General features: G+C 41.6%; 1 protein-coding gene across 3 annotated transcripts; it reads left to right on the plus strand.

Moving 5' to 3' along the window:
• The first annotated feature begins 316 nt into the window (after positions 1-316).
• On the plus strand, positions 317-47,053 carry ogdha (oxoglutarate dehydrogenase a). 3 transcript variants are annotated; one of them, XM_084056275.1, is made up of 24 exons: positions 317-420; positions 4,312-4,740; positions 11,410-11,586; positions 20,503-20,605; positions 26,580-26,630; positions 30,564-30,679; positions 31,280-31,434; positions 32,227-32,373; positions 32,770-32,860; positions 33,404-33,583; positions 33,697-33,825; positions 34,687-34,866; positions 36,410-36,562; positions 37,498-37,600; positions 37,913-38,041; positions 39,015-39,165; positions 39,588-39,715; positions 40,959-41,137; positions 42,111-42,182; positions 42,526-42,651; positions 43,424-43,496; positions 43,690-43,853; positions 44,767-44,921; positions 45,391-47,053. In XM_084056275.1, exons 2-24 carry the CDS (start codon positions 4,495-4,497, stop codon positions 45,509-45,511), a joined length of 3,129 nt encoding a protein of 1,042 aa, XP_083912401.1. In that variant the 5' UTR covers positions 317-420; positions 4,312-4,494; the 3' UTR covers positions 45,512-47,053. The 3 variants fall into 3 exon arrangements, with proteins under 3 accessions (XP_083912401.1, XP_083912403.1, XP_083912402.1); XM_084056276.1 differs by lacking the exon at positions 317-420 and adding an exon at positions 481-500; XM_084056277.1 differs by lacking the exon at positions 26,580-26,630.
• Positions 47,054-57,944: the final 10,891 nt, after the last annotated feature.

A 57,944-nucleotide genomic window follows, 5' to 3' on the forward strand; every position in this document is an offset into this window, starting at 1 on the left:
CGAGAGAGGAATCTACTGTGTTTGTATCGTACCTGACCTAGCACACAATATTTTCAGATGGGGTTCCGCGGACAAACACATATTAAATTGGGCTGTCCTTGACATGGAAATGTTTGAGAACCACTGGTTCAAACGACATTTAGGAAGGAAGCCCAAATAAGCATAAGCAAAGTTCTAAACTTTAGAAACAAGCCCCCCAAAAAACGCAGCAAACTATAATGTACAAGCAACTTTAAAAAGAAAAACAAGCCCAAAGTAGCTTATAATAAGCGGACATGGCAACGCCACCACCGTCCCTTCTGACTATGGGACGAAGACTCGCCCCACAGCAGCGCTCGTGTTTCCCTGGTAGAGAGGCAGAGGGCATCAATCGGGATACTAGCGGCCGCGCGTGAGGGGAGCCGCCCGCTGAAAGTCGAGGTGTGTAAAACTGTGTGTGTGTATAACTTCATATAGCTGGCCGTTTGTAGGCATTATTTCTTCTAACCTTTAGCGCGAGGGTAAGTTAACTAAGTTTACGAACGTCATTAAAGTTTATACACAACGACGTTTTCAAACCACCGAGGTAACTAAGAAAAAAAGAGGAAAAAAAGCTCTTTCGGAATTCTCGGTATTGACGTTGACAGTCGCTCTGCTAACGGCTCGTAGCCGCGTGTCGCGCTGCAGACGGCGGCTGACGTGACCCGTGGCGTAAATATATAAACAGGAACTTTTTGTTTTAGTTTTTGCCTTAGTAAGCAAAACTTTAATCACGGGAAATAAACGTGCAGAGATACGTCGCTGAGTTTAGCCGTTAGCCACACATGCTAACCTAACCTAAACACTAACTAGTCACTGTACAGAAGCTAGCTAATGTGCTAATAATTGCATAACGTTAACACGTTAGCTCGCTGGCTTAAACGGTCGCGGCCGACCTGTGTTTATTAACGGCCGTGCAGCGCGTTTTATACTGTGTGGTTTGTGGCTGCAAAACAACTTTGACGGCTCATGATTTGGAACATTTGTTTTGACAGCTAAAGGGAGGTTGTGCGTTTTCTGGGGAGAACCCTGTTTTGGTAGAAAGGACAAAGTGAGTGACACCCTCGCTCGGCCAATTGGAGGGCGCGGGAGTGTCGTTTCCGGCGTAGAGAACCAATGAAATGGCCCTTTGGAAGCTGTAGTGGGCGGGTCTTGTGTCAGAGCAGAGCTGAAGGAGAAAGCGGAGTGCGGTGTGTGGACAGTGTATTCAACAAGGTCACCACAACACACCGTGAATGCTGCGTTCACACTGCCAGATACAAAGCACATTTTGTAGCTTTGTATCTTTGTAGTTGAAGTTGAAACCAGCTCAACTTTGTTATTGCAGCCGCTGTATCTTTTGTAGCAGTTATAAACGTCGGATGTAATCTTTGTATCTTCATGTTGCTGTGCTTCCATTGGAAAAGATTCTGGTAGCCTGTAGATTTGTAGCTGCCAGTGTGAACGAGCACAACTCCCCAGGGTCCGTTTAGCTCTGTTTGAACACAACCAACAACACTGATTTCTTTCTTTACCATGTAGAAATACTGCATCCATATCAGCATCATATAACAAATGTTCATGTTATTTACAAAAGGGAGCCCTTGAACTCAATAGTTTTTAGTCCCTGGATGGAAAACCTTTCAGAACCGCTGTACTTTGGTACCGGTCACGTGTTGTGACTGCCAACAACCTACGGTACCTCTTTGACTGCCTTTAGATAAATATAGATAAGAGGTATTAGATTTCTTAACGTCTGAAGGGTTGAGAGGCAACAGTACAATTACTTTTTCTGCACAAATTCCTATGTTATTTTTGGTTCAAAGGCTTGTGTTACTGAGCCCGTAGAGAGCGGACTGGATGCACACATCCACACACACACACACACACACACACACACACACACACACACACACACACACACACACACACTGCATGTGTGCCTGTGCACAGACACATGTAATGTGATCTACAACAAGCTCACAACGCCTCGCGTTGTGAGTTTGTAAATCGGCTGTGTGGTCTCTGTCCGTTGGTTTTTAAACCTTACTTTGAGCATGTGAATAAGGTAGTTTTCAGTTGACCTACGACTGTTTAACAGTAGGTCTTCACCTTCAGTCACATGGTGTTGCTAAGTGGAGGGTTCAGCTGAAGGTGACATACATGTGTCAGTGGTCACTGGTCATGTGACTGCTGTGGTTACATACACTACACATGCAGCAGGCTGTCTTTTCACCTGTTGGAAACAATCAACATCCAACACTGTCAAGCGTGATCTTCATTCAAGGAAATAACTTTGGTAGTTCAACCTAAGACGAAATGATTTAACATGTGACTGCGCACATGTCTCGCATAGTACAACAGGACATTATCGAATGCTCTCACTGAGCAGGTTGATACCCTGTGTGGTGCGTGTCCTCCACCGTCAGTGAGTTAATGTGTGTGTCAATCTTAATGCACATTGTTGCACACTTTTGGAGAAAGAGAAAGGTCCTTTAGAAATGCAACATTTGGTGCATTATTTCTATAGAGCATACAGCATCTATAAGCGCTTACTACTGATTATGAACTGTACAACCTATATCACATGATGGCACAATGTATGACTTACACAAAAGGTAGAGGGAATATCGTTGTGGCTTCATTCACACTTTTACGATGTAAACGATAGGAGTCATGTTCTTGCCAAGTGTATGAGGTTAACTTCATATAAGGAATTGTCTTTGTCAGGTCTCTAGAGCAGTGGCAAGATGTCAACTAAGTCAAGATGACTGACATAAGATACAGGACAGCAACATTAGACAGTAGACTATACATTTATAGGCGACATCCATAGAGACAGTAGACTACATTAGAGTCTAATGGATGTCTAATGATTAGACACGTCCATTCACACAGTAGCTTATAGATTATGCTGCATTCACACTGGATACGAAAGATACGAATATACAAAGCTACACAGCATATTTGTAGCTTTGTATATTTGTAGCTGAAGTTGAAACCAGATCGACTTTTTTGTAGCTTTTATAGCAGCTACGAACGAACGTCGAATGTATCTTTGTATCTATCTTCATGTTGCTGGCTTCCATTGAAAAAGAATGGTAGCCTTACTAGCCTGTATCTTTGTAGCTGCTAGTGTGTGAACGCAGCATTAGACCTTTCGTGTATAGTTTATAGCATCCATTCACTACCCCACCCAGAATGTTAAAAGTTTGTTTGTATTTGGGACACAAACTTGTGTTTTCTACCAAAGTGAGGTAATGCCGACGTGTGCCACTAGTGTGGCATGGACCTGCAAGTGACGTCGATGTGCCAGGCTTTAGGTTTCTCGGATATGAACCACCCTACAGGGTGTGCTGTGGACAACCGCTCTACAGTCCAGAGCGGCAATTTTGATTGATTGATTTTCAAGGCGTCTTTGTGCCATATCAATCCCGGTAAATGTTTTACTTTTCGTTTTTGGGGGTGGCCTTTAAAATAAGCTGATGCTCGGAAACCACAGGGCTGTGGAAACCATTCCCACAAAGACAGATGGGAGATGACTAACTTTATTTGAACACTGTTTACGCTGTAGGCTTTGTCTGCTTTGCCTGTTTCTCTCCCGACCTGGCAACCTGGGGCTGCCATGCAGAGAGATAAGCAGCCCCAGCATTAGCTCGTTCTGTTATTAGCCGTTAGCTTCTCGGAGTTTTAGCGCCTGTTACATTATCATGGGACTCAACAATGAGTATTAGAAGCAAAAAAACAGACTTTGCATTTGTTAAAATAGGCGAATTTGGGCTATCCAGCATCCTACTATCATGCCAACGGTGGGGGTCGATAGGGGGATTTGTGGAGTCACGCGATTTTCATTTCTACGTCGGTAAGTGATTTGACGCACATCAAACATAACACTTAAAATGACCGGATGTCTCCTTTAACAAAAAAGGGTTTTCAAAGAAGTACTGCTTAACTCCCAAAAGGTGTGGACTGCAGACTTGCAAAGAAAATAATTCCAAGGCACTCCGTCTATGGTGAAAAAATATAGGATTTATTTTGAGCATGGCAACAAATTATGACCAACGCGTATCGACCTAGAATGTCTTCATCAGGGTCTGTCTCACATAACATTCTCAAGTGTTAACACGTTTACAAAACAAATACCCATTCCTACTCCCTTGTGTTGCCACATTCCTTCTTTCTCTTGCTTGCTCCATTAACTTTCTATTTCTCTGTTCATACTGTTCATGTCACTCTCATGCGTTCTTTCTGTAACCTTTGAATCACTCAGCCAATCAATCAATCATTCTCTCTCTCTCTCTCCCCCCCCCCCAGAGTGGACAGACAAGACATACAGACCAGTCAGCCCATCGTTCCATCTTTCCTGTTGTTTTTCGAAGTGAAACAGGAACCTCTTCTCTTCCCTCCCCCATCATCCACCCAGAAGGAGGCAGGACGTGAGCAAGCATTGTGTTGTTGGAGTTTTAAGCAGAGTGTGCGGTGCATTAAAGACTGCTGATGCATCGGTTAAGGACTTGTGCCGTGCGGCTGAGGCCGCTCACCGCCTCGCAGGCGGCTGCTCAGACTCTTGGCTCCCAGCCACGGCCAATTACAGGCCACGCTGCCTCTGGCTCAAGGACGTTTCAGCCAATCAGGCGCTACACAGCGCCGGTGGCTTCGGAGCCCTTCCTGAACGGAACCAGCGCCAACTATGTTGATGAGATGTACTTTGCCTGGTTGGAGGACCCCAAGAGTGTCCACAAGGTAAGAGACGAAAACAAGGAGGACAGGTGGAGACACTTGGCTGGAACGGGACGGGAGGGCTCATTATAACCTCTTGTGAATGAAACCTGTTGTTCCCATCCTGGACGCTGATTGGCTGAGGCCACGTTCTACAGAGGCAATATTCATGTTATATACTCATGGATGAATGGAATGTCGGTACCATGTTTTAAACCCATTTAGACCTGAGGCCGATTCTGAAAATGTCTTCTAAAAGAACGTATACTGCTATATCAGTGGTTCTCAAACTTTTTCATGTCAAGGACCAAAATTATGTATTTGGCTGCGAGCCCCCATTTCAAAATATTTTGTTCTAGGTACCCCAAGAAGCAAAGATTTGAGTTAAATTTTACATATTCTAAGATTTGCACACATTTTCACGATTATTCAAAAATGGCAGATCTACAAGCTCGTAGCGCATCACAAAGTGACACGCTATGAGCTTGTATATCTGCTATTTTTGAATAGCTAAAGACATCTAAAATGACACAGATGCTTTCCCGGTTTTGGATGGGTTAATATTATAAATTATTATTTAAAAAAAATAATGCAGTAGTGGGAGGGGATTGAACAAGCTGTCATAGGCAGGGCTCTATGTTGCTACTAGCTTTGCATTATGTTGGCTAGGTCAGTGCTTCTCAAACTTTTTCATATCAAGGACCACCAAAATTATATGTATTTGGCTGCGGAATTATTTTAGCAGGATACCCCAAGCCATCCAGTCATTCATTTTAAAGTTGTTGTCTTTTTTTTGGGAATCTTTACGAAAGGTACGTGGCAACCATTTTATAAATGCCATATGACACTCAAACCGAATGAATATTAATTTGACAGCTAGGGGGTTACACTTACAACATCCCCTAGCCGTGACAATATTGCAATTTACAATTTAGGCATTTAGCAGACCCTCTTAATCCAGAGCTATTTACAATAAGCAAGGTAAACACAAGGTAAACCAAGAACCTATCATCAGTCTAACAGTAGAATATCCAAACAAACAAAAAACAATAATCTGTACATTGAAACTATACGCACAAAAGGATGCCAGGTCAACAATGACCTGGCATCTGTGTACCTGGCATCTTATGTAGACAGATGACCTGGCATCTGTCTACATAAGATGCTAGCTAAATTATATAGTAGGCTTTGCATAAGCCTGCAAGGTCATCAAGGCTATAGGGCAAGTGCTATGGGCTAAAGAGGTGAGTCTTCAGATTACGGCGGAAGATTGGGAGTGGAGTGAGTCTGCAGTTCTAACTGCAATGGGGGGGGTTTGTTCCACATATTCTTGATCTACCACACGGTTGAGTGTCATATTGGCTTTTATAAAACTTTTCGAACTGAAATGATCTGGACTGAGGGTCACACCCAGGGGTCAGACATATATACTGTATGTTATGATGATGTCAGATCAATCACAGCCACTGCTGTTTACAATGACTGAAGGGCCATGATATGTATAGTAGAATTTGAAGAAATATGCATTGTGAGGACCGTTTTCCTGGTCCTCACAAGACAAACGGTTGTTTTATAGTAAAAAAAAAACTATAAATCTTACGTTTACAATTAGAAAAGCATTCAGGTTAGGATTAGACATTTAGAGGTCAGGTTTAGGGGTTGGAATTAGCGTTAAACACGATTTATACTTGATTTATGCGCCAGTGTCATGCGCCGAAAAACAGCCGATCTATAAGCTCACAACGCGTCGCGACGCGTTGTGGGCTTGTAGATCTGCTGTTTTTTGGCTTTTGGCAAAATATCTATATTTTAAATGGCATTCATAAAATGGCTGTCCTAAAGCGTTGATGTCCTCACAAGTATAGTAATACAAACCTGTGTGTGTGTTTGTCACACCCAGCATTCATTTCTGATTCCACATTCTTCTACTGATCTTTTATCTAGTGGTATTTAGTGATTAGTAGATGTGTAAATTATATGTAGGTCCATTTTCAATTAACCCATTAAGACCTGAGGCCGATTTCTACAAAAGGCCTTCTAAATCAGTAGTTGTCAAACATTTTTCGTGCCAAGGAAGGGCCCCCCCCCAAAATGATATGTATTTTGAACATGTTTTCTGTCAGGGACCATCTGAACCATGTGAACATGTTTTGTGCCAGGGACCCCCCAGAAGAGAAGATTTGTGTAGAGAGGCTGGTATATATGTACACTATATACTGAGGCTTGTATATCCCATTTATTTTAGACCTGAGGCCGATTCTAAAAACACTGTCTATTATGATATAGATATATATATAGATAGAGATATATAGATATAGCAACAGCTAATGAAAGGTATAACAATGCATAGGTGTTCCAGGTCTAAATGGGATATATACAATGTACACTATACTGAGGTGAGAATCCCAGAGATCTGTCAATGGCCTAATAGGCAGCAGCGCCCTCTAGAGGAGACTGATGCCGTATGAAATTGTGCTGACTGAGGCGGTTGACAGCACCCAGACCATATGAAGGTCAGCTTCAGGCTAATAATAACCTGTTGAATGTATGTACGTCGTACCCATGACCACCCATGACCCATGTGTGTGAGCGAATACATTAAAGCAGGCGTCTTTGACAACGTTTTCCAGGCCAAGGAGGACCCCCCCCTAGCTGAGAAAGAGATGAAGTGGCCAGGGACCCCCACTACATATTGTATAAAATTGTGTCGCATATTACGCTTTTTCTTAGATTTCATAGATGGTTTCATAGACTTGTTTGAGAGCACTATCATCAGTAGTATGTTGGATTCGTGTTGATGTGTATTTTCAGACATTTAACCACTTAAACCGCCAATACACTTTTCCTTTACCTTTTCGGCTCTGTACTTGGTCTGCTTTTTTCCCATGTACACCAAACCTCTTTGCCGAAAATAGCATGCAAGGCGTTGTGAGCTTGTAGATCTGCTATTTTTGGCTGAAGTTGTCCTCAGAATAGGGATGCTAGGGTTCAAGTGGTTAATATATCCTATTACACAAAGATTTGGTAGCCGCCCTGTAGTAACTCTGAGGACCCCCTAGGGATCACGGACCCCTTGTTGAAGACCCCTGAATGAAAGTAACCAGGGTATGATTAATAAAAGGAATGTGAGTTTACATTTGGATTAAAGCTGGATTTACATTGGATTTAAGAAGCCGCTGGAAAGCCATAATAAAACATTTAAATTGGAATTTTTATGAACATATGGCATTCAATCTGGCATTTTAATGTATACATACATACAGTACAACTGGCATTTTATCTCTGCCAGTCCGACAAACATGCAAGTCTTGCTTGAGTCGCTGCCAGTGCTTTGAGATCACCACCAGTGATCAAAAGGTAAAAAAACCTCAACAAAATTACACACTTGTATTTAAAAAACTACAAAACGTTGAGGTCTAATCTGACTACAAACAGTCTGCTGGATATCTGGATAAACGGCAAGCATTCTGTGACACTGTAACTTTGCCTTTAAGTGTGGTTTAGAGATGTGTGTGTGTGTGTGTGACTGTGTGTGTGGTGTATGTGTTCAGTCCATTTTCAGGGAGTTGGTGAGTCATGTGTCTGCCACGTCCTGTTTCCACACTCTGATGGGGCATGACACACCCTATATACCATTGGTTCTCAAAGTAGGGTCCGGGGACCAAATGTGTTGAAGTGTCACAACCATTTTAACCATATGATATGCTGTACTTTGGCTATTCAAAAATAGCAGATATACAAGCTCATAGCACGTCACTTCACTGAGCTTGTAGATCTGCTATTTTTGAAGAATCTTGACATTCTTTGCAAATCTTCTGGGGGTCCCTGGCACAAAACATTTTCAGATGGGGGTCCGCGGCCAAATGTATATCAATTTGGGGGTCCCTGACATGAAAAAGTTTGAGAACCACTGCTTTATACTAAAGTCCAGTTTAAATGTTTTGTTATACTTGTCTCTGTTGTGATTATTATTGTACATGAGACTGTAGTCCATGTACTTAACAACCCATTAAGACCTGAAGAAGCATCTGTGTCCCATTTTCATTTGAGCTAAAAAGCATTATTTTACACTTTGGCTATTCAAAAATAGCAGATATACAAGCTCATATACAAGCTTGTAGATCTGCTATTTTTGAGAAATTGTGAAAAATTGTGCAAATCTTTGAATATATATGTTTTTCAAGCGAACATTTTTAACTCAAATATTTGCTTCTGGGGGGTCCCTGGAATAACATATTTTGAGATGGGGGTCGGCGGCAAAATACATATCATTTTGGGGGTCCTTGACATGAAAAAGTTTGAGCACCACTGATATAGAAACATGTTTTTTCAGAATACTGGATTTAGAAGACATTTGTAGAATTGCTTCAGGTCTTAATGGGTTAAAGGAGTAGTTCACCCAAATAATTACTTATTTTCTATCAATTACACACCCCATGAAGCCTTGAATTCATGGAGATTTATTTTGTTTTTGTTGCATTCCTTAATGTAGCTTACTTACACTGACACTAGTCTAGCTGGAGAGTAATTCTCATATAGAAGTATGTTCACATTAATGAGATCATAGTCCACAGGCAGATAAGATGAATAAGATTAAATGTGCTTCAATGTCCCTCGACTCCCGTGGGGAGGTTGGTTCTGAAAATGATCACTCTGCCCATAGGGATGCATGCATTGGCTGGGTATTGTAATCGCTCTTGCATTGCGTTTCTGTCTGTCTGTGGACAAAACAACTTGAGAAAGCATGGCTGGATCAATAGTCTACCCTGAAAAGATTAGTAATTTTTGAGGTCGAAACTGTCAAGTTCACAATCTTGGTCAAGGTTAAAAGTACATCTCAGGAATTGATAGAAGTAGAAAAAGACATGTTGTTTTGATCAGGGTTCCAGCCAATCAGTGGAATTTCCAGGCTCCAGAATAACTACTTTTATGGTGACACTGACTGGAATCACTTTTCCAGACGATGGTCACAGCGTTTTGTGGTGACACTGACAGATCTGGTGACCGTGGATATGAGATCATTATCAATATCATGTCATTAGGAGATTGTGTGTCACAAGCAGAAGCAGCCGTGCTAGACCATGTAACAATATATATATATATATATATATGAAACCTCAATATTCAGTGTTTACATGTCACATTTTCTTAACCTCATTAACCCATTAAGACCTGGAACTGTGTCATTTTTAGATTTGAGCTAAAAAGCATTATTTTACACTTTGGGCTATTCAAAAATAGCAGATCTACAAGCTCATAGCGCGGCACCGACTGCCGCGCTATGAGCTTGTATATCTGCTATTTTTGAAAAATCGTGAAAATGTGTGCAAATCTTTGAATATATATATTTTTAAAGCGAACATTTTTAACTCAAATCTTTGCTTCTAGGGGCCCTGGAACAAAATATTTTGATGGGGGTCCGTGGCCAAATACATATAATTTTGGGGGTCCTTGACATGAAAAAGATTGAGCACCACTGCTATAGAAACATACGTTTTTTCAGAAAACTGTTGAGATTTAGGAGACATGTAGAATCGGCTTCAGGTCTCAATGGGTTAAACAGTTATTACTGTCTACGTTAGTATGTTGTGGACGTTACATTCACCACGACTCAAGCCAAATAGTCCAGAGTCAACCCCCATCTCACTCCAACTAAACCGACCCTCAAACCAAGCAGCTAAACTCAAATACCAGACTAATCTGTTTCTAGGTTTGTCAAATAACCGAACCTCGCTTAATCGTCATCTTTGGGGGGAAAATGTGCAAGAGTTTGTAAAACATGCATATCTGATCAGCTGCTGCTCAACCTATCTTATCAGTTCATATGGTCTTTGATACACCGCTGTGTAACCTACATACAGTGCATAGGTGAACACACAAGTACAGTAGGCCTGTCACAATTATTACATAATCGTCTAATCGCAATTATTTGAGATAATCGCAATTATTTTTGCATAATCGTTTCCATGTTGAAAAATGTTCACACCTTTTCAAAAAGTTTTTTTTTCAAATAACAAATAATTGTCAACTTAAATTTGTAATCGTGACAGCCCTACACACAAGCCTCTTGTCCATTTAAAACAAGCCGAAACACATTCCACTTTCATAACATGACCAAAAAAAACAGGGACACGTTTCCCACGATTCAAGCCACATGATTATTTGTACCGGTATCCGTCCGCTCCAGCATCAAGGAGTTTTGGGTGGACAACTATAAACTATATTGCAGAGTTTAACTGACTCTGGACAGGTTATTGGAGCAATTATTTTACCTTGGCTGGACCCTCTGATAGTTCTACTTGACAGCTATTTTTCCAGCCTGTTTAGCATTGACCAGTTTTCCAGCTTTTTTTGTGATATCAAGTTCTGGTCCTTGCCCTCATTAATTCCACAATTCAACAACGTATGGCCCTGTTTTAACTGGAATCCGACTAATGAATAATTAAAATAAAAATGTAGATCGTAGATAAGAGACAAGAGTATGGTTCCCTGCAACACTGACACTCATTTGGAAGTGTTTAAAATAATTTACGCCATAAAGTGCGTGCGCGTGTGTGTGTGTGTGTGTGTGTGTGTGTGTGAGAAGCATATGATTGATATGGTTCTCAACAGTAAAGTATCACAAATTATCTGTTCTGCTGAAATCCTGGTGAATACTTACGTCTTTCCTCTTTCCTCTCCCCTCCTCCGCAGTCGTGGGATGTATTTTTTCGTAACGCCAATGCCGGGGCTCCTCCAGGGGCCGCCTACCAGAGTCCCTTGTCTCTGACGCTGCCAGCAGGGATGCCCAGTGCGGTGGGGGCCCAAACCAACGTAGACAAAATGGTGGAAGACCACCTGGCTGTCCAGTCGCTCATCAGGGCTTATCAGGTAACACACACACACACACACACACACACACACACACACACACACACACACACACACACACACACACACACACACACACACACACACACACACAATAAACTCACTCACTGGTCAGCTAATCAGATAAATATGCACATTATGCTGTATGCACACTCAGTTTATTACATAAGTATTGATGTCGCTTATGTTAATATCTAGTTAATATTGTCTCCATCTGCTTTGTTACATAATGATTGTAAGAGCCATAACGAGCTTAGGTCATGATGACCTGGTTTTGCCTTGACCTTAATTGTGTCAAGTTACTGCAGCTGTGTGTAATGCCTTAACGATTATGTGCAGCAGTGTACTGTTGATTGAATGCTTGTGATTGGTGCTCTTTTGTTTGACCATTAGTCTTTTGCTGTGCTGTTTTAGTTGTGTCAGAAGAAGCTAAAGTTGAAGCTGAGAGCACACATTGTTTTTACCACTACCAATACAAGAACCACTTGCTGTATACCTTTTATTTTTTGCTTTAATACCAGTAAAGTCTCTAAACAACGGATACAAAGTGCGTCGTGCGTCAAATTACTATGTGCTCACCTTTTTTATGAAGCTATACTTTGAAGGAATATACGACTCTACATTTAGTAAAAACAATTGCTCATTGGATTGACTGGAAGATTAAAGGAGATCATTGGATTCTAGGAAATCTACCAGACAATTGTTGGATACTCTTGGACATTATTTTTGGACATTTTCATTATTGGACATTTCTTGGACTATATCTTTTTGGACAATTTCTTCAACACAACCAATGAAAGACTTTTTTGGAATACAAGAGCAACTTCAAAAAAGGTAAAAAGAAAGAAAAAAAAAAAGGAACATTTCTGATAACCTGCCCAGCCTCTGAGGTTACTCCATTCAAGCTACTCTGTGATTTCTCTGTGTGCAAACTTAAAGCCATGGAAGACTCTGCGTGTTCAGAAATTGTTATGCATCTGGTCTGAAGAGAAGAAGTGTTAAAGTAATACTTTTTGTTCATTTGCATAAAATTTGCGCACTGTTTTTCTGACATGATGGCTGAAGATAAAGAGAACATTGACACTGTAGAAATGGAATCTAAAAGAATTAGTAAGCCAACTGAGAAAGCTTTGGAGGATAAACTGTATAGGCTCATTGGAGCCAGAAGAGGAAAATTATCCCAGATAACTGGTAAAATAAAGGAAGTTGAAAGTTTGATGAGTGATGCTGCCAATCTGCACACAGTGCAAGGATTGGTGAACTATGACTTAAACACTTTTCTTGCTGAGTTTGGAGAGCTCAGTAGGCAGATAGGAGATCTTTTGCCTGAAGAAGAAAAAGATGCAGATGTAAGAAACTGGTTGGATCCTAGGATGCTGACTATCGATCAGTTTAAAGACAAAGCTAAACAATGGGTGAATGCTCTGTGTGAAAGCGAGTCAGATCAAGAACATCCAGCATGTGAAGAGGAAAAGGAAGAAGAGGAGGAGGATGATATAGGACCTGATGATAGTGCATCACAAATGACAATTGGTCGTAAAAAGGGTTCAGTTGTTGACCGCACTTCTGTCTTGTCCACTCGGTCATCAGTTCGAGCTGTTGAAGAAGCAAATCTAGCTGTATTAGTTGAACGTGCCTCAGCTTTACAGGAGAAACAGAAGCTGGAGTTGGAGGTAGCACGTATGAAAGCACAGCTAGAACAGCTGAACTTAGAGGCAGAAATTGCTGAAAAAAGAGCTCATGTAAGAGTACTAAGGGAGCATGAAGGAGGGGATGGCATGAACAGTTATGTCCGCTCACATTTGGCAGAGAGCCCAAACAAAGGAAGAAAATAAAAGTCATGTCCGCTCACATCTGTCAGGTGGAACTCGAGTGAAAAATGAGCCAATAAGCCATCCAACCACTAACATAGCTGTAACTAAAAGCAAGGTTACATACAAATCACCACAAGGCCAAGGGCCGCAGGTTGTGAGGCCAAGGCAGACAGACACCAATGACAGGCAACAGCTTGATAGAAACAGTGATGGCATTCTTCAAGTAATGGAAAAGCAAAATGCAATCACAGAACTGCTAGTTAAGCAGCAGTCACAGGCTCAGCTTCCAGTTAAAGAGTTTGCAGTGTTTAAAGGTAATCCCCTTACCTATAGATCGTTTATCAGAGCTTTCGAACAAGCCATTGAACAGAGAACTGATAATGATGAGGACAATTTATATTACCTGCAACAGTACACTGCAGGAGAACCACAAGAACTTGTGCGTAGTTGCGAACACATGCCACCGCACAGAGGATTCAAGGAAGCAAAACGACTGCTTGAGAGACATTATGGAGATGAGTTGATGATTGCTAGCGCTTACATTGACAAGGCTTTGAAGTGGCCACAAATTAAATCCGAAGACGGAAAAGCACTAAACACTTATGCTTTATTCTTGACTGGCTGCCGTAACACAATGGAAGATGTGGCGTTTATGGAGGAAATGGATAATCCCACAAATATGAGGATGGTGGTATCTAAATTGCCATACAAAATGAGGGAAAGATGGCGTGATGCAGCTTTCCAAATCAAGGAAAGAAGAGGACACAGAGCAAGATTTGCTGATCTTGTCATGTATATCGAGCGTCAAGCAAAAGTTGCTATGGATCCGCTCTTTGGAGACCTCCAAGATAGTCGCACATCTACAGCAGCGAAAAGCCAGGACAAAGGAAAACCTGACAAAAGTGGAGTGAAAGGAAGCAGCTTTGCAACCAATGTGTCTGTGGAACAGAAAAAGCCAGATGCAACAGCAAAGCAAGCTAATCCATCTAAAACAGCCAACGCCTTCGAGACCCCATGTCTTTTCTGTCAAAAGAATCATACAATGGAGTCTTGCGGCAAAATTAAAGGGCTAGCACACAAAGAACGAGTTGAATTCATAAAGTCGAAGGGGCTTTGCTTTGGGTGTTTAACACAAGGCCATCTTAGCAAAACCTGCAAGAAGAGGATGGAGTGCAAACAGTGCTCAGGTAAACACCCAGACATTCTTCATCAAGAGAGAGAAGCCATTAAAAACACAAAGTCTGTAGACACATATGCTTTTATGGATCCCGGCAGTACTGCCACGTTCTGCACAGAGGAGCTCAGAAATAAGCTGAACTTAAAAGGAAAGCTGACTCAGATCTCATTGAGTACAATGGGCCAAGATAAACCAGATGGACCAAAGCTGGTTGACAGTTACAAGATCTCTGACCTGGAGGTTTGTGGCTTGGAGGAGAGTATGTATCTTCAGTTACCTAAAGTCTACACACACAACAGCATCCCAGTTCAGAGAGAAAACATACCCAGTCAACAACATCTGCAAAAATGGCCTTACCTGAGTGAAGTATGCTTACCACACATTGACGCAGATGTGGGCCTTCTCATAGGAGCCGACGATCCAAAGGCAATGGAGCCGTGGCACATAATTAATAGTCGAGATGAAGGGCCCTATGCTGTTAAGACTGTACTGGGCTGGATGGTGTGTGGATCTGCGAAGAACAAGAACGAACATACCAAAGATACAGCTCACTACAACATCAACCGAATCTCAGTGTTGGAGATAGAACAGTTGCTGGTGCAGCAGTATAACACAGACTTTCAAGAGCGTCATTACGATGACAAGGAAGAGATGTCTCAGGAAGACAAACAGTTTGTGATGTCAGTGCAAAAGACCACAAGATGTGTGGATGGGCATTACTGTGTTGGGCTTCCGCTGAGAGATAAAGAAACTAAAATGCCAAACAACCAATGTGTGGCAGAACACCGAGCTGCAAGCTTGGGGAAAAAACTGAGAAGAAATGAAGTGTTTCTTGATGACTACAAAGACTTCATGAGAAGCATCCCAAGACTTGAGTTAACCGCAGCTGTTGTTGCCGTGAAAGTGGACGAGATGCTGCGAGAAGAACTGCAAATCCCACTTCAGCAGTCTACTTTCTGGACTGACAGTACAACAGTTCTCAAGTACATAGACAGTGAGACAGCTCGCTACAAAACCTTTGTGGCAAACAGGGTTGCTCTGATACGAGAGGCTACCAAACCATCGCAATGGAGGTACGTCAGAACTTCACAGAATCCTGCTGACCAGGTCACCAGAGGAATGAACGTCAAGAGCTTGATACAAAGTGAAACATGGCTGAACGGGCCACAGTTTCTGCTGCAGCCAGAAAGTGAATGGCCACAGAGACCAGACAATGTGACTCAAAGTCTGCAAAATGATCCAGATGTCAAGAACATCACAGTGAATACCATCACAGCTGAAGAGAAGCCTGACCCTGTGAACAGCTTGCTTCAGTGCTATTCAAGTTGGGACCGACTCAAAAGAGCGGTAGCTTGGATTTTGAGAGTCAAAGAAACGTTGATCCACCTGAAAGACAAAAGGAAAGAGTTAAAAAACTCAATAAATCAGTTGGAAAAAGATCCAGAGAAGCAGAAGGTGCTTATCCAACAGAGCATGGAAAAGTACAAATCTACCTTGGAAAAGAGAACACTTACCTTGGAACAGCTGATGGATGCGGAAGCAGAAATAATCCGATACAGTCAAGGTCAAGGCTTTCCTGAGGAGCTGAAGGCTCTCCGCAGTAACCTGTCGATCAAAAGAAACAGTCCGTTGTACAAACTAGACCCTGCTTTACAAGATGGCATGTTGAGAGTTGGAGGACGGCTGGCCAGATCCGCTCTGCCAGAGGAGGCAAAGCATCCAGCAATCATCTCAAAACACTCCAGAGTTGCCACTCTTATCTTGCAGGATGTTCATGAAAGAATTGGACATTGCGGGCGCAACTACATGTTGTCACAACTGAGACAAAGGTTTTGGATCCCTCAAGCAAACTCAGCTATCCGGAGTCTCATATCAGAATGCACGGTCTGCAGGAGACTCAGAGGCCGACTTGGAGAACAAAAGATGGCAAATCTGCCTGAAGATCGTCTTCTTCCTGATAAGCCACCTTTCACCAATGTAGGCGTTGACTACTTTGGACCCTTTGATGTTAGACGGGGCCGGGGTACCGTCAAAAGGTATGGTGTAATATTTACCTGCCTTACCATCCGAGCAGTGCACATTGAAGTAGCGGACAGTCTCGACACCAGTTCCTGCATCAGCGCCCTGCGGCGATTCATAAGCAGGAGAGGCCAGGTCGACATCATGCGCTCCGACAATGGCACAAATTTTGTTGGCGCTGAAAAGGAACTGCGACAGGCCATTGAAAACCTGAACCAATCACAGATCGAAAAGGCTATGCAGAAGAAGGGCATCAAATGGATTTTCAATAGCCCAGCTGCCTCCCACCAAGGAGGGGTTTGGGAGCGGCAAATCCGTACGATACGTAGGATCCTCAGTGCCCTGGTGAAAGAACAGACCCTCACAGACGACAGTCTTCAAACTCTCATGTGTGAGGCTGAAAGCATAGTTAATAGCCGACCTATCACAAGGCCATCAGATGATCCGCACGATATTGAGGCTTTGACACCCAACCATTTGCTGTTGTTAAAGGCACAGCCCAGCATGGCACCGGGAACCTTCAACAAGGATGACCTGTATGCCAGAAGACGATGGAGGCAAGTCCAATACCTTGCAGATTTATTCTGGAAAAGATGGACTCATGAATACCTGCCTCTTCTCCAGGAGCGGCAGAAATGGACTAAGCTGAAAAGAAATTTCATGACTGGAGATGTAGTGCTGGTGGTTGACAGTTCAGCCCCACGAAGCACCTGAATAATGGGAAGAATTACCCAAACAATACCTGACTCCAGTGGAACGGTGCGCAGAGTGAAGCTGCAAACGAAAACCAGCACTCTGGAGCGACCGATACATAAGCTGTGCTTGCTGCAAGAAGCCGCGTGAACCCAAGAGGACCACATGAAGACATGTGACGACAAAGACTGATAAATACTAGATTAGAATTGTGTATTACATGTTTATCTTAATTTAAGTTGAACTGGCTCTTAGTATTTTTGTTATTTGATAATTGCTTAAATTGTATTGCGTAAGCAAATAGGGGCCGGAATGTAAGAGCCATAACGAGCTTAGGTCATGATGACCTGGTTTTGCCTTGACCTTAATTGTGTCAAGTTACTGCAGCTGTGTGTAATGCCTTAACGATTATGTGCAGCAGTGTACTGTTGATTGAATGCTTGTGATTGGTGCTCTTTTGTTTGACCATTAGTCTTTTGCTGTGCTGTTTTAGTTGTGTCAGAAGAAGCTAAAGTTGAAGCTGAGAGCACACATTGTTTTTACCACTACCAATACAAGAACCACTTGCTGTATACCTTTTATTTTTTGCTTTAATACCAGTAAAGTCTCTAAACAACGGATACAAAGTGCGTCGTGCGTCAAATTACTATGTGCTCACCTTTTTTATGAAGCTATACTTTGAAGGAATATACGACTCTACAATGATATATCCTGGATCTTTATAAACTGAGATTAAATTATATACAAGGGCTGATCAAAATGTTCTGGTAAAATGTGTCACAGGTGGACTTGCAAACTGTGTCCACACTGCAACATTGTGATTGGATCCTAATATATAAACACAGTGTTTATATACACTGTATATTACACTCAGAGGAGACACGTGAATTCTACAACAGAAAGGGCTCACACTCGTGGATTTCCTGTGGTTGACTGATCAATCTGATCACAAAAAAAATGTTTTCCCAATGAATAGGTTGATGATTTGACAGCATGCATCTCCATAAGCTAAAACTAAAAGTGAGCTTTGCCATGTATTATCTTAAGCTTCATGCACCAGAAACATGGCTGCTTTTTGATTCCATAATAATAAAGGATCTTAATTCGCATGAAAGGCTGCTGTGTCCTTTCATTTTGGTTTATTATTAGCCTACATTAATGTTCACAATGCCAATACAGTAGCGGTCACAGCAGTTCAGGTTTATCAATTCTGATGAGGGGGAAATGACTGCTGACAAAATGCAGGTCCTTTCTGCTGACATTTAAAATGATCAGTATTGGCTTACTAGCTTCCATCAACAAACAGGCAGAGCACCAGGTTGTTTTTGAGAACAGTGATTGACCAGTAAAAATGGTGTATCAAATAGTGTGTTGAACAAGCTGTGTAATAACAGGCTATTTGGAGTCATTTATTTATTGAATTGGGACAGTTCACATTAATCAACATATCAGGAATACATATCAATGTACCTTTTTTAAATAAGCGGAAATTAGCACAATTCTTTCACCATAGTCCCAAAGTATAGGGTTGAGAGGGGGAGAGACATAGATGCACAGCAGCAACAACAACCTTACCAACTATAATAACAGCCCATGCCTATAGTTCATGGAAACCCTCGATCCGCATCTGAGGATGTGTAATCACAGTCCAGGAAATCTTTGAGACAAGAAAGCACAAAAACTCCGGGCAGAAGTCAAGTTAGTAAACATGCGTTGACGGGACATGAATGCATTATTGTGTACAGAATAGATGGAGAGGAGAAGAGGGGAGCTTGGTGAAATCATGGGAAGTCCCCAGGCAGTCTAAAGGCTATAGACGAATCCACAGAGCGCTGCGGTGTCAGACTCCTGCTGCAGTGGGCATTCTGACACCGCAGTTATGATTGCGCCAGGGGAGCGCTCTATAGCAACATAAATAAGGCTAATCCAAGCCTGTACGTTTTGTCAGAAAGGAAAGTTTTAAGCCTACTCCTAAATGTACTGTAGTGATTGTGTCTTCCTTTTCCGACCAAAACTGGGAGAAGTTTCCACTGGTCTGCTTCCCATTACACTTTTTGGAAATCATTCTTGGATTTCTGGGAGCGCAGTGTGCACATTGTAAAGCGCTTTGGATAAAGGCGGCGGCGCTATATAAATGCACCATTTACCATTTACTTGACAATGCTGCCAACCATTTTCCAAAGCATACAGTTGTTTGTTTGATATTGCATTCATTATGGTATTAAAATCAACTCACTGACTTGAAACTTGCCTCTGTACATGACAGGAACATTGGGATAAATGCAGATCATTTGGGGGAGATTGCTTCGAAGGGACTGTAGTACTGATTCTGTAAATACTATAATAATGATGTACTGTATGTACATAAATTCTACCTCTTCAAGCGTTGTGATCAGCCCTTGTAATAAGAACAATAAGAGATACTATCTGATATTCTGTAACTATGCTCGGCTGTCTACACAACACGCCTACTTGTGTCTGCACTCTAAACTGCTTAATATCTACAGTAGGATTTTATATTAACAGTATACTCAGTGTATCAATTCATGTATCAATACAAGTTATCAGTTAATTATATTGTGTTTATAGTGCTTTAGCGATATTTATTACTTTTAATAATTTCATGATTAATGCACATAACACATTCGGTGCCAGAGTTTTATTAAAACAGTGTACGTCTAGTGCTAGCGATCTTACCGTTTGTAACGCTGCGCTGTTAGAGCGGACGGAAGCCAGGTTTTTTGGTACGGTGATCCATCTGTCCCTTACATTTAAGAGGCACCGTGGGTGATTCCAAAGTTGCGCTAGCCCCCCCCCCCACCTTGTGGAAAAAAACGAAAAAAACAAAAACATTGAAAACACGAGATTTCCCATGTTCGGCACCTAACCGCTACTCTTTGAAAACACGAGAAATCCCGGTTTTGGCACCCAATGTGTTAATAGATTTGTTTTATATTGTGTGTGTGTGTTTGTGTGAGATGATAAATGGTTTATTTGTGATATTGTCGTGTGTTTGTGATGATGTGTGTGTGGAGTAATATTGTGGGTGTGATATTGCTGCTTTCATGCTCTCTCTCTCCCTCTGCTTTCTGTTTTTCTCTATTGTTCCCTATCTTCATCTCTCCTCTACCTCTCCACCTCTTTCCTCTATTGTTCCCTATCTTCATCTCTCCTCCGCTCCTCTACTTATCCGCCTCGGTTCCTCTTTCACAGATCCGGGGTCACCATGTAGCCCAGTTGGACCCTCTCGGCATCATGGATGCCGATCTGGACTCGTGTGTCCCTACTGATATTATCACCTCCTACGACAAACTGGGTGAGGAACAGATAAACATCTCTAGCTGCCAGCCAGCTCCCCAGCTTACTATCTGAAACCCTCTCTCATATTCTGGCCAACAGTTGGAGAAAAGAATCTGTGTGTGTATTAGACCTTGGAATGTATTCATACAGATGTTATATCCAGGGCAGTACTTCTAGAATGTTATAAGACATTGGACAGTAGTTCTAGAATGTCATAATACACTGTCATTGATGTTATAACACCATGAAGTACTTCTAGAATTATATATATTTTTTGCTAAAGCCAGAGGTTCCGCTTTAGCGTTGCAATCACCACCTCTTGTCTGTGTTGTTTCGACCAATGACATTACCTCCTCAACAGAACATTCGTCGATAATCATTTTTCCCATTCATAAACGTCTTGGGGCAATTTGGAACTCCAATTCCATTCTTGCGTCTCAAGTTGTAAACAATGGCAGATGCCGGGACGAGGAAATGGCTGTAGCGCTGAACTGGAACCTCCGGTTTTAGACCACATAATCACCGTTTTGGCCCACATCGGCCTAAGAAACGGGTCGATGCATTTGGAGATTGATTAGGAACAAAGCATTTAGTCGATTAAAATACAAGTCATCTTTTGGTTGCGTCTTTTTAGGGGAAAGAGGCTTTCCAAGCAGCGCTACACAGACACAAATGTAAAGACAAGACTAATGTAGCAAAGAAACAGTTTAAAAAGCACCTGGGAACGCAAAGCATAACCAGAGCAACATCTCTAGCTCTATGACTCTGTTCCTGAGATATGCATGATTATGTAACTTTGACCTCTTACCTTTTTATATTGTGAAATCTTCAGGGCAGCTTACTGATCATTCCAACCAATGAAATCGTGAAAATCTTCCCATCTGTGTCAAGTTATTTTGTTTACACACACACTTACGCATGCTCGCGTGCGCGCGCACACACACACACACACACACACACACACACACACACACACACACACACACACACACACACACACACACACACACACAGATGGGACCAATTACAATATCCAGCATACATGAGGTCAGTGTAATAATAAATCTAATAATAAAACTACAACCAGGAAATAAAATATAAAACAGTGCTCTCAGAAAGTACATTTTACAAATATAAATGAGATTTAACCAGTCTTTGAGAAGCTTTCAGATATCAGACCCAGGTGTGGTCTGGCTCCTTGGTCTACTATTGGTGGGCCTTTTCTAACTGGGGCCAGCGCTAGCTCTTAGCCACTCTGCAGCTGGCTCTTTGGCTGCTGTTCTTCTTACCGCTCCGCATATTTTTGTTAGCTTGTGACTAATTTTGTTTTGCAGCATCTTTGAACTTTGTTACTGAATCTCCATTGTGCAGCGTTGGCAGCTGGCCGTGATGCTGCCTTTTTTCTCTAAGCTCTGCATCTTCATTTTTCCTGCCTTCTATAAGCTGTTAGCTGGGGTATTTTAGTGGTTCCCAACCTGTGGGTCCGTACCCCCAGAGGGGTCCCCACATGATTCTTTTTGGGACCTTAAAAAAAGACCATTACCGCATCAAAAGTAGTAGACAAACAATAATAAACTGGTCGAATATTGGCCAAATTGTCAAATAATATAAGAAAGAGACAAAACTGAAAATAGCCGATCTACAGAGCTTAGCACCCTTTAGACAAGGGGTCTTCAACGTCTTTCAGGCCAAGGGCTGCTCTTTTTTCTCTCTACACCACACCTCTTTGCCAAAAATACCAGATCGACAAGCTCACAGATCTGCTATTTTTGGCTAAAGTTCTCCTCAGAATAGGGATGCGAGGGTTCAAGTGGTTAATGTAAAAACAATATCCTATCACACAAAGATTTGGCGGACCCCCTGTAGTAACTCTGAGGATCCCCTAGGGGTCCCGGACCCCCTGTTGAAGACCCCTGCTCTAGACTCTGGGTAAAGGGCCTGTATTACAGATCATCCTTCCTCTCTCTGCCTTTACTTTTCTGTCAGGGGAATTTAAAATGGAACACTTTGCCCTCTATACCGTGACCTACATAGTCAAATCCTGAGTGTTCATTTCAGTTAGCACTGAGGATTTCACTGTAGAAATATCAGTATTTCTGCGTAATGGAACAGCACTTATAAGATGGCGGCAGGGATTCCCTCTAGAGGAAGTGCTGAGGGGGAAGTCGCCAGCAACGACTTGTAACCGTGCCATGATCCTGTAATGGTTAAACTAATATGGACTCTGACACACTTGAAATTGTAATAGCACTTGTTGTCATCATAATAAACCTTCTAAGAAGGGTTGGGCCTGTTTCAGGTTTTACTAGTCCAGTGTGATGTAAGGGCTTACCCTGGTTCAACCTTATGCAAAGGTTGAACTATGCTAGCATTTGTCATTATGGGATGTTGTGACACCCGTACATTCTGGTTTTTGATTGTAAATAAATGTCTTTACCCCCCAATGGCAATCTGGTACATTGGAAAACAATGAAAAAACAGAAAATCTAACATTGTGTGCATGGCCCTTTTAATGTGAAAAAAGAAAAGAAAACGATGTGAAACATTTTGGATATGAGGCTGATGGATGAGGTCATGAAATGCATTTTTGCATGCGATCAGATGGGATACAGTATGCTGCATGGCGCTACAGATGGGAACAATGAATACAGGGCCTAGTCATAACCTAGAAAACAACTACATCCATATCATGTGTGCGTTCCCCCTTTTCCTATTATGTTACACTTGGGTGCAGCTGTATTACCTGCATACGCCAATTAGTGGTATGATACACACACACAGGAGAAGGGCGCACACCAGTATTGATGAGGTACTGCTGACCTTGGTAAATAAGTCTAAAAGTAAAGAAAAGGCAGCACGCTCATAGCCACGATGCAGGATTTATTTAAAGGAATACCAACTTTTCGACCTGGAAAGGTCTTCAGGGATTGGTGACACACGCACACACACACTAATGGTAGAGTATCTGTGAATAATATACTGTTATATAAAGGACATTCAATCCAGTATATCCTGGTAATACAACAAAATCTAATTTATTTTCTACCTGTAGTGAGATTGTTTGCAGTCAGTAATGACAACAGGTAACAGGTTGTGTATTGCGGTGGACGCTGAGTCATTAGACAGAAAGTATATATGTTTGCTTTGCTGCTTGATGCTGTTGGCTGATCAGTTTGAGTGTTTTAGCTGAATGAGGATGTTCGTGGCTTCAAGCTGTGGAACTGTTTGTTAGTCTTGGCCGGAGATTTTGTGTGTGGCGGGTTTCGGTTTGTGTCTGTCGTTTGGATTGGGCACTGATGATGTTGAGAAGGTTTGGTTTAGTGATTCTTTGGCCATGTGTGTATCTGTATTTAGACATTTTGGGCTGTAGTTTGGTTTGGTTTGGTGTGTCTCTGGAGCTTGGTACTTGGGGCTTGGTACTTGGGGCTGTGTTCTCTCATCAGCAGATGGACATTTGTTTACACTGATGGACATTTGTTTACACTGACCAGTGTTCTGTACCACTGACCTTCAATCATTAACTTGGACAGTCTTCCATCTTTGTCTCCCTAAGGGTTGTTTGTTTGCCTCTCAGCTGTTCTGTGACAGTTTCGGTAAAGGAAGAATACAAGTGGACTTCCAACTTAGGATGGTACGATAATCGTTATTAGCGTTTATTGTGATAAAAAAAACTCACAATAATCGTATTGCGGAGATTTAAATTTATCATCAAATTTTCCTCCATCATACACTAGGATGAATTAGCTTTTGTTGGGCTGCAAATCCAGTACCACTTCTAAATAGCGCATTTGGTGCGCTCTTATTTCACTCACACATTCATTCGCCAAAAATAGCAGATCTACAAGCTCAGAACGTGCTGCAACGCGTTGTGTGCTTGTAGATCTGCAATTTTGGCGTTCCCCCCCGGATGCTGGGCGCTTTTACTTATTTATTTTTGTACTATTATTTACTTTAAAACGAGGCAATGAACTGTCCATTCCATTCCAAAACGCAGTCAGTGTAAATCTGAAATGTTTCCTTTTATTTAACGCTACAATGATGATCCTCAACTGCTGGTGTATTTGGGGTGAAGGTTACCTTTGCCGAACATGGACATGTGTGGAAACTCGGCAGTGGTGTTTGTCATGTGGTGTCTATATCCAAAGCTCTGCATCGTCAGCATGGAGTTACTGTATCTCACATTCTCCACTCACTCTTGATTCCATCAAAACAAGTTCTGAAGTACCCTCTCCTCTTTTAAATCAGTGGTTCTCAACTGGGCTTTGCTTCATTATCCATGATGTTGCCTCCAAATATGAACTCATTTAATCCGGGAACCCGGGAACGCATGCGTGTTATTTTAGATTTCTTTGGCTATTCAAAAATAGCAGATATACAAGCTTATAGTGCGGCACCAAGTGACGTGCTGTGAGCTTGTAGATCTGCTATTTTTGAAAAATCGTGATTTTTTTTTGGGGGGGGGGCAAATATTTGAACATATATTCTTTTATAGCAAACATTTGAACTCAAATCTTTGCTTCTGGGGATCCCTGGAACTAAATATTTTGAGGTGGGGGGGGGGGGGGATCTGCGGCCAAATACACATACATTGTGGTTGTTTGGTTGCTATATCAAAAAGTATTTGGTCACGGACCCCCATCCCAAATTTCTTTTTTTCCAGGGACCCCCAGAAGCAAATATTGGAGTTAAAAATGTTCACTTGAAAAAAAAAATATATGTATTCAAAGATTTGTACAAATTGTCAAGATAAAAAAAAAATAGCAGATATACAAGCTCATACGTGGCACCGTGTGCCACGCTATGAGCTTGTATATCTGCTATTTTTGAATAGCCAAAGAAATCTAAAATGATACCCTGCGAGGACCTCTTGTTATCCACTTTTGGATCATGAGGCCAGAAGTTGAGAAGCCTTGTTTTAAATACATATTGAGGGTACAAGGGAGATGGATGGAGAGGTGTGATGCAGAAGGCTGCTGTGCTGTGGTCAGTTCGATGTTGTTGGTCCTAGTAGTAGAAGATTGTCACCCATTTGCTGTCCAAGATGTTTGAAAGCATCGAACAAGTGATGGTAGACCCATGGAGGACTAAGTGGACCCAGGTTTATATTCCAACCTAACACTTGATTCCACTAATGTTAACACACCTTTGAAGGTGTGAGTGGTGAAATGAGTTGGTTTAAAAACATGTGGACACTCGGATGTTCAGATTGATTGGTGTAGAAGCGATAGCCTGGTAAACCCTCCCTCCGGAAATCTCATTTCCATTTGATTTCAGGAGTGAGTCTGGCCTGATCGCCCATGCTGCAATATTGGCTGTGGGCTGGAGTTGGGCGGGAGTAATACCGTTGACTGACAACCCCTTCAGCCATTGATTTTTGCCCTTCAGCCAATCAGCAGTTCATTTTTACCACCTCCAGACTATGTGACGCAACGGGACTTTTGAGACGGCCATGCCCAAAATAGGTTGCCTTATTCGGATATATGTGTGTCACTGCCCGCCCCGGCCGGTTCTCTGAATTTTTATTTTTAAATAGGCTCTGTCATGATTAATTGACCACATATATGAAGTTTAACAACTAAATTCTATCCAAACGATATCTTATAAGTAAATTCCGTGCCTCAAAATAGAAGTTTGAGAGCTTTTTGAAGTAAAAAAAACAGCAGAGAAAATAGCGGACAGAAAAGATGGCTGCCGTTCGTGTTTTGTCGGCTGTATTCAGGCTGCACTCGGTGCCATTCGGGCTCACTCGAACTCGCCACCTGATTGGCCAACTGTCGCTGTCAATCACAGAACGATGTGCGACGACGCTGATAGGCTCGTCTGTTTGGCGTACACAGCCAATATTGCAGAATGGGCGTTCATGCCAGACTCACTCCTGAAATCAAATGGAAATGAGATTTCCGGAGGGAAGGTTTACCAGGCTATAGAAGTGAAGGTCATAATGTCATTAATGGTCTCCGGGCCTCTCTCTCCCCTGCCCCCCCCTCAAGACCTGGATCGGTTACAGAGGAGGCTGGTCATTCTAACGGAGGTAGAAGGAGGTATGAAATAAACTGCCCTGTGTGTGTGTGTGTGTGTTTATGTATGTGTGTGTGCGCTCGCGCATGCGCATACATAGGCAGCATGGTACACAAACAATATATATATATAGGGAGGTTTGTCCCAACTACAGACAATATGTTTGTCATTTAACTTTAGACTGGAGGGGTTTTTAATGTATTTATTCCTTCCTGAAGCTACAGTAATAGTGCCCTCTGTATGGACTCTTAAGGCGTTGACCACACGTAAATGGATATTTTTCTAAATGGATATTTTCGCCATCTGTTTAAAAAAAAAGAATCCTGTCCACAAGACTGTAGCTTTAGATAAGCAATATATATCTCTATTCACCCGTAAAGGGCAAATGCACATTTAATGCAGAAACACGTTCCTGATCTGGACCGGATAAGGAACGTGATTCTGTTTTAAATTCTGTACATGCTGTAAAAAAATATATAAATTAAAACTTAAGAAGGTTGTTTCACCTTTTACCTTTTTGAAAATTGTTACAAATTCGTTTTGTTGATATTTTTGTGGCTTTTTCTGCCTTTTATTGATAGTATACAGTAGAGAAAGACTGTATAAGGAAACCGGGAGAGAGAGATGGGGAGTGACACGCAGCAAAGGTAATCGGGCGGGGGAATCAAACCCGCGACTCGCTGTCAGGCTGCAATTGAGCCTTTATGTGGTATGCGCCTTGTGGTATGCTAGACCAGCAGCGCCCCCTGAAATTCGTTCCAAAATTGACCGTTTCTGGTACACTTTAAACTGCAGACATTGTGGACTAAGTGATATTGGGCGCAGCAGATGGCTTTGCGCACCGGTTAAGTGGTGCAGTTGATGCAGCAATGCTAAGCTGGGTTGTTTATGTTTGTTTAGCACTGTTACACATTGCTAAACAAACATAAACGACCCAGTGTATCCGCCATTATTATTGATGTTTCCTGGCGCATGCTCATTACAAAAAGCAACGATGGGCATGCGCAAATTGGGCTGACGCCGTCGTCTCTCCAAATGCTTTGTTTTTCATGGCTACATGGTTCTACAGGAAACAGATTTTCTTTTAAATCTCCACTTTAGAAGGTGTTTTAAAACATCTGTGTTTTAGGCCCAAACATGGCGGAAAATATTCGTTTAGCAAAATATCCATATTGTGGACAGGGCCTAAATCTCAGATGTGTATCAGCAGGCCTTACAACTGTGCTAGCTTATTAGCTGATGCTTCTTGGCTTGTTCCTGTTCAGTCAACAGCACATGCACATATGCTTGTTGTGCAGAAACTCCCAGCTCTCACCCAGACTACTCTTATGCTTAATCCAAATGGCTTGATTTCTACAAACTTGCAGACATAAGGTGTGTTTCCTCAAAATGCAGCTAGGGCTCCCCAATTCATCATATCCAGAGAGTCCGCTTGGGTGCAGACTTCAGACTTTGCTTGTGGGATTACGCGGAATTCATTGCAATAAGGATGACAGTATTGTAAAGGAACATCACAAAAACAATACTAAAATCAAATTAATAAAAGCATTGCCAAAAAACACAACCAAACCTTAAAATTATTAGATAATTTTAAGTGTGTTGATGTAGTGAGGTTTGATTAGATATTGCATAATAGGGCTTCTAAAGCACCTGAATCATACGATCAGGTGATAAAAGCCATGATCTCTGAACGTGCTGTCGTGATTAAACATTAACCACATGAACCCTAGCGTCCCTAGAAGCTTGTTGCATCGCGTTGTGAGCTTCTGGATTCTCTCGTAATTACAGATCATGGTGTTTTTCAATGCATGGCAATGGATGAGGTCTGTAGTCCTGTCTGTCTCACTAGTGCATTTTGTACCCTCGCAGCCTTGCTCCCTTGCAGACTTGATGTAGTAGTGATGCTGAGAAACGGTACACAAGACCAAAGGCCTGAGTCTACTTGTCAGCCTGAGTGTTGACATTTGGATTTGGATTTTTCTCCTTCACTCTACCAGCTAGTCAATAATGTATGGAAATCGCTGGTAGTCTGGGTCCTTTGTTAGATTGTGCTGTAGTTGCTAAGATTTGGCTGCGTGTGTGAGTGGCATACTTGGGTGTGGTTGTAGTTTATAAAATACTGGATGTTAGTGACTATGTTCAATACTGTATTTGGGTGTGGTTGTACTATACAGGGTGTGTTCAAGCTCAAATTCTATTCTGAGCTTTATGGTTGGTTGACTTGATACACTCTGTGTTCTATAAGGTCATGTAATGTTCAGTAGTCACATAATGTGATTGGCTGATTAAGTGCAGTGTGTTCTATAAGGTCATGTAATGTTCATTATTCAATAGTCAGTAATGTGGTTATTTCAGTATTGGTTTAACGAATATTTTTTATCCTCATATGAAGGTTCAAGGTTTCTTAATTGTTATGACTTCTGTACAGGTAAATGAGAGTAAAATCCCTTTGTTCTAAAAGGAATTCCTTTAGATTTAAAGGTTCTTAACACGGTGTGTGTTCAGTGACGGTGAGATACATTTATAGCCCTGGTGGACTGGACTGACTTGCTTGCCCTCTTCTGCTCACATATCTTGTTGCTGGGGCATGGAGGTCAGATCTTGTGCATATCTGTTCACAAGCTGCCCTTTGAAGAGAGTGGAATCTAAAAAAAACAATCATTGGCCACAAAGTGAAAACTTCATTTTATGAGACAATATTTTAGTTCGTGTGAACTTTACGACAGTGTAACTAAGATGAATCTTACATTCTCTGTGGTACAACAAAACATACACACAGCTTTACTAGGCAAGGCAGTTTTATTTGTATAGCAACAACAAGGCAATTCAATGTGCTTTACACAGAACAACAAGCAAAGGAAACACAATAATACAATAAAAATAACAGATACAGTTACAATGCAGAAGAGAGAAAGAAAAGAAAAGTGAAAGTAAAGAAAGTACCTCAATCAAAGGCAGCGGCAAACAGAAAGGTCTTTAGTTTTATTTTCAAATAAATGAGAGTGGCAGCAGACCTGCAGTTTTCTGGGATTTTATTCCAGATATGTGGTGCATAAAAACTAAATGCTGCTTCCCCACGTTTCACTCGTTTACCATCAAACTAACCAGTTTCAACGTATCGTTTAGTGTGGACTTTGCACCCTAACTTGAGAGAGAACTTGTGTAGCTGGTGCTACATGCATCAGGACTTTGTGTTTCGGTCCTTTGGTTGCCTTTTGGAAACAGGAGGAGCTGTAGCATCCCTTGGTATTACTGTATTAACCTATCGATTGATCGCTTATCTGCTGCCATTGATAACCATGTTAATGAGTTGTCTCCTCACTTTTTTTTCTTTTCTTTTTTTTCTCTTTTGAACCCCCCAAATACCTAATTCTCCCCCCAATCCTCTTCCAACACATCACTGGAACTGCTAATGCTACAACTGCTGTTTAATGCAACAACCCCTGCTAATGCTATTGCTACTTAACTACTGTCTCTACTGCTACTAACACAACTCATTCTTATCCACACACCCATTTTCTTCCTCTTGTTTTCTCCTGCCTTTCATATTTCATGTCATTCCATCTGTCTCTTTGCACTTGACTCTGTTGTTTCAACCACTGGTCTGAATGACGTGCCTTCATAACTAACTACTTATCCTAATATAATATAATAAACCTTCAATCATTCATGCACTCACTCACTCACTCACTCACTCTAACTCATCTGCTTGTCTGTCTTTCTTTTCATTACCTTCTTTTCCTCAATTGGCCTTAATCCATCACTCGTGTGTGTGTGTGTGTGTGTGTGTGTGTGTGTGTGTGTGTGTGTGTACGTACGTGTGTGTATGTGCATGTCCATATCCTCTTTGCTTTCCTCTCTCCTCATATCCTCCCTTCGACAACCTTTCCTTCTTCCCTGCCCCCCCACCCCCCACCCACCCCCCCACTCACTGTGGTGCATTCTGGGACATGAAGAATTCTATGGGCTGAACGAGTCGGATCTGGACAAGGTGTTCCGTCTGCCGACCACCACGTTCATAGGAGGCGACGAGACCGCTCTGCCTCTCAAGGAGATCATACGTCGTCTGGAGGTGCACACACACACACACACACACACACACACACACACACACACACACACACACACACACACACACACACACACACACACACACACACACTAGGGCTGTCAAAACTACTCACATTTCGACTTTTTTATTGGCACACACCAAACGAACGCTTACGCGTTTCGGGTAAGAGCCTTCTTCATGGGTTCATTCCTACTTTTGATTTGTATACTGGATTTTGGGTCTAGCACTCCACTTTTTCTTCTATTTTAAAACTACTGTATAATGGGAAAGGGAGTTAATTTAAATTCAACAGCATGTCTTGGCTCTTTGTTTACCCAGTTTTGAGTAATGAGAATAATAGTCCAGGGCAGGCCACTACGGTACTTTGCTCTGAAGGTTGTTTTCCCCTTGAACCCGAAAGGCAGCCTGGGGGGTTTGTTTATTTTTGGAACACAGTTTTTATATGACGAGATCTAAGATTTACCTATGGGAATTCCAATACAAAAAATAACGCTGGCCCTTGACCCAGGGGTAGTGGGAGTGACGTCAGGACTTCGGTTCTCTATAGTAATACTAGTAATAACAGTAATGCTAATGGTCATTATGTGTTTGTCTTTGTAGATGGCGTACTGTCAACACATTGGAGTTGAGTTCATGTTCATCAATGACCTCGATCAGTGTCAGTGGATCAGACAGAAGTTTGAGAAACCAGGGGTCATGCAGTTCACTTTGGATGAGAAGAGAACCCTGTTGGCCAGAATGGTTCGTTCCACCAGGTAAACTACCAGTATCTTCAACCTACATTCTAGAACCAAAATGTTAGAGCTACTGTCGACAGCGTAGACCCACTACGTGGTCCGTGATCCCTAGGGCGTCCTCAGAGTTACTACAAAAGGGGCCACCAAATCTTTGTGCGTTAGGATTTTTTCTTTTTTTTTCCGAACCCTAGCATCCCTATTCTGAGGAGAACTTTAGCCCAAAATAGCCAATCTACAAGCTCACAACGCCTCGCAGCGCGAGGCGTTGTGAGCTTGTAGATCGGCTATTTTTGGCGGAGGTTTGGCGTAGAGGGAAAAAAAGAGCAGAGTGAAAGGTCAAGTTTACTAAGTATTGACGGTTCAAGCTGTTAAATGTCTGAAAATACACATGAATCCAACATACACTGATGACAGTGCTGTCAAACAAGTCTATGAAGCTATCTATGAAATCTATGACAAAGTTGAATCAACAACACAATTTTATACAATATGTAGTGGGGAGGGGGGTCCCTGCTTCATCTCTCTCTCTCTCTCAGCTAAGGGGTCCTTGGGCTGAAAAACGTAACCCTAATCCTAGAACAGTTATCTACAACCTAGAATCATTACCTGCAACCATTATCTAGAGAACCTAGAATCATAATCTACACAGTTCACTGTGGAGAAGAGAAACCTGCCGGCCAGAATGGTCCTCCTCTCTACCAGGTAACAAATTAATAATACATATTAATTTTGGGGTCCTTTGTCCTTGACATGAAAAAAAAACGTTTGAGAAACCAACTGGTCTAGAACCATAACAATGTTGTTGTTCAGGTTTGAGGAGTTCCTCCAGAGGAAGTGGTCTGCGGAGAAACGTTTTGGCCTGGAGGGTTGCGAGTCTCTGATTCCTGCTCTGAAAACCATCATAGACAAATCCTCTGAGAACGGAGTGGAGAACGTCATCATGGGCATGCCTCACAGGTACTGGACACATGCACATACACGCACGTTGTATTACTGTACTTGAGGACATAACCATTTCAGAACATCAGTTTTATGAATGTAATTCTTTTCTATTTGTTGCCATTTTAACCATAACCTTAAAGCCAAAAATGTGACGCGTTGTGAGCTTGTACTGTAGATAAGCTATTCTCGTTGCAAGACACCTACTGTAGGTATAAATCGGGCATAACTCAAACAACCCACACATAACATCCTACAGATGTCTCCATAAATTCTTCCAACAGTGCTCTTTGCTTTTTTTGTTGTTGCCTTTATTGGGTGAGGCCGTTTAAATAAATAGCTGACTGAAATGAAATAATTCATATAGAGGTTATAGGAATAGCTAATGACCTCTGTCTCTGTCTGTCCCTGCAGGGGTCGTTTGAACGTGTTGGCTAACGTGATCCGTAAGGAGTTGGAGCAGATCTTCTGCCAGTTTGACTCAAAACTGGAAGCTGCTGACGAGGTCAGAACCACATACATCCTGCTGTATTTCCAACTATTACAGCTATGTAATGAAGTGGTGTTTATTGTGATTAGGCCTGTCACAATTATTACATATTCTCCTAATTCGTCATTATTTGAGATAATCCCAATTATTTTAGCATAATCGTTTCCATGTTGAAAAATGTTCATTCATTTTCAAACATTTTCCAAAACAAATTCAGAAATAGCAGATCTACAAGCTTACAACTGTAAGCTTAACCGTTGTAAACTTGTAGTTCAGCTATTTTTACATTTCTTTGATATAGTATAAAATTATTAAATATGTCCGTAATTTCTTTGTATATTTAAGTTATTTGTCATATCTGCCTTGTGCAATTTTTGATTATGAAGCCTAAAAGTCAAGCAGAAATACATTTTGTATTCATGTGTTCCAATGTTTAATGCAAAAAAATATATATTTAAATCGTTAATCGAAATTATTTGTATGACAATTAATCGTCAACTTAAATTTCATAATGGTGACAGCCCTAATTGACTGATGTGCTGTGGTCTTTATTCTCAGGGTTCAGGTGACGTGAAGTACCATCTGGGAATGTACCATCGGCGTATCAACCGTGTGACCGACAGGAACATCACCCTGTCCCTGATGGCCAACCCCTCCCATCTGGAGGCGGTCAACCCCGTGGTCATGGGCAAAGCCAAGGCTGAGCAGTTCTACTGTGGAGACACAGAGGGCAACAGGGTGAGAGGGACATAGATACATAAGGAATATGGATTGATTGATTGAATACTCTATTATGAACATAGATAAAGAAGATCGATGGATTCATGAATAAAATTGACGTGTGTGTTTAGGTGATGTCTATATTGATCCACGGTGACGCAGCGTTCGCCGGTCAGGGAGTCGTCTATGAAACCTTCCATCTGGCTGACCTGCCCAACTACACCACGCACGGCACCGTGCACGTGGTGGTCAACAACCAGGTACACACACACACACACACACACACACACACACACACACACACGTTATTAAACAGGTACACACATATACGAATGTCATGAAGGAGTTAGTACACACACATTCACAGAGCTGTCATGAAGCAGGTAAAGTACACACACCTAATAAAGCTGTCATTGAACAGGCGTGCATGCACACACACACACACACACACACACACACACACACACACACACACACACACACACACACACACACACACACACACACTTACACAGCTGCCATTGAGCTGGTGCATTATGCTTGTGTTTGTTATTAAAACTGTTAACTTTATTAAAATGATAAGTCACCTGAAAAACGTATTATACTCTTCTTTTGTACTCCGTCTTACTCTATTCTATTCTACTCTATTCCACTCTACTGTTGTCATCTTTCCCCCTTCTCACCTTTTGGAGTTTTCTCTCTTCGTCTCTTTTCATTGTCTCCTCTCTTTCTCTTGCTCTCTCTCGCTCTCTTCAAAGGAGCTTAATTGGCATGAGAAAACATACGTCTACATTGCCAAAGTGGAACATACAAAACGATATATGTACCATTAAATATACATGGGAATAAATAAAAGTGTAAACAGAGATGTGTTACATTGCAACTTAGAGGGAAGACGGAACTATAAAAGTTGTCAATTTTCTGTCAGAAATGGTTATACATCCATATAGGAAAAGGTTAGTTTGGTATAAACTTATAAAAGTTGACAGCAGTATTTCAATGTTTTGCATTTACTAAGGTATAAAACCTTGGTGACAAATGGCAGCAATTTATAAAAAAAATGTACTTAAAGGTATTGCTCTGTTCATATGCACAGTATCTCTCTCTCTCTCTGTCCATAGATTGGTTTCACTACAGACCCTCGTATGGCGCGTTCGTCTCCATATCCTACTGATGTGGCACGTGTTGTGAACGCTCCCATCTTCCACGTGAACGCAGATGACCCCGAGGCCGTCATGTATGTCTGCAAAGTGGCTGCGGAGTGGAGAGCGACCTTCCACAAGGATGTAGTGGTGGACCTGGTAAAAACACACACACACACACACACACACACACACACACACACACACACACACACACACACACACACGTGTCACAGTAAACGCTTGGTTAGTTTTTGGGGACCAGCTTTCAAAACCTTCATATCGTCGCTGTCGGGCAGAAACCTCTTATCTCCATATCTTAACTTTTTGTGTTTTTTCGTAAATGAACGCCCCTACTTGACAGCGTCACACAAAAGCATCTAAAGTAGCAGATCTACAAGCTCGAAACGTGGTGAGAAGCGACACGTTTCGAGCTTGTAGATCTGCTACTTTGGCTATTTTTGAATTTGAGTTTTGGACATAATGAGGTTTCCACACGACGGAGACGATAGATTTAATCTCCGCCAGGAGATTCTTGCATTCGGCTATGTGTGTGTGTGTGTGTCTGTACACAGCTAATCTCTCGTACTACTCGACCAGTCGGTGTCATATTTATCGTGCACACACTGACAGCAGGCCAAGGATCCTAAATTCGGTCAAACGACAACTATGTCACTTCTGTGAAATAATCATTGCATAGAAATCCTAACCCCAGGCTATGAGATATTCGTCCCCACGAGGGCCAATCTGGCACAATCTGGCTGTCCCGGCTTATGGGATCTAGACAATTACAACGCTCCTGTCCCTCCGGCTCATGGGATGTATCGGCCAACAGCAACACGGGCAGCTGCCCACCCTGTTGAGCCCATGCCCCGCTGCTGAAAGACTCGCCAAAGAATAATAATAATTACCCGACGTCTCTGCTTAACGATAGATGCAGTGGTGTGTTCTACCGTGTTACGCTATATACGTAGTCGTGTGACCTGCAGAAAACTTTAGTAGCCAAGCGTAGCCATCCAGAAACCGTCCGAGGAAGCCTATCCGATACGCAGGAGGAGGGGCTGGGGGCAGCAAGAATGTAAACTTCAGTTCAAATAGCCTTTTTCATGTGATAATGTTGCGTCTGAGGTGAAGGCGTATGTGTGACTATTGTCTTGAGGTGATAATGACCATTGGCCAAGTGGCCATTGGAGTTTCGAAGTATTTCACACATTAACTACTTAACAATAAAGCGGTTATTTCATTCGGCGGCCACGCGTACATACACAGGCATGTGCACGTGTCATGCGTGTGGGTGGGGATAATTATAGTATGCCCTCCGGAAAAACCTAGAACACACCACTGGATAGATGGACTAGGCAGCAAGTCACCTTCCCGCCCAAAAACACCTCCAAACACGTCCACTGTTGGAGCATCACAAACGGCATGCAAATTTCTGTTTAAAGCCGCGGTGGTTAATCGCTCATTGCTTAACAAAAGATAACTGGGGGGGTGAGCAATTCACCCCCTCAACAACGCCTCAGTAGGCTAGAACAAACAAAATGAGTCACCAAAAAAGGTTCTATTTGCCCACCCACCCAGAATGAAAATCCTGGCTACGCCACTGCATTGTAGTTGATAATCTACATCAAACGCAGACTACAATCACAGATGTACTAATGTCTTTTTCTTTTGTCGTGTTTGTTTGTGTGTGTGTGTGTAGGTGTGTTACAGACGTATGGGTCACAATGAGATGGATGAGCCCATGTTCACTCAGCCTCTGATGTACAAACAGATTAAAAAGCAGAAAGGAGTTTTACTGAAATATGCCGAGAAACTGATTGCAGAGGGAGCTGTAAGCAGACAGGAGTATGAGGTATGCACACCGTTTCCATGCCTGTCCTGTATGTATCAGATCCATGTCAATTTACTTAGTAATTCAACTGGTTTGATTGAATAGTTAAAGGGTAAGACCACTTTGGTAGAGGTTTGGGTTGTGTAGTTACCTTGCCACGATGTAACTCCAAAGGTGGGCAAGAAATCAAAAACAATTGCTCCATTGATTAGAAATTGATAATTCAAAATACACTCCCCATTGACTTACATTGTACGGTAAAACAGCTCTCAAAGTCACTCTTTTAGCACAAAAACAAACGCAAACAAAGTTGATTCAGACAATATAGAGCATCACCAAACCCAGTACTGTTTTTTTTTTAAATAAAAATGTCAACTTCCTGTTGATTTTGCCATTTTTAATAAGTAGAAAACCTGGACTGGATCCGCGGATCCGGATCCAGATCTTCAAATAGTAAAATCAACAGGAAGTTGACATTTTTATTAAAAAAACAAACAGTACTGGGTTTGGTGATGCTCTATATTGTCTGAATCAACTTTGTTTGGGTTCATTTATGTGCTAAAAGAGTGACTTTGAGAGCTGTTTTACCGTACAATGTAAGTCAATGAGGAGCATATTTTGAATTATCAATTTCTAATCAATGGAGCAATTATTTTTGATTTCTTGTCCACCTTTGGAGTTACATCGTGGCAAGGTAACTACACAACCCAAACCTCTACCAAAGTGGTCTTACCCTTTAACAGTACAGGTTGTACAGTCAAAAGATATGCTAAAAGGATAACACAAAAGCCCTAGGGGGCTTGTTTCCATTATGGTCCATTGTACTCAATTCATCAGTAATACATATAATAATTTAAATGATAATGGTGATGTTGGCTAGCTAAACACCATGTTCTATGCTCTCTCTCTCTCGCTCTCCCGCCCCCCCCCCCCCCCCCCCCCCCCCGTGTGTGCAGGAGGAGGTTGCTAAGTACGATAAGATCTGTGAGGAAGCGCACGCCCGCTCCAAAGACGAGAAGATTCTTCACATCAAGCACTGGCTGGACTCCCCATGGCCTGGTACTAACCTCTGACTTTTAGACCAGCTTTATCTGACCTGAGACAAACCGAGGGAAGGATGGGTGATGAGAGGATGGATAAATGGAGGGATTGGTCAATGGATGAAAGGATAGGTGGATGAATTAATGGATAGATGGGGGATGAATAGAGGGATGTGTTTCTAAAAGCTGTAACACTGTTTGATATCTGTCTGTCTGATCGATTTTGTGTGTGTGTGTGTGTGTGTGTGTGTGTGTGTGTGTGTGTGTGTGTGTGTGTGTGTGTGTGTGTGTGTGTGTGTGTGTGTGTGTGTGTGTGTGTGTGTGTGTGTAGGTTTCTTCACTCTGGATGGACAGCCTAAGTCAATGAGTTGTCCTTCAACTGGTCTGTCTGAAGAGCAGTTGACTCACATCGGAAACGTCGGCTCCTCTGTCCCTGTGGATGACTTCACTATCCATGGAGGTATAAACACTCACAGTACACACACACACACACACACACACACACACACACACACACACACACACACACACACACACACACACACACACACACACACACACACACACACACACACACACACACACACACATACACACACAGCACAACCACACCACTCCTGTCTCAGTAAAGGTAGAGAAGTATTTATTAAGTGTGGCACCAGGGGGCGGTGTTTCATGAAATAAATATGGTGCCTAAACATACTACTAGGGGTTAACATTTTTATAATTTCTTTGATAGATTATCGTTGTTGCCAAACGAGTAATCAATGGCCATAAATGGCATTATAGTGCACCAATAAAACTGCAGAGTGACCAGGCTAGAATAAAGATGCCATGGGTAGGACGGTGACATCACAGTCGATCGAAATCATGTGTGTGTGTAGTTTCATGGTTTTGTTGTTCAGGAGCCCCACGAGTCTGAAGCAGTGTTGTTGTGAGCTTGTAGATCGGCTATTTTCAGCATGCAACACCCGAGTGCAACCAAATATAAAATTACTTCCCTCACTAACATTTTAGTCTAGTTTTTATTTGTTGACGAAATTGTCGTTTTCGTCAGTGAAAAAAGGTAGTCGACGAGCATTTTTCGTCATAGTTTTAGTCGACGAAATCAACACTGGTCTGAAGCTCTTCAGCATGATGGTGACATCACTAAACAAATACAAATAAAATCGGGAAAGCATCTGTCATTTATTATTTGAAACAGAATCGCTTTCCAGCTTGTGGATCTGCTACTTTAGATGCTTTTGTGTGACGCTGTAGTATGATCAAGTAGGGTATTTATTTACAAAAAAACTATCTGTTCTAAATAGCTCACAACATGTCGCGTTGCAACCTGTTGTGAGCTTGTAGATCGCATATTTTTTTATCTGAACGTTTGCCGCAGAATAGAGATGCTAGATCAACATGTAATACTGTGTGTTTGTGTGTGTGAGGTCTGAGCCGTATCCTGAAGGGCCGTGCGGAGATGGTAAAGAACAGGACGGTAGACTGGGCTCTGGGTGAATACATGGCCTTTGGATCTCTGCTGCAGGAAGGGATCCATGTCCGACTGTCTGGACAGGACGTGGAGAGAGGAACCTTCAGGTACACACACACAAACGGAAGCTTTCAGTTACCATATTTTTGTATTTTGTATTTACATTTATTGATAGTACACAGTAGAGAAAGAGAGACAGGGAGTGACATGCAGCAAAGGTCGTCAGGCCCGGGACTCAAACCCACGACTCGCTGTCAGGAATATTCTTATCCGGTGCATCTCCAATCATGAACATGTTTTGAAATAAGCATCCATGAGGCTGAAGATATTACCACTATACTGGTACTTGTTAGTATATGTCAACTTTTTCCTATAACATTGATTATTTTTGCAAAGAGATATTTAAGATTTTATGATATTTTAGCCTATGATAAATACAATTGCATGATCCCAGATTATGTCTACCTATCCTTTTACCAGGACTTTATATACTCTCTCCTCTCTCCTATGCCTGTCTTTGTCTCTCTAGTCATCGGCATCATGTTCTCCATGACCAGAACGTTGACAAGAGAACCTGTATTCCCATGAACCACCTATCTGAGAACCAGGCTCCTTACACCGTCTGTAACAGCTCTCTGTCTGAGTACGGAGTACTGGGTTAGTACACACACACACACACACACACACACACACACACACACACACACACACACACACACACACACACACACACACACACACACACACACACACACACACACACACACACACACACACACACACACACACACACACACACACACACAACAATTTATTAACAATTTATTAATTTCCACATAAAGGAGAGCATACAAGAACACAAATTAAAAGTACAGTTAAGGTTACAAATTACAAATGGAGTCCAAAGGAAAGCACGCACATGCCAACTAAAATGTACAGGTGCTGAACAAAAATACAGTACACTGGAGAAGAATGGGAAGTCTGCACACTGTATATTATACTATTGATAAATATTTTTCTACTGGGAGCTAAGAACAGTGTGCCGACTTCCCTTCACTTAGTACTCTATACTGTAGGTATAAGTAACAGGGTCTCTGCCATATATGGCGGCTATCAATTATGGCAGAGACAGCACAATACTTTGCCAGCCTTTTTGCCTCCTTTTTGGGCATCCCAAGTAGAGTTGAAACTCTCTAACAACCAGTCTGTGGGTATAATGTCCTAGGCTACTAAATGAAAAAAACGAATAGTTTGCACCTATAGCCCAGCTCTGAGATGGTACATAGGAGTGGTTGGTATTTAATGACCTTGGTCATAAAAGCTTCCTCTAGGCTAGGGTCAAAGGTGCAGGCTATCTCTAATACAGACACTTCACTGGACTCTTCCTCAACCACAACATCATCTGGTGTATTAGGTGTCAAAGATGTCTGGGAATTTAACAATTCACTCAAGTCACGATTTGAATCACAATATTAGGTTCACGATACGATTTTTCACAATTTCTTTTAAAATTATTATTTCTCTTACACAAATCCAGTATTTTCTAATCTTTTATTTTTTACAATTTTTCTCTTATCCTCTTTTCAATACAGTAGCAAATGACTGAAAACTTTTTTTTAATCAATTCTCTTACAAAGATCCTGTATTCTTTTCTTTATTTTGTCATGTGTTTTGTCATGTCTAGATTGCGCCCTCTGCTGTTTGCATTGCGATACATTTTTTATTAAATCGATTTAAATTGCCATAACGTTTTAATCGATTTGAATTGATTTACGATAAATCGTTACATGCCTAATGGAATATCACGGCAATGTTTGTACATTCTCACTGAGGGTGCATGATATTTTGTCCATGTCCATGTAAACAACAATAATCCTCCTCATGTTATTACTGTGTGTAGGATTTGAGCTTGGTTTTGCCATGGCCAGTCCCAACGCTCTGGTCCTGTGGGAGGCCCAGTTTGGAGACTTCCACAACACAGCCCAGTGCATCATCGACCAGTTCATCTGTCCCGGACAGGCCAAGTGGGTCCGACAGAACGGAATAGTCCTGCTGCTGCCCCACGGCATGGAGGGCATGGTAACATACACAAACGCGCGCGCACACACACACACACACACACACACACACACACACACACACACACACACACACACACACACACACAGGGACGTGCACAGATAGACTCTAGGTAAGCAAAGCAAAGCAAAGTTTGTTGTTTACCCAGGGTGTCGAACTAAGTACGAAACTTGTTTCCAGCCGGACCCTGCATGGAAGCCTTGCTCAAGGGCTATTCAGCGGTGATTCATGATTGATGTGATGAATTGGGGAATCGAACTAGGGACCTTCCGGTATCAAGGCCGCCCCTCTAACCACTAGGCCACCGCTGCCACTAAGGTGGTGCTAGAGCACCTGCCCTTTGCCCTCTTGACCAGAAGTGCCCTTTTGAAAAAAGGGCACAGCAGGGGTATTCAACAGGGGTCCGGGACCCCTAGGGGGTCCTCAGAGTTACTACAGGGGGTCCGCCGAATCTTTATGTGATATGTTTTTTCTTTTTACCATAACCACTCGAAACCTAGCATCCCTTTTCTGAGGAGAACTTTAGCCAAAAATAGCCGATCTACAAGCCCACAACGCCTCGCGCTGCGAGGCGTTGTGGGCTTGTAGATCGGCTATTTTTGGCAAAGAGGTATAGGTGTAGAGGGAAAAAAGAGCAGACCAAGTAAACAAAAAAAAGTATAATTTACTTGAGCACCTGCCCCTCAAAATGTCTGTACACACACACACACACACACACACACACACACACACACACACACACACACACACACACACACATACACACCCCACACTTGGTCACGACCTATAGACGCAGCGAGTGTCTATAGGGGCACTGTGACCGGGGGGGGGAGTAGCGCCCTCGACAGTGATGTCAGACTTTGGCGTCCATATTAAACAAAATATATATTTTATTATACCCGAATAATACAATAAGTAAACGTATTGGTTATATATGCACACTAATAATAAGTCATTGATTGTTGATGTTCAGGGTCCTGAGCATTCTTCTGCCCGTCCAGAGAGGTTCCTGCAGATGTGTGCGGACGACCCTGATGTCATGCCGGTAAGACACACACACACACACACACACACACACACAAAGACCTGAGGCCAATTCTACAAATGCCTTTTAAATCAATAGTTCTCAAACCTTTTCATAATTCAAACGTTTTTCAAAAATGGGGAAAAAATAGCAGATGTACAAGTATTGTGTATCTGCTATTTTTGAATAGCCAATGCAAAAATAGACAACAGTTCTATGATTGCCTGTCTGTCTGTCTGTGTATCAACTTTTTAATAACAGCACCGTACAGTGGAGCACTGAATAACCTTAAACTGTTTACTGTGTGTGTGTGTGTGTGTGTGTGTGTGTGTGTGTGTGTGTGTGTGTGTGTGTGTGTATATAGAACATAGAGGGGGACTTTGCAGTCCGTCAGGTGTATGATTGCAACTGGATCGTTGTGAACTGCTCTAATCCTGGAAACTATTTCCACGTCATCAGAAGACAAATCGTGGCCCCTTTCAGGAAACCGGTGAGTCTCTCACACATACAGTACCCAAACACACATCATAAAGGACATGATGTCTTTATTCAATAACACAAAAGGACAGTTAGTAGCTATGCTTCCATCCAAATTTCAAAAGATTATCAATCTTAACACATTCCATGCCAGAGGTTAATCTCATAATGTACTTACCAGTGCCAGCATTTTATTGTTGTTTTTTTCATGTCGCCTTAGACCTCGTTAAAATCCTTAAGATTGAGCTCTCGTTTGTAAACATCGCGGAGATGTGACTGCTTCGACCAGTGAAAACCACGTGCAAAGCGGAATCGCCATCTTGTAGTTAGAACGGTTTATGCTAAACAGTGATCAGCGAGGAGAAAAACTACAAAGAGAAAATGGCGTTTCAGTTTCGTCATTAGAACGGAGGCCGACGGGATCGGCAAAACCGGATCCCGGATAATTCCGTTTCCGGTGGTGCTACAATGAAATGTGCCGTATCGAAAATTGAAAAAAGTGCAATGTGAATTTTTTTTCGAAAAAAAGAAAAAAACACCACTTTGCGTAGGTCTACGCGACTGGCACGTGGCGGCTTTAAATAGGTTCGCGTAGCTCTACGCGATTGGCACTCAATGTGTTAATGAAATGCCGCAAATCATGTGCGGCATGAGGATGGGTCAGCTAATGGCCACACTTGATATTGTCAGAATACAAAGTGGTCAAATGTAAGATATATGAAAAATAAGACAACATAACAACATGAAAATTTGCTAAGATATCTCTGTTCTCTCTCTCTCTCTAGCTGATTGTCTTCACTCCCAAATCTTTGTTGCGTCACCCAGAGGCAAGGTCCAGCTTTGATGAGATGGGGCCTGGTAACTATAATAATAATAATAATGTTTGTTCAACACTTTTCAAAGTACTTAACAAAGTCTTCTACAAATGTACTTTCACCACATTATTAACAATCAACTCTCCTGTCCTGTCCTGTCCTGTCCTGTCCTGTCCTGTCCTCTCCTCTCCTCTCCTCTCCTCTCCTCTCATCTCCTCTCCTCCTCTGTCCCGTAGGAACTAACTTCCAGAGGGTGATTCCAGAGGCTGGTGTGCCCAGTCAGAATCCTGCCGGTGTGAAGAGACTCATCTTCTGTACCGGAAAGGTTTATTATGAACTGACCAAAGAGCGAAAGAACAAAGGAATGGAAGACTCTGTGGCTATCGCAAGGATTGAACAGGTAGGGAGAGAGACAAACAAACAAACTGGTAAACTGATAGACTGATGGATGGATGGATTTATGAACGTTGATTCATGAACCATACGGCAAAATGAGAAGAATTTTGACTTTTCTCACAGCCTTCCGTAGACCCCGACACAGACAGGGACCATTGATTGAAGTGGTCTGGTATTATCTTATCTATTTTTCAAGGAAAGGGCTTTAGTTTTAAAGTGTGTGACTCCAGAGCATACATGGGCAACTGGCGTCCCGGGGGCCACATGCGGCCCCCACCGTCACTTAATGCGGCCTGCAGGTTAATATCGTAATACTGATATATTATTGATTTCAGCTGTTACAATTGCAAACATGACCCTCTTTAATTACTTCAGTCTATATTATAGTAGCTTATTGACTAGTATTTCAATATTATTGTCTTTTTTAGGTCCAATGTATTTGTATTTAAGTTCATAAAGTTAACATAAGTATAACTAAATGCATTTGAAATTAAATAAAAATGTTACTTTTCAGGATTCAAAAACAAAATAGCAAAAAAATCTGGATCCCAATTCAAAAGTAGCAAAAATAGCAGATCTACAAGCTCAAAACGCGTCGCGCTGTGACGCGTTTTGAGCTTGTAGATCGGCTATTTTTGCCACTTTTATGTGACATAGAATGGCCTGACAGTATATGCATTGTGGCCCTCTGGAGTGAGTGTGGAAATATAGTGGCCCTCTCCATCATCAAAGTTGCTCACCCCTGCTCCAGAGGAAACGGTAAAATAAAAAAACAGCATTTTCGGGCGTTACCGTAACAAAGTCAAAGGGGGAGAACGGGAACAAACATAACAAAGCTGTGATAGGAAGTAGAAACGAAGTGGTTCTACGCATGCATGACTGGTCAGTTTAATTTGTCTCGTCTCTCTGTCTCCCAGTTGTCTCCGTTCCCGTTCGACTTGGTGAAGTACGAGTCAGAGAAGTATCCCGATGCAGATCTGGTCTGGTGCCAGGAGGAGCACAAGAACCAGGGCTACTACGACTATGTCAAGCCTCGCATGAGGACCACCATCGCACGCGCCAAACCAGTCTGGTAAGTGTGTGTGTGTGTGTGTGGTGTTGGCAGATACAATATAACAATCAAAAATAGGAATTTCCGATCTGTGCTTCTGGGGGTCCCTGGTACAACATATTTTGAGATGGAGGTCCGCGGCCAAATACATATCATTTTGGGGATCCTTGACATGGAAAAGTTGGAGCACCACTTGTATAGCAACATACTGTTAGGATTTAGAAAACATTTTTAAATATGTATTTGGCAGCTGTTTTGTTTTTGTTCCAGCTCATACAGTATGAGCTTGTAGATCTTCTATTTTTTGAAAGCCAAATTCATCTTAAAATGAATGTTCTCGGATTGAATGGGTTAAAATCCCAAGAACGTAGCACATCCCAAATTTCAAAGCTTCAAATTTCAAAAGTTTGACAACCCCAAGGTATAGATAGATAGATGACACGGAAACATAATATGTGTGTGTGTGTGGGGCATCCGTGCGTCTCTGTAGGTACGCTGGCCGTGGACCTGCTGCAGCTCCTGCGACAGGAAACAAGAAGGCTCACCTGACTGAGCTGACGCGTTTCCTGGACACCGCCTTCGACCTGGAGGCTTTCAAAGACCATCAGTAACCCCCCTGACCCTCTCTGACCCCCCATCCCTATCAGCCTACATACTGTACTACTACAGTGTACTACATAGTGACTCCATTGTACACATACGTGCATATATACTATGTATTACTCTGTGTAATCCGACGTTATAATGAGGGTGTTTTTTTTTGGTTTCAAATGTATTTCTTTCTTTTCTTTTCTGCTATTAAACAAGGTGGAAGAGGCCCTGTGGTGAATATTATGGGATGGCTGATCTGAGATCCATCTGAATTCACTGTTTTATATCTCATAATAACAAAACGTTAAGTCCTTAAAATGAATCTGACTGAAGAGGTATTGCAATTTTTTGAAGATCCAATTATCCCTGTCCGTCCACACACACACGCACGCACGCACGCACGCACGCACGCACACACACACACACACATGCACACACACACACACACACACACACACACACACACACACACATGCACACACACACACACCCGCGCGCACACACACACATACGCACACACACACACACACACACACACACACACACACGCACGCGCACACACACACGCACACACGCACACGCACACATGCACACGCACACATACAAACGCGCACACACTGGAGGGGAGGAAGATATAACTGCCTGTCAGTCCATCAATTTGTCCTCCTTTTAACCAGGATTCCTGTCCGATCTCCTCCTTTTGTTCTCCTCTCTTCTCCCCCATCCTTTCCATTCTTTCATTTGTTGTTTAAATACTTGTGCATATTTTTTATTATTTTAAAAACGCCCTCCTCGCGTCTCCATAGAGACATTATAGCAGGTGTTTGATGAGAGAAAACACTCATTCAAGTTAAAAAAAAATGCTTATTATTTATTTTCTGCCAGTTATTATTAGTCAGCTTTTTGGAGGAGGAAAAAAACATTGAATTTTAGCCTATTTTCCTGTTAAAAAAAGAAAAATAGCATTGTTATAATGATTGGGAACCTGCTTGCATGTTGCTGCTGTCTTTTTGAGGAAACTGGGGGTGGAAGGAAGGAATGTGTCCGATGTTTTAATTTCTCCATAATAATGCAAATTTCTGAAAGCAGCTAAAAAAAAGAATCACATGTGAACCACGTGTGGTTCAAAGACAAAAAGTTTGCAAACGTTTGAAACCTGGGGACATTTATACATATAAAAATGACCGGCGGCCCGAATCTGGTTTCGGTTGGTTTGATCGAACCGTGTGCCGCTGGTCGAGGAGCTCCACCAAAATGCACTGCTGACCCTCCTATGTCTCTCTGCTTCATCATCATCTTGTCTGTCTTTCTGTTTGTCCCGTGCCAAAATTGTTCTTGAGGGTGTGGTTGGGTTTGTGTTGTGTAGTAAGAGGGAGAAAGAGAAAGGAAAAAAAAAACGGACAGCTTTTAAACACAACAGGACAGGAAATCAACTTGTTTTGGGGGATGTCTGTGAGAAAAAAAAACACAAATGATTTATTTATTTTCATAAAAGGGGACTGAATCTCTACTCTGCATCGTTTTATTTTACTTCTCATTCAATAAAGATTAACTAGAGAACTTCTTGTCTGTTGGTGACATAGTACACACTACAATGTGTGTGTAACATATTGTCTTACAGACGAATCCACAGAGCGCTTCCCTGGCGCAATCATGACTGCAGTGTCAGAATGCACACCGCACTTGTCTTAGACAGGCAAGTATACGTATTACGTACCATATCCTATAAAGATGACATTATACTTGACACACTTATACTGTATATAACAATGTCCTATAAATACTTATACAACAATGCCCTACAAAGACCAACACATTGTTCTATACATAACGATCGATAAAGACAACATAAAGTCAAGTCGTATAGAAAGAGGCAAACATTATCTATGGCCTATTTTCACAATATGTATCTCCGGAACCAAGTCAAACAGTGTAATGCCTCAACTCCTACAATTCTAAGTGCTTGTCAGGGTGGGGGTTAAAATATGATTATTTTGGGGGGTCCCGGCCTGAAAAGGTTGAGAGCCACTGCTATGCAACATTTGAACAGTGTGTGTCTGCGGATGCTTCTAGCGGTGGAGGGTAAACAATGGGCCCAGACTGAACCAACTTGCTGCCATTGCCTTTGAATGCAATATTTGGATTTCACCAACAACATTTCAGATTTTATAGATGGAAAGTGAACGCTATACCATAGGAAATTGTCAATAGTCCCCTGGATGAAACTCCACTTAGACTTCCAAGAGATTATCTTGAAGCCTAAGTGGAGTTTCAGAGAAGCTACACATACAGTACTTACTCTTACTGTAAGATCCAGAAATACAACATGACTATAAAATACCAAAAGGGAGAGGAACCGGAATCACAATTATATCCTCTATGTTTCAGCGAGGAGTAATATGTATATATATATTGGTGAGGTTAGTGTGACACTGAATAAATAAGATTTGGCCCAAATGTAAATGAGTAAAATTTACATTTTTGTCTTCATAAATATACAGTAGGCCTACTTGAGTACATTTGAAAAGTAAATTGCATTAAAACTATTCTTAGGTGTACAATTTGTACAATTTATTTAAAAAGTTACTTTTTCTTTTAAAACATAGAGGTTTGTGTGAAAGAAAAAAAGATGCTCTATATTATGGCAGTAGGAATCATCGTTAGTCTCTCCAGATTTTTAGCTGAAAATACTATTTCAGGTCGGCATAGCAATTTTATCCAATCAGGAGAGAGAACTCATACAGGCTACAGGATAAACAAGTGAAATTGGACGTGACAAAACAAATAAATAAATGCAGACAAAATTGAAGCTGATAAATGAGTTCCCTCTCCTGTCTGGATGAAAATGGCAAGAGAAGAGGCCTGGACACCCCTGAGGCTGTTACTGAAGAAACAATCAGAATATAGAGCATTTATTTATTTTAACAAAACCATTTTTGTTGAATTCTTAAAAAAAAAAAACACTTACTCACCTTTAGGTAACTTTTTGAATTAGAAATTCAAAAGAGCTAAAAACTGAATTAACTGAGCAAATTTAACTCGTTGAATGGTGTGGCTAATGTATGTAAAGTTAGTTGGTACTGTTATGTAAATATGATATGTAATGTGTCATGTCATGTAGAAGTAATGCCATCCCTTCCTTAAACAAGTTCCACAAGTTCCACTGTTCAATCTGGAACTCTACCACATGCAATGACAAATCCATACAGCAGAGGGAGCACTTGATATGTACAGTAGTATTTCCATCAACCAGAGGAGTCACTCCTGCTCCTTTCCTCTCCTCCACCTGTCTGTCTACCATGGAAGATATAGGAGGCAGATGATGTGAACTTTATTTACTTTAAATGGATAGTTAACCCAAAAATTAAAAAATTATTTTATTTTCTATCAATTACACACGTTTGAAGCCTTAGATTCATGGATATTTTTTGTTTTTTGTCGCATTCCTAAATTTGATGACTAGCGGTACCGGAGACACAAAGAGTCTCCTTTGTGTCTCCTACTGTTCCGCTGGTCATCAAATAATTGGTTTAGGAATGCAACAAAAACAAAAAATATACATGAATGTCTCCATGGGGGGCCTAATCGATAGGAAAAAAGTACTGTTTTGGGTGAACTATCCCTTTAACCACTTAAACCCCAGCATCTGTATGTGGGGAGAGCTTTTGCAGAAATTTGCAGATCGACAAGTGTACAATGCATAAAACCATTCCCCACAGTAACAGAAAACAGAAAATACACATAGCATAGAGCCCTGAGGGATTCGGCTCAAACCATATGGTGGTTAAGTGGTTAACCACTTAAGCCCTGTGGCTACACTTCATCGACTGAGATCCCCCAAGGATCTATATACTCATTTCTCACCCTCCTTTTTTTCCTCTACACCAAATTTCTCCATCAAAAATAGCCGCTTTACAAGCTCTCAATGCAACGGACTTTAGCCGAATGTTCACCTAATATGACAGTGGTTCTCAACCTTTTCAGGCCGTGACCCCTTAAAATAATCATATTTGAACTGGGGACCCCCCACCCTGAGAACTTGGATAGGAGTTGAAGCATTACATTTATTTGACTCTGTTAAATATATATTAAATATTGTGAAAATAGCAGATCTACAAGCTCACAACGCCTCACAATTGGATATCTTCCAAATTTTTGCATATTTCTTAAATGATTTGGCCAATGTTTGACCAGTTTTTAAAGTAGCCTATAGTTTGTTTATTACTTGATGCTGCTATGGTCTCTTTTTTTTTCTTTTTTGAGGTATTATAGGTCTTAAAAGTTCTTAATTGTCACTTCATTGTCATCTGGAGACCCTCCCCAAAATCATGTGGGGACCCCCTTGACCCACAGGTTGAGAACCACTGTAATATGACATAGGATAGGCTACCCAGAATTGGGACGCCATTAGGCCTCAATGTGGTTAAACGGGTTTAACCACGTTCAACCTGGCGAGCCCTATTTTGGGCACGCCATTATAGGCAGAACATTGTCACAGATTTTGAGAATAGCAGATCTACAAGCTCACAACGTGTTGCATCATGATGCGAATGGATGGTTCTTAAAGGACCACTTGGCCCATTTTCAACCTATATCTTCATACAATTGGTCCTCACTAATGCTCATTATAGGATGGTTACCATTTCTGTCGTGAGGAGTGCTGTGGACAGTTCTGAAACCTGCCAAGATTTAAAACTTTCTTCTTTTTTTGATCCTGTCACATGTGTTCCCTCTTCCCTGCACACTCAGTATGATCTGTGTGCTCACACACTGTTCATTACTGACCAATTTACTTCCATCTGCAACAATCTTTTGGAGATAAGTTTGAAATAGCAGATCTACAAGATCACAATGCGTCGCATCGCGACGCATTGTGATCTTGTAGATCGGCTATTTTCAAATGGCTGAAATGGTTAATGGTATATGTTTTAGGTGTATGTTTTGTAATAATAATACAAATCTACAAAGTAACTGTGGAGTAGAAAATGTAGCAAGCAGAAAATGTAGTGGAGTAGAAGTAAAAGTACTGAAAACTGGAAATACTTCAGTAAAGTAAAAAAAATACCTCAGAATTGTACTTAAGTACAGTACTTGAGTACATGTACTTAGTTACTTTACACCACTGCAACAGACACAGCCAGTGGGTGACACATTATCACACAAACAGTTACACAAACGTCACGACCAGTGATTCACACACTGAGCTACATAAGGAAACGGGGACACACACATGACATGACGAGTGACACATGACACTAACGGTGACGCACATGACACGACCAATGACACACATGATGACACACATGACAGACATGACCAGTGACATATCTGGAAGCCAAAGTACAAAACATTTCTTCACCCGTATAATGTGTTAACTAACAGGCAACATGTGAAGATGCAATGTTTGTGTGCAGACACTACAGTTAGAGCAATGAGGAGACAGGAAACTACACTTTACATTACATCGCTGACCATGTCAATCCTACATGATTCCCTTTGTAATTATCTCCACCAGGAGATCATGTTTTCACCCCTGTGTCTGTGTGTCTGTAAACACGTGTGTGTGTGTGTGTGTGTGTGTGTGTGTGTGTGTGTGTGTGTGTGTGTGTGTGTGTGTGTGTGTGTGTGTGTGTGTGTGTGTGTGTGTGTGTGTGTGTGTGTGTGTGTGTGTGTGTGTGTGGGTGGGTGGGTGGGTGGGTGTGTGGGTGTGTGAATATATACATACGGTGCATGGTCTAAGATACACCACAACATTGGGATACCCATTACCCATGTACCTTTCAAAATACTTCAAAAACTTAAATGAAGTCCACAATCACCAGAGGCAGCTCCACTGATCATGTTCAACCCAGATTTGGCACAAAAAAGGGAATGAACTCGTTCTCATGCTATGCAACAAAAATGTGGAATGCCCTACCAAAAGGAGTAAAGTGTAAATAGTAAAGTGTAAAACCCTACTCACTTTCAAAACTGCCCTAAAAAATACCTTCAGGAGGCTGCAATTCCAAACTGGCCCTGTCAAAGTCTTCACCTAAGCAGTAAAGTACTTCAATCAATCAACCAACCAATCAATCAATCAAAGAACAACAGCAATAGATAGCAAATGATATAGGAACATACATTAGTACCATGGGGGCGTATAGTCTCACATGCAGGTAACAGTAAAACATAGTTTAGCAGCAGTTATCACACATGCAATCTCATATGCACAGAAAAGGCCATCAATCACACAGGTGGCTTGTGTTGTCAGGAAAGACAGGCAGTGCTCAGCATGCTTGCTCAACTGTTTAACTGTAGCCAGTCAAATGGCAGCACAACTCTGACGACAGAGTGTTGATTTTGACAGCAAATTTTGATTTAGTTTTAGACATAGTCTTTTGAATAAAATTCCATCATAGCTTTAGTCAACAAAATCAACACTGCTCTGGCGGCAGAGTTTATGCCGCCAGAATATGATCTACGTTGCAACATAGTGTGGTCTTTGTGACCTGCTCCACTGTTGTGCACAGACAGATTTATCGCAGAGCCCTTTGCAAACATCCCTATATATACTACCAAAAACAATGCTTTTGGTTTTTGTATTAACTTATTCATTTTCACCCATTCAGTGATGGTATATTGATTTGTATAGTTCAAATATAACAGAGAAATACTTGTGCAATGTATTTTTATCCAATCCATGTCCAATCCAGTTTATTTATAGAGCACATTTAAAACAACAGCGTTGAACCAAAGTGCTGTACATTCAGTAAACAAATGTAAAATACTACACAGGGGAAAAACACATCGAGGGTGCAACAACACATTGCCAAACGGAAACAGCGACTCTCAGTCTGAATCATCGAAAGCCATGGAGTTAAGTGAGTTTTCAAATGTGATTTAAACACAGGTTTGAGACGCTCTAACATTTAAACAGATAGCCAGTAGCCTACTAGTACAGTGTAGTTAGTAGAGAGTAATTATTTGTTTGTATAAATCTGCAAATTACAGTTTGTTGTGGACGTAAGTCATATGATCTGCTGATGTTTTATTGCCTGGAGACAACACGTGCGCACACACACAAACACGCACGCACACGCACACACACACACACACACACACACACACACACACACACACACACACACACACACACACACACACTCACACTCACACTCACACTCACACTCACACTCACACTCACACTCACACGCACTCACATACACAGCACGCCCTCTCTCTCATTGTGTGTTTTCCCTCTCTTTCTAACTCTCCCCGCTTCTCTCTCTCTCTCTCACACACGCACACACACACACGCACGCACGCACGCACACGCACGCACACGCACGCTCGCACAACACACACACACACACACACACACACACACACACACACACACACACACACACACACACACACACACACACACACACACACAACCAGTCAGAATGTGCTGAGTCACTGTAGTGAAGTGAGTCCTTCTTTCTTCCTTTTAAGGTGATTTTACATTCAGTCCAGACTAACTCAGCCCTCCAGAGGAGCTGGTCTAAAGTCAGTTCAGATGACGCTGCGGTCTGTATAGGCAACTCAACCAAGTATAGCGTTAAATTGAGGATTTTACCGCATATCTGGAACGAGGAACACATGAAGCCGCGAAAACACAAAGGGTTCTTTAACAGTTTTCAGTTCAGACACAACTTGGCTCTGAGCTCAGAAACAGATCTGAAAACAGAGATTGATCAGCGAGAGATTTAATTAAGCCCCGTTCAGATATACAGGACTTGCAGGCAATTTGTTGCCGTATTTGATTTTGGTGTTGTGTGTGAACGTGCGCTGAATATTCAGTGTCGGCAATCTTGTTTCGGCATTTATGCCTGCTTGGGACCTACAACATTGCAGGCAAAGTCTTTGCGGAAAGCAAGAGAAAGGGAGAGAGGTGGGGATGGAGGGAGGGAGGGAGAGGGGAGGGAGACTAAAGAGAGGGGGGAGAGTGAGAGAGAGAGAGAGAGAGAGAGAGAGAGATATGCTGTGTTTACACAACATTACCAGTATATTGCTGGATGCAAAAATGTACATACATTGCCGGCATAGGCAGGGAAGATCAGTGGAAGAGTTGTTCACACATCACCCTCCTTGCTGTCATCTGCCAATTACCAGTACAGTACTTAAGCCCCGTTCAGATAATATGAAATGTGCAGGCAATGTGTCGGCATATTTCATGTTTCATGTGTCATGTGTGTGAACGTGCACCGAATTTTGCGTGCCGGCAATCTTGTTTCGGGCATTCATGGCTGCTTGGGACCTACAACATTGCAGGCAAAGTCTTTGCGGAAAGCAATGTGAACACCGGGCCAAGAATTGGATCCATATCTGAACACATATAGAGAGAGGTGACTATAAGCATGCAAGATGGCATTTGGGGGATGACCATACACTGTATATTCCCATTCCCTTTTGGAAGGTGCGCCTGCACCTGCTGTCACATTGCAACAGCTAGACCAGGTGGCTGTGCTGCTGGTCATAAATAATGTCTTTTTCCTGTAGCCTAATATCTCCCCATGTCCAAGAGACATCTGGGATATCTTGGGCTCAAAAAACGTATGATAATAATAATAATAAACTTTATTTGTATAGCACCTTTTTAAACAATGTTACAAAGTGCTTAACGACATCAAATCAAACAGTGAATCAAGGATCACAGACACTTACAACAATAAGAACAACAACACTTAACAACAGTATCAGTGAGTATAGATGCACCACATTTATGCTGTTTAGGAGGTTAAGAAGGCCTTTCTATAAGAATGGGTCTTTAATTTCGATTTAAAAATGGTAATGGAACCAGCAACCCTGAGGTCCAATGGGAGGCTGTTCCAGAGTGTGGGGACCCTGACGGCAAAGGCCCGATCAACCTTGGCCACCACCACCAGCCTAGACGTAGGAACATCTAGTAGGGCCGCATCAGAGGACCTTAGGCGGCGGACAGGCACATGGGGTTGTAGCAGGTCAATTAGGTATTGTGGTGCCAGGCCATTAAGAGCTTTAAAAGTTAACAATAAAATCTTAAAATCTATTCTAAAAGTTACTGGCAGGCGGCAGCCAGTGCAGCGCAGCCAGGGGTTACGTATGTGCTCTGATCTCCTAGTCCCTATACTCTGTTGGTTGGATACCTTCATAAAAGGCATTACAGGGAGCTACAGTGTGCCGTTCTTATTCTCTGTCCTTTGGACCTTTAAAGCACAACGAAACATTTGTTTTGAGTGTTTTGAGAAAATAATATCGCTTTTATAATGCTAGCAGCAATTTGATTGTTTATGTGTGTTTGTTGCCAGGGTGCAGCAGGTCTCCCCATTTCCAGCTCAAATCTGGATGCAGTCCAGGGTCATTACCATCTTGTTGGGTCACTGATGTACAGGACTGGTTTATTTTAACGCACTCCTGCGCCGTTTGTCTCGCTCATCATGGGACTTGTCCTTAAACGAGTGGTTCCTCAAATGAATTTTTTGAACTAAAACTGATTGTTGTGCTTATTATTATTATAATTATTACAATTATTATTGATAACTTTATTAAGTCAAAGGAATAACAAAAATAAATTAAGATGGTAAAAATCGATGGCTGCTGACTGAGGGCACCTTAATCCATGCTCTTTGGCACTGATGCTGCAATTGAAAGGTTCTGGAAAACAGGTCGATAACACTTGACGGGTTAGATTTTCCCTCTATGCCCAAGGCTGTACTTACAGCTCGTCTGCCTTGTGGTTAAGAGCGTCCACTCTGAGATTGTAAGGTCGGGGGTTCAATAATCCGCCACAGAGCATATACCAAAGACTATAAAAACGGTACCCGATGCCTCCCTGCTTGGCACTCAGCATCAAGGGTTGGATTGGGGCTATAAGTCCCTGTGACATACTAGTGTCATGTCCACAGGGCTAGTAGTTGTACACCAAGCTGTCTCCAGTGGTGGAAAGTAACTAAGCACATTTACTTAAGTACCGTACTTGAGTACAATTTTGAGGTACTTTTACTTTACTGGAGTATATTTCCAATTTTCAGTACTTTTACTTCTACTCCACTACATCTCGGAGGCAAATATTGTACTTTTACTCCACTACAATTATTTGAAAACTTTAGTTACTAGTTACTTTGCAGATATAAATTATTAATATATTATAAAACATACATTAACCACTTTAGCCCCATTTTATACATAGGCCATTTGAAAATAGCCGATCTACAAGCTCACAACGCGTCGTGAGCTTGTAGATCTGCTACTTTCAAACATTTTTGTACTTTTACTTTTGGTACTTTAAATACATTTTGATGCCAATACTTTCGTACTTTTACTCAAGTAAATGTGTAATTCCGGACTTTTACTTGTAACAAAGTATTTCTATATTGCAGTACTTTTACTTAAGTAAAGAATTTGAGTATACTTTTTCCACCACTGGTGTCATGTCCACGGGCTGTACTTGTACACCAAGCTGTCTCACACTAAAGGAAACAGGAGCTAATCTCCTGACCTATGGGGCACATCATGGTTCAGAGCCTATACTTACTGCTGCTGGGAGACTGGAAGCAGGTTGCAGCCCACTGTAATGATACACATTTCATCTTGACTGTCTGTCTGTCATGGTTGGAAGACCAGAGGTTCTGGTGAGGTGATGGAGTCCTTCTTTCCTAACGTGGCTTGACAGCGTGTGGCGGGTTCGACTCCCGATCCCGACGGCCTTTGCTGCGTGTCACTCCCCATCTCTCTCCCCATTTCGTGTCAGCCTACTGTCCTATCAATAAAAGCCTAAAAAAGCCCCAAAAAATGAATACAAATACATTAAAAAAAAAGAGATAGGTTTGAATAAATATGTTTGTAAATATCTCTTGTGAGCAATATAGCAATATATTATATTGTTTTCTTGACCCATTAAGACCTGGAACGCATCTGTGTCACTTTAGATCTCTTTGGCTATTCAAAAATAGCAGATATACAAGCTCATAGCGCGGCACCGAGTGCCGCCCTTGGTGCCTTGGCAAATGCCAGGATGAAACTCATTGTCTCACGGTCACCTATACATAGTGATATAGTCAAGCCCCTAGCAGGTTGTCTTTTTGCTTTTATAGTTTGTGTTTATTTTTTTATTTAAAAAATATATATTTTTATGTGATCCTTTTGCTGATGTAAGTTTTGTACAATTTTAAACATTGATAAAATGTATTAGGTGGGGAAGACAAGGCTGTTGTAGAGGTGAGTTTTGAGGGCAGTTTTAAAAGAAGATTGGGGTGGGGGCTGCTTTGATGTGGGTTAGGGAGTGAGTTCCATAGATACTGTAGGGTGTGCATGGCAACTGAGACGAAGGCCCTTTCACCCCAGGTTGAGTACTTTTACTTTTGGTACATTTTGAATTCCGGAATTTTACTTCTAACTAAGTATTTCTATATTGCAGTATTGACACTTTTACTTTTACTCTAAATGTGTACAGTACATTTCTTCTACCACTGGTACTGGTGAGAAGACAGGCAGTGGAGTTTGAATTAAGCTGCTCTTTGTTTGAAACTGTGTAAAACGACTTAGTTCATCACTGATCTCTGTCCTAAACCAAGGCTATAAATAAGGAAAGGACAGAAGTGTCACTTTCTCTCGGTCGGGCGGTTGCAGTTGACAGGTTCGTCAGGCACTGGGAGACAAACAGCCTTGTTCTATAACCTATCCTGTCATACAGTTATGTCATATCCTGTTTACTGGTCATACAGGTATATCCTGTTTACTCTCTCATAACGCGACCCCATATCCTGTTCAGTGGTGGTGGAAAAAGTACTACATTTCTTTACTCAAGTAAAAGTATCAATACTGCATGTAATGTAGAAACACTATGTTACACGTAATCAAAATTTACTTGAGTAAAAGTAAAGAAGTATTGGGTAAAGTAAAGGACTCATTATGAAGAATGTCCTGTTTCACATGGTATCATTATGTATAAAATGTAGTAAAATCTTTTGAAAATAACAGATATACAAGCTCATAACGCATCGCAATGCGACACGGTGTGCGCTTGTAGATAGCCTATTTTCAAATAGCCAGTTTAAAAGTTTAAACAGGGCTGAAGTGAATGATGTATGTTTGGTAATAAATAATTCAAATCTACAAAGTAACTAGAAACTAAAGTTTTCAAATAATTATAGTGGAGTAAAAAGTATAATATTTGCCTCTGAGATGTAAAAGAGTAGAAGTAAAAGTATTGAAAATTGTACTTACAGTACAGTACTACTTCAGTAGTAAATGTAAATGTTACTTTCCACCACTGATCCTGTTTATCTATTAAGACTTTACACACACACGCACACACTTTATTAATTTTTTTTATCATTTTTTTTTAAATCTTGATAAATATAATAAGAAAGAGCTGGACAGAAATATTTTTTTCAGAGGCTAGAATGTATCCAAATAATGAGATGAAAGTATATTATTCCTGGTGGTCCT

Source organism: Gymnoscopelus microlampas, assembly GCF_963454915.1.
Source record: "Gymnoscopelus microlampas genome assembly, chromosome: 4".
Taxonomy (NCBI): domain Eukaryota; kingdom Metazoa; phylum Chordata; class Actinopteri; order Myctophiformes; family Myctophidae; genus Gymnoscopelus; species Gymnoscopelus microlampas.

Bases quoted from the DNA above. Each gene is read 5' to 3' on its own strand.
- ogdha (XM_084056275.1), top strand. From the start codon at position 4,495: ATGCATCGGTTAAGGACTTGTGCCGTGCGGCTGAGGCCGCTCACCGCC. The intron at 39,716-40,958 runs GTTAGTACACAC...TACTGTGTGTAG, and splicing joins GTCTGAGTACGGAGTACTGG to GATTTGAGCTTGGTTTTGCC. The intron at 43,497-43,689 runs GTAACTATAATA...TCTGTCCCGTAG, and splicing joins CTTTGATGAGATGGGGCCTG to GAACTAACTTCCAGAGGGTG.